This window comes from Musa acuminata, chromosome BXJ2-1 (genome assembly GCF_036884655.1).
Source record: "Musa acuminata AAA Group cultivar baxijiao chromosome BXJ2-1, Cavendish_Baxijiao_AAA, whole genome shotgun sequence".
In the NCBI taxonomy this organism is placed as follows: Eukaryota; Viridiplantae; Streptophyta; class Magnoliopsida; order Zingiberales; family Musaceae; genus Musa; species Musa acuminata.
Genome location: NC_088338.1, coordinates 32101097 through 32173185, shown reverse-complemented (window position 1 = coordinate 32173185; position 72089 = coordinate 32101097). Strand labels below are relative to the sequence as shown.

Here is a 72089-nt window from a genome sequence, read left to right as displayed (position 1 = left end):
AAAAAGAAAGTATAAATACCTTATTAGTTACCCATGATAAACTAGCATTGGACCATTAAAATAAGTTGGGTCTCTTTTCAAATAAGAATTCTATGCGTGGAGAGTTTTACATTATGCTTTATATAATTCATTTCAAGAAGAGTATAACATATTAAACTACTTAGGTGTTAATTTGTAATTCACAAAGTAAACTTTAATTCCTTTTTTAGTTACTTTTATGCACTTGTAAGATATAAAATAATTTTTTTAAATTTAAATCTTAATAGTGTTATATAAACTATAAGTATCATGTCAAAAGATGATAATATTCTTATAAAATATTTACTTTATGGATATAACAAGCATAGTTTATAAATTGTATGATGTCACAATTCTCTATTTACCTTTTATACATTTCACTTTTTCCATTTTATATATTATTAGATACTATAGAAGTTGCTATATATAATGAAGATTTCAATTTACATGAAAAGTGTTAAAATAATATAGCCTTATGCATAAAATTCAATTGACTCTAATCTTTATATTACCTCACTCTTGTGATGAATAGTTCATCCATCTAAACATTAATTCAATAATACAAAATTTATTTTTTTTACGAATAATGAAATGTTAGTCCATCACGTTTCAAAGAAAACTTCTTATTGGCCTAATGATCTTCCTACTTTTAACAAAAATGTAATTTTTTTGCAATAGCATATAAAGAGATTGCTCCTACATCATCTTGAGAATTAGAATAATTGGCTAAAATCTTATATTAGTAATAATATAGTTTCACATGCTCAAGATATTTGGAATAATATATGATCACGCATTATTCATGTTTCGATGTTAAAACTTATAATTAATAACACCAAGTTCACCTCAATGTGGACCATAAAAATAAGTGGTTTGTGAAAATTTATCTATTTTTTTAATCTCGTCAAGATAGCATTTTTTTAAAACTAATTATGTTATGTTATTCAACATTTTAGATAATATCATATGATTAATAAAATTTAGATCTTCTTTCAAAATATTTTACTAACATGAATTATTTTTATTTTTTAGCCATTGCTATCAAAGAGGCGATAATTGGGGATGAGATCAGATCTATTGATATTAAATCTTTAATCATACCTCCCCTTTATAATCCAGTACACCTTACATCTCCTTGAGCCAACTTTTTCTAATATCATAAAAAATAAATTTTAATGCATTATGCATTATTATTATCATAATATGTGATGAATAAAAAATGATAAAATTAAAGACTCTAATACTATCGATAAAAATGATATGATTAGATGTCAATTTTAGAAAAAAATGACCCAAATGAAATTATAAATATCAATTTTGAGTAGTTATAAATTGTCCATAGTCATGACAAGTATTATTATATCAAAGAATGCTCTCTTTCTATTTCTAGAAATAAAAACATCCAAGTTTATAAGAAAAGAAGTTTTGACATCACTATTGCCACATGAAATCAAGTTAGATCATTATGTTACAGAAATTTTCCAACAAGATGGATATTATTTTTGATATTATTCAATTATATAGTTTATTATTGAGAATGTGCAATTCTTGTAATAGGGGTTAATTTTAAATTTCCACTACAAATGCAAACCAATGTACATAACACTAACTCTATTAAACTACAATTATATTATTAGCTACTAGGTTTTGATAATGAATAACATATTCACTAGTTAAATGAACAAATTCTCAGTTCAAGTCAATAGCATTTACCAAGTCGAAACATTTCTATAAAAAGAAACTCTCAATACATTAAAAGTTACCTATAATAAAATAATCTTAGAACATAAGAATTTGCTCATCTTGAAATTTAAGTGATTGTAATGTCAATGTTGGCAAAAAAATATTTAAGATATTTTAATAAAATATCAAATTTGTCTTCTTAGATTTTGATTATGTTTGACTTTTTACTTCACACCTTTATACAATTGATTATTAAAATTCATCTTTGTTATTTAGCATGAGGTAAACAAATTAACACAAAATTAAAGATCTTTTTTTACAAATATTTCTAACTTTGTCATGCTTGTTTAAAATAATGATAACATCATATTTTGACTCAAATTATCATTATATACTTGATGTTTATTGAAATATTTTTCTACTTTTGATATAAAATTATAAACAAACATCTCCCATAAGTCAAATTGACAATAATTCCATTCACATTTTGAAATTTTTGACTGGTACAAAAAGGATCATCAACTAGGTTCCTAGAGAAGGTTAACTAGATATTATTCAAATTATAATTTCTAAGAGTGAGAATTTTTGCAAAATGTTTAGATTTTAAGAAATCACAAGAAAGCTGATTGTCAAAAAAATTAAGTTGGTTCTATTTTCAAATAAGATTTCTATGTGTAGAGTATAGAACCATACCTCGTGTAATTGATCCCAAAAAAGATCATAAAGTATTGCATGACTAAAGCATTACTAACCAATTTATAAAAGAGATGCTTATTCCTCTCTAAATTATATTTTTGAACTTAAAGGATATGGAATAGATTTTTTTCAACTTACAATACAACAATCTTAGATTCTTACATAAAGTATAAGCTTTATGTTTCAAAAAAATATTATTTCTCTAAAATATTTAATTAATAAATATAACAAGTATACTCTTGTGATGAAAAATTCATCCTTCAAGATATTTTACTTTATAATTATAAATTTTTTTTACAAATAATCATGTGTTGGCCCATCACGTTTCTAAGACAACTTCTCATTAGCCTGATGGTCTTCCTCATTTTAACGACAATGCAATTTTTCCCGGTAGCGTCTGATGAGCTTGCTCCAACATCATCTTCAGCATTAAAAGAGTTAACAAAAACCTTAGGTTAGTAATAATTATTATATATTTGTTTATAGTATTTGAAATAGGGTTTGATCTAGCATTATTGTAGTTTCGTTATTAAAACTAATGATAAATAAAACAAAGTTCTACTAAATATAGACCAAATAGGAAATATGTTACATGAAGAGTTATTTTCAATTCTTTTCATGCAAATCTAAAACTTGTTTCTTTTACTAATTTTGCTATATTCAACAATAGTTTCTATTGCTTCCTCTGCGTGTTAAAATTTAGATCTTGTTTCAAAATATTTTACTAATTGAATTAATTTTGTTCTTTAGCCATTGCTATCAAAGAGGCTATAGTTGGAGATGACATCAAATCATTCGATATAAAACCTTTTATCATTCCTCCTCTACATAATCCTGTAGTCCCTATACACCTATAGGGTCATTGTCTTTATATCATAAATAATAAACTGTAATGCATTATGCGTTGTCATTATTTTACTTCGAGATGAACTAAACATTATTAAAATACATATCTGTCAAATATTATCGATAAAATTAAATTTGTTAAATGTGAGCTTGTAGAAAAGATAACCCAAATGAAAAGCATTATTATAACAATCAGTTCTATGTTTTCTTGAAAAGATGGTTGTATATAACTATTACCGCAAAATATAGTTATGTCATTATATTACATAATTATTCCAATATAATGTATTGTTTCTCAATATTATTATATAGTTTATTACCATAAATTGACAATTCGTGAGAGCGGGTTAGAGTTCCAATTTCCACAACAAAAGTAGATCGACACAAAAATGAATAAATTATATGATAGTTAAATGAAAAAATTTTAATTTCAAGTCACTAGTTGGTAATGAGTTGAAACATTGCTATAAAAAGAAAGTATAAATACCTTATTCGTTACCCATGATAAACTAGCATTAGACCATTAAAATACACTAATCGTGAACATTAAGTGGTTATAATCTTAGAGTACGCAAAACTAAAATTTTGTAAAATTTTTATACAATTGTGACATTTTAGATTTTTAATATGTTTGACTTTTCAGTCCACTCCTTTTAACAATACGTTATTAAAATATATGTTTTTTAGGATTTGAGTAAAAGAATTGACATAAAAGCAAAGATAAATAATTACAAATATTTTCAGTTTATTATCCATAAATATAATATTGATAACATCATATTTTGATTTAATTATCATGAGATAATAGATGTTTATTGTAAAATATTATTCTTCTGATATAAAATAATTAACAAAGGACTCGAACAAGTCAAGTTGACAATCAATACATCTATATTTTAATATTTTTAACTTGTATGAGGAGGATCATCAACTATATACCTCAACAAGGTGAACAAGATATTATTAAAATATAAAATTTTAATAGTGAGAATTTTCAATCTATATTTAGATTTTTACATATTACAAAAATATTAAATTGACAACATAAAAAATTAAGTTGGATCTCTTTTCAAATAAGAATTCTATGCGTGGAGAGTTTTACACTATGCTTTATATAATTCATCTAAAGAAGAACATAACATATTAAACTACTTAGGTGTTAATTAGTAATTTACAAAGTAAACTTTAATTCCTTTCTTAGTTACTTTTATGCACTTGTAAGATATGAAATAATTTTTTTAAATTTAAATCTTAATAGTGTTATATAAACTATAAGTATCATGTCAAAAGATGATAATATTCTTATAAAATATTTACTTTTTGGATATAACAAGCATAGTTTATAAATTGTATGATGTCACAATTCTTTATTCAACTTTTATACATTTTACTTTTTCCATTTTATACATTATTAGATACTATAGAAGTTGCTATATATAATGAAGATTTTAGTTTACATGAAAAGTGTTAAAATAATATAGCCTTATGCATAAAATTCAATTGACTCTAATTTTTATATTACCTCACTCTTGTGATGAATAGTTCATCCATCTACACATTACTTCAATAATGCAAAATTTATTTTTTTTACGAATAATGAAATGTTAGTCCATCACGTTTCGAAGAAAACTTCTTATTAGCCTAACGATCTTCCTTTTTTTAATGACTATGCAATTTTTTGCACTAGCATATAAAGATATTGCTCCTACATCATCTTGAGAATTAGAATAGTTGGCTAAAATCTTATATTAGTAATAATATAGTTTCACATGCTCAAGATATTTGGAATAATATATGATCACGCATTATTCATATTTCGATGTTAAAACTTTTGATTAATAACACCAAGTTCACCTCAATGTGGACCATAAAAATAAGTGGTTTGTGAAAATTTATCTATTTTTTCCGTGTGAATGAGCTTGATTGTATATATTTTCCAAAATTTTTCATCATTTTTTCGGTTTTCATGGATTTGACTTCTTTCTTTTCGATTTTGAATGACATCTTAAACCCTTCTTATTATTGTAAACCTTTATGCTATCTTGACATGCGTTTGCATTATCTTAGTGTATGATGTTGGATGTTTCTTTTCAAAATTGTGTTAACATTTTGATGGCACCTTCATGTTATTTTAGATGATTTGATGTCTTCCTTGAATGATCGATCTTAATGCCAAGTTGAAGCTTTGTCAATTTTGACATCTCCTTTCCAAGCTTTTTTTCTTATGAGATGATTTTATGAATGGCTTCAATTATCACGAGTTTTATGCTTAAAAACTCATTTTCTTTTTGTTGATGACAAAGGCGGAGAAGAATATGCAAAAGATTGATGACTTATGCAAATATGAAATTAGCATGACTTATATGAATCGTATTGCAATAGCTTATATGTTGTATAATGCAATGAAAAATATCTTCTATGTGTTATTTGCCTTAAAAGTATCGCAAAACTTTTTGAGTATATCGCATATGAAAGTTTTTAGATTGGTTGTCGTATTATGTTTATCATATTTAATATAAATGATAAGCAATCATCTCATGATCATATGAAATCATGCCTTGCATTTATATCATGAGATCCATATTGAAATTTCAAATTATTATTATTATTTCTTATCGAAATGATAATTATCTTTTATCATTCGGCTTAAAAATAATTTCCATGCCTTGAAATTATGAGAAATACGAAGTTTCATATTTGCTTATGCTTATTAAGAATAACAATAAGTTCAACAGATAAAACTTATCGTTTTAGGCTTGAATTCAAAGAGATTAAATTCAAGTGTTTTTATCTTATCATAATATGGCATATAGATAGGGGGAGTTATGATTAACTCCATCATCAATTGATTGTCATCATCAAAAATGGGGAGATTATTGAATCTCAGATTTTGATGATGAAGTCAATTGATGAGTTAATTGATCTAATCCATATTATTGAGTTAAGTATACAGGATTAACTACGATAGCTTGAAGATATAAAACAAGTTTACAGGAGTCAAGTTCGATGGGTGTTCGAGAGTCCACCGAAAGTCCGTAGAATCGTCGGAAGTGTTATTGGAACCAATCGAGAAAGAATCAGGGACTTGCCGAAGTTTTCAGAAGTCCGTCGGAAAGATCGTTGAAGGTTCACGGAGATCACTGAGAAGGTTCAGATATTTGCCAAAGACTCATTGAACTCGTCATAAGACCAGGAGCCTACTGGGAGTCCGCCGGAAGAAATCCGAGGGTGTATCGGAAGTTTGAAGCTTTTTCTCAATTTCTAACTTCTCAAAAATGTGTATTCTCTGTTGAGAATTGAGGGGTATTTATAGGCCCCAAGAGGATTCAAATTTGGGCTCCAAATTTGAATTACTTTTGGGTTTCGCAGTGCTGGCAGTGCCACCGCCTGTCAGTGTCTGACACTGACAGTGTATGGCGGTGCCATTGTCCAGTCTGGCAGTGTACTGGCGATGCCACCGTCGGACCTCTCGAGTTATAGGTGGTGCCACCGCCTAGTCCGGTGGTGCCACCGCCCAGTCCGGTGGTGCCACCGCCTGGACTATTCCAGCTCACTGGTTGGGCTCCAAACTTAGCCCAAACTAGTCCAAACTCAAGCCCAATTGGCCCCTAACCGGGTTATAGGATTAACCCTTAATCCTAACCCAAATTATATGCAAACTACGAAATTAATACATAGCCCTAGCCAAATTTTTAACCGGCAATGTCGAGTTTCCTTCCGTCGAGCAAAGTCTTGATTTCAATAGTTTAAGTGTTCACCTCCCTCTTTTTCTTTGAAAAATCTATAAGAGTGTGAACCACTTGTAAAAAGGTTGTAAGAGAGGTATTTGGTCCTTCCCTTTCAAAGTGATTTGCTAGTGAAAGTTGGGAGCCTCATCGAAGAAGGCTTCGCAAGTGGATGTAAGTCATTTAACCGAACAACTTTACATTGTGGTGTTCCTTAAATGTGTGTGCTTAATTTTCTGAACCACTTATTTTCTTAACAGCAAACTGTTCGGTTTTCTTCTCCTTACTCTTGATTTCCTTTACTCGAGCTAGTTTAGCTAAGTCATCCTTCATCGAATTGAAATCTCTACACATTTACGAAATCGATTTCAAACTTATGAGTTTTAATCTGCTTCACTAATTCACCCCCCACCCCCTTAGTGCCACTCCGATCCTAACACCGACAAGCTTCTCTGGCAAGCTTCGAGACTTCTCGGTTGGTTCCTCCAGAACTTCTGACGAACGTTCGGACTTCCGACGAACTCTCGAACTCCCAACGTGATCTCGATCTTGACTCCAGGACTTCATTTTGCTTCATGCCATGCTATCGTAGTTAATCCTGCACATGTAAAAACATACTTCGATCTAGACAATTAATACTAAGCATTAATCAAGTTGTCCGGCATGTCATTGGTCCCTCGATGCTTTGTCTGATTCTTCAGCGCATCATCCTCTCCTGCGGCCTATTGCCCAATCGGCCAGTTGACTCCGCAACTCCGATATCCTTGGCACAATATCCACTCTTCTTGGCCTGTTGCCTGAATCTATAGCCCGAAGCCTTCTATCGATACGTCGACCGATCCTCCAGCCCGACGTCCAATCTTCTGACATGTTTTCCCCTGGTATAACATGATTTTTTCTACTTTAATTGTCTCATTCTGATCGAAGCATCCTGTGTAACTCAAAATGCAGATTAAAACATAAACACTTATTGATTGGTATCATCATCAAAATATGAGATTCAACAATCTCCCCCTTTTTGATGATGACAACCAATTGACGACGGAGTTAACCTTAACTCCGGGAGTTTAAACGAACTCCCCCTATCAATATGGCTTATTTATAGAATCTCTAGGATTCAAAAATCCAAGCAAACATGTCATGATCAAATCATGTATATCATCAACATACTTCTCCCCTTTTGTCATCAACAAAAAGGAGAAGTACCACTATCAAGCGTTTGGATATATAAGTTTAACTCATTGCATGAAAAACATAATATCAAGTTTTATCATCATGCAATTTGAAGCTAGCAAAAATTAAAGATGTGCAAGTTTAGCATGTTTGTTTTTCTTGAGATAGCAACCGTTTGCTTCTCTTTAGATTACAAGCTAGTAATTTTTATGATATATAAGTTTTACAACATACAAGCTTGCAAAAATTTCGAAAGCAAATGCAAGATAGCTTTCTTGTGTAAGCTAACGATTCTTGCTTCCTATTGCAAAGTGCAAGTTGTAAGTTTTGCTTCTTGAGATAGGCAAGATAGCACTTTTATAATTTTTATTTCTTAAGATAGGCAAGCTAATAATCTTCAAGATATCAAGCTCTTTCTTCTCTTTTGAGAAGTGTCATTTTTGCTTCCTTTGCAAAGTGCAAACTAGCAAAATTTTGCTTCATTCTTGAATTGTGCAAGCTAGCATCTTTCTCTTTTAGATGTGGTCATTAGCAACTCTTTCTCCCCCTTTGTCATTGGTAAAAAGAAGGGAAGACCCTTTACATTAATTTTCAAATTATGACGAGGGTAAATATCAATCTTATTTATGCATCATTATATTTTCAAATTAAAATATACATATTTTTAAAACCTTACATTTTATTTTTCATGCACGATATCGAAAAATAAATCAATCAACATTATGAGTATATCATACATGATACTAAAACATTAAAATTTTTAAGCATTTATCAACATGTTGATCATGATACCAAACATTAATCAATTAAAGTAGTCATGATACACATCATATGCATCACATACATCATAATAAAAAAAAATAAGTATTGCATATATCATTCCATCACATGGACAATATCAAGAAGAGTCATAGAATGAAGAGTCTTGATTCATAGAAAAATATCATGTATCAAATATCAAGAAATCAAGATGATGATGAGATGAAGACATTCCTATAGTAAAAAGATGTCACGTAAATGATCTCGATTTATGTATAATATCACTCAATTATAATTTCGAAAAAAAATCATGATTCATTTCGATAAATTTCAACAAGAAGATACAAGAACACATGGTAGGAGATCATGATTTATAAATAATTTTAAGTTATAAATCATGAGAAATCAAGTTCATGATTTCGATAAAACTCATTAAATTCAAATCATCAAAATCTCAACATTACTTTCAAGAGATTCATACAAATCAATAAGATGAAGTAAAAGAATTTTCAAGAACAATGCTTTTCTCTTTTTTAGTTATTTAATTTCATGTGATTTATTTCATTTTTACCAAATAAAAATATGCATAAACATTTAGGATCAAAAAATGAATTTCATCATAAAAACCATCAAGACCAATAAATCACAAAAATTAGCATGTATAACTTTAAAATCTCATGCATAAAATTGTCAATCATGGCATCAAAACATTTAATATTTTCATTACATCATTATGCATTACTTCAAATCAAACATGATTTCATTTAATCAAAATCGAGAAACAATAATGAAAATCAACATGATATACATTATTACTTTTTAACCACATATAGCATAATTTCATAAGGCATTTTTATTCAAGTTCATTGTAGTCATGCATTTTTCTTTTTAGATGAATCTAACTTTTCATGCTTCGTTTCCATACAAAAGACATGCATCATTTTTAAAATCAGAAGGCAATATGAAAATCATTAAGATATACATTATTGCTTCTCAAGCACATATGTGCAAGCATTAGATTAATATTTTATTATATTTTCATACAATTTTCATGATCATTTTCAAAAATTAGTTAGAAGGATAAGCATGATTCCTAATTTTTTATATTTTCATTATGTTATGCAATTTAAAAAAAATTTCTAAAGTAAATAAAAAGGAAAATACATCATGGAAAGCATTAAGTAATTTCAAAATAAATTAAGGGGGTTTTGATTACCTCATCGTTGAATGTCATTAAGGCATAGTTTGCCACCTCGCCTTTCTTGATTTTCTCCTCGTCTTCGGAGGAGCTCGATTCATCCCAATTCTTCTTCTTACGTTCAAAGCAAGTAGTTATATTCTTTTATTTTTGTTTTATTAACTTTTTAAATTTCTTACTGAGTTCTAGTTCACCATCACTTGAGCTTATGCTCGAGTGGTCTTCAAATGTTCTAAGTTTAAAATCCTTCCTGTCTTTTGGAAGGTTGTTCATGAGTTCTTTACGTACATTGCATGTCATTTCATAGGTCATCAAAGACCCTATAAATTCTTCGAGAGGGAAATGGTTCAAATCTTTTGATTCTTGTAAAGTCGTTACTTTTGAATCTCAATCTTTAGAAAGAGAATGCAAAATCTTGTTTAGAAGTTCAAAATCCAAAAAACATTTGCCAAGAGCTTTTAAACCATTGACGACATCCGTGAAACGGGTGTATATGTCAACAATGTTTTCGCTCGGCTTCATTCGAAAAAGCTCGAAATCATGCATTAAAAAATTAATTTTCAAATCTTTAACTTTGCTAGTTCCTTCATGCATGATTTCAAGAGTGCGCCAAATATCAAAAGCCATTTCACAAGTAGAAACACGATTAAACTATGTTTTATCTAAGGCGTAAAATAGAGCATTCATAGCTTTATCATTTAAAGAAAAAGTCTTCTTCTCCAAATCGTTCTAATCTTTCATTGGAAGAGAAGACCTTTTAAAGCCGGATTTGACAATGTGCCATAAATTCAAATCCAAAGAAAGCAAGAAAACTCTCATTCGGGTTTTCCAATAAGTGTAGTATGTCCCATTGAAAAAGGGAGGACGAATGAGAGAGTGACCCTCTTGGTTGCCAAAAAGAGTTATTTCTCTTGGGTGTTAAACCAACTGATAAATAACGAGGCTCTGATACCAATTGTTGGGATCAGGGGTCGGCACTAAGAGGGGGGGGGGGGTGAATTAGTGCAACGGATAAGAACGTCAAATTTGTAAAATCTCTTCGTATGTTGAAAACTGATTCCGACATAAAAGTCATTTCATAAAGATAATAACTTTGAAAGTGTATTCATAAAGATAGCTTAAAGGCAGTAAGCACTTAAAGAGGTTTGCAGTAAGGAAATAGCAAGAATAAAATGCAAATCGACATTTAGAGTGGTTCGGTCAATCTTAACCTACATCCACTTTTGGCTTCCTACTCCGACGATGTCACCGACGTCCACTAGAGGCCTTCCTTCAATAGGCGAAGGCCAACCACCTTTTTACACTCCTCTTCTCCTTTTACCGGGTTTAGGAGATAACCCTTACAAGCACTCACTCACTCCTCTCTAAATAGAAATCTACTTTTAAGCTAGAGGAGGGATTTCTCAAGAGATTGCAGCAATGTTCTTGCAGACTCCCATCAAGCTCCTGGACTTTACGATGATCTTCTTGGCAAGTTTCGACGAGCTTCTCTGGCAAGCTCCGAGACTTCTCGGCTAGTTCCTCCAAAACATCTAACGAACGTCCGGACTTCCAACGAATTCTCAAACTCCCAACGTGATCTCGATCTTGACTCTAGGACTTCATTTTGCTTCATGCCTTGCTATCATAGTTAATCCTGCACATGTAAAAACATACTTCGATCTAGACAATTAATACTAAGCATTAATCAAGTTGTCCAGCATGTCATTGGTCCCTCGACACTTTGTCTGATTCTTCGGCGCATCATCCTCTCCTGTGGCCTATTGCCCAATCGGTCAGTTGACTCCATAACTCCGATATCCTTGGTATAGTGTCTGATCTTCTTGGCCCGATGCCCAAATCTATGGCCCAAAGCCTTCTGTCGATACTTCGACCGATCCTCCAACCTGATGTCCAATCTTCTGACATGTTTTCCCCTGGCACAACATAATTTTTTCTACTTTAATTGTCTTATCCTGATCGAAGCATCCTGCGTCACTCAAAACGTAAATTAAAACATAAACACTTATTGATTGGTTTATGTTGAATCTCGTATTTTGATGATGAAACCACTTGATATATGTTTATGATTTAATCTATGTTTTGAGTGATGCAGGATGCTTCGATCAGGATGAGATAATTAAAGCAGGAAAAATCATGTAGTGCCGGAGGAACATGTCAGAAGATTGGACGTCGGGCCGGTGGATCGGTCGACGTATCGACAGAAGGCTTCGGGCCGTAGACTCAGGCATCGGGCCAAGAAGAGCGGGTATTGTGCTAAGGATATCCGAGTTGCAGAGTCAACTGGCCAATTGGGCAATAGGCCATAAGAGAGGACAATGCGCCAAAGAATCGGACGAAGCGTCGAGGGACCAATGACATACCGGACAACTTGGTTAATTGCTTAGGATTAATTATCTCGATCGAAGTTTTGTTTTCATGTGCAGGATTAACTACGATGGGAGTAAGACATGCAGCAGGAGTTGCGCCGGAGTCAAGACTATGATCACGTTGGGGGTTCGAGAGTTCGACGGAAGTCCGGACGGTCGTCGGAGGTTCTGCAGGAACAAATCCGAGAAGTCCGGGAGCTTGCCAAAGAAGCTCATCGGAACTCGCCAAGTGGATCGTCACAAGTCCAAGAGTTTGCATGATGTCCGTCAGAGCATCGTCGAAGGTTCGTTGGATGTTCGCCGGAAGCTCGTCGGAAGAAGCGATTGACGCACTGGAGCAAGTTGCAGTAAATGTCTTAAGAAATATCATAGTTAGCATGTAGATTAAGTTAGGAATGGGAGGTGATCCCATTAACTTAATTTGAGGGCAATTGGGCCCTTGATAGACCCAAATTGGGCTGAATAGATCAACCCATTCGGACCAAAATTCCTGCTAGGCGGTGGCACCGCCCAGGAGATAGTCTCCCAGGAAAGCTGGGTGATGTAACCACCCAGGTTAGGTGGTGGCACCGCCTAGGCTTAGTCTCTGAGCGAGATTGGGCAGTGCAATCGCCCCTGTCAGGCGATGGCACAGCCCAGAGGCTCAGTCTCCGAGCTGCCAGGCGGTTGTACTGCCCCAGTCAGGAGGTAGTACCGACAGGACCCCGAAAATCCAGGAAAAGATACTTTTGAGCTCCAAATTCAAACCAGTTTGGGGCCTATATAAACCCCACCCTTTCCTGCATGAAAGGGCAACCAAAAAGCACTGAAAATCTAATCTTACTTTATGATTTTTAGAGCTCAAAATTGTTGTAAAGGCTAGAAGTTCTCCTCCCTCTTTTCTTCCAAGTTTTGATCTTTCAATAGAGGAGAGAAAAGTTTGTAAGGGTTGTCTCCTAAGCTCGTCAAAAGGAGTGAAACTGTAAAAGGGTGGTTGGCCTTCGCCTATTGAAGGAAGGCCTCTAGTGGACGTCGGTGACCTCATTGGAGGAGGAAGCCAAAAGTGGATGTAGGTCAAGATTGATCGAACCACTCTAAATCTCGGTTTGCATTTACTTTCTGTTCTCTATCTTAACTGCAAACTGCCTCCATAGCTTTACTTTAACTGCACTTCGCCTAATCTAAGTTAAAGCAACTTCCGAATCGGCTTTCATTCCGAAATTGCTTTTATCGTACGAACGTCGTATTTCGGTTTGTAATTATATTCTGTTCTCTATCTTAACTGCAAACTGCCTCTATATCTTTACTCTAACTGCATCTCGCTTGATCACAAGTTAAAGTGATTTTTGAATCGGTTTTCTTACCGAAATCATTTTTATCGTACAAACGTCATTTTAAATCGTCGAAAGTTTTCCGCTACACTAATTCACCCCCCCTCCTCTTAGTGCTCTTGATCCTAACAATTGGTATCAGAGCCCGGTACTTCTCATTTCGGATTTACACCCGAGAGAAATGACTCTTCATGGCTTTCAAGAGGGCTTTTCGGTTGTTCGTCCACCGTTGTTTAACGAATTGGACTATACTTATTGGAAAACTCGAATGAGAGTTTTCTTGATTTCTATGAATTTGGATTTATAGAATATTGTTGAAATGGTTTTCAACTTCCCTTTAAACTGATGAATGAATGGTCAGATTTGGAGTAGAAGTATTTTTCTTTAAATACAAAGGCTATGAATGCCTTATTTTGCGCTTTAGACAAAAATGAGTTCAATCGGATTTCTATGTGCGAAATGGTTTTTGATATTTGGCGAACACTTGAAATCACACACGAGGGAACTAGTAGAGTCAAAGACTCAAACGTTAATATTTTATTGCATGATTTTAAGCTCTTTCGAATGCAACCAAGCGAGACTATAGGCGACATGTACACCCGTTTCATAGATGTCATCAATAATCTAAGAGTTCTTGGTAAATCTTTTTTGAATTTTGATCTTGTAAGTAAGATCTTAAGATCCCTTCCAAAAAGGTGGGATCCTAAAATAACCGCAATACAAGAGATAAAAAATTTAAATGATTTTCCCTTAGAAGAATTAATCGGGTCATTAATGACCTATGAAATGACACTTTTGAAAAAAATTGAACCCAATGAGCACTTGAACCACCTTCCAAAGAATAGGAAGGATTTGGAACTCCGAACAAATGAATACCACTTGAGCGATGACTCAAGTGATGAGGACAATGATGAACTTGAACTTCGAACACTAAATCTTAATAAGTTTTTTAAATAAAAATCTAAAATAAATAATGAACTTGAACGGAGGAAGAGGCCAAAGAAGAGGATGGCAACCAATGATGAATCAAGAACTTCCAAAGGTGAAACGGCGAATTGGGCTTTGACGGGCTTCGACTACAAGGTAAGTAACTCAACTCTCTTGAATTATTTTGAAATTATTTGAAGTTTTTCATGAGTGCTTAATTTAGATAGTAGGAATAGGAAATAACAAAATATTTTTCAAAAATTATATCATATTTTTCTTTTTAGCATCATTGAAAAATTAAAAATTTGATCATGAAAAGTATATTGCTAAGGTTTCATGCATGTTATGTTTTGAAATGTTGAATGATGTATGCAACAGTAGGGATGATAATTATATGATATGTGATAATGCTTAGGATTAATCCATGCATGTATATCTTGATGATTTTATGTCATGCATGAGTTTTTGAAGTAAATATTGATTTGGAACTCTCATTTTAGATTAACATGTTTTTGGTCTAATCATTTTTATGACGAATTAAGATGACATTCTCATGACATATTAAGATGACATAGTGTATGTACATCTATGTATGAATTTCTTGATAGTCTTTTGATGATAGATGTGATATCATGATGTGTTTGGACTTGACGGCTTCATAATAAAACTTATGTTTCGATTTTAAATGATGATACATGTTTTCACAAAAGACTTGAATACCTTCACATGAAATCAATTGTATGAAATGGAAATGAATTTTCTATCCTATTGAGATTAATGAATTTATTTTACCAATCTTGTGAATCTCATGAAAATAAACATGATGAATATTTTGAAAATAAATGAGTGTATTATGCATTTGGTCTTAATGGTTTCTCTTTAACATACTTTTTGAAATCATACTTGATGATGAATATCAAGATATTAAATGGATGTTATCATGGAATCATGCTTGATGATTTGTTTTTTACCTTTCCATCTTAAATGTTGACACTTGTTTTATTAAAGGTAAAGGCATGCTTATAAGAAGCAAATCACATGAATAGAAATTTATAAAAATGAAATACGATCCTCTATCTTATTGTCTTTTCAATAAATCTATGCTTGCCATGTATGAATTTATTGAATGTGACTTTGAGGATAATTTTGGATTTCACAAATGCTTGATTCATACTTATGACATGAGACATATTTTAAATATGAATCATGTTCAATGCTTCAATCATGTTACATCTCCCTTAATTCATTTTTTCTCCTAGATTTATTTACTAAAGAGGAGAATCTTCCGAATGAATGAAATGATACAAATGAATCACTTATCGATATATCTTTTTGAAATATCTTTTTAATGTGATGTTGATAATTTGAGATGCTTGTTGGAATTCATGACATGAGATAATTGAATCCTTGACTTACTCTTTATATGGCTTGAAAATAGATGTTTAAAATCTTGCTTGATGATTTGTTGTATAAGATTTTGTCTTTACATCTTGAACTTCCATGCTTATCTTGATTTGGCATATAAAGACTAAGGTATGCTTAAATGAAAAAGAATCACTTAAAAAAGCCTTTCCCATCTGATCGAGATTAATGATTTCATGATATTTTATGAATCTCGAAATTGATTTTGATGACGTGATTATGAGTTTCAAGTTAACGATTTGACTTGAATGAGTTTTATCTAAATCATAATCTTGATCTTGCAAAATTGGAATCACAAATAATATCTTTTGGTATTCATGAATTGATACTCACAATATGAAAGTATTGGTATTCATGACTTGAATTTAATTGAAACATTGCATGCTTAAATTAATCATTCTCCTATGTTTCAACAATTCTTTAAATGCCTTATGTGATGATTGAAAATTAATTTTCTTTATGATGAATCACGAATCATGACTTGATCTATGATATTGATATATTTTAATCATGATCCTTGGTTGTATAATTCTTTTGCTCTATTAAAAAGATTTGTTAAATGAATCATGTCCTTCTTGAATTTTCTTGATATCATAACATGATTTTGTAATATGGCTTGTATAATGATTAAATTTTTTAGCCATTGATTTCTCCCTTCTTTTTTATAATGATAAAGGGGGAGTTAGTTTACTAGTCTGCATATTTCAAAGGAAGGAAAATTTGCTAGCTTGATCATTTCATTGAAAGAACTTGCTATCATGAACACTACCAATGAATTGCAAATCTTGCAATATAAAGAGAAGCAAAGAATTGCTATCTCGAAAGAAGCAAAAAATGGAAAACTTAGAAAACTTACAATATCGCAAATGCAAAACTTAGAAGCAAAGAATTGCTCTTGCCATGCTTTGTATAAAAAATAGGTTGATAACACATATGGTAGGCGTTGCGATGAGTAGAAGTTCGGATATGAGATATCCGTCGGAGCCCCTATCTTATTAGACATTCAATAAGCCCTTGAATTATTGGATCCTATATATAAGATCTAATAAGAGCTAATAAGATATTATTGGATAGAGATCCACTAATCTAAGAGGCTTGGGTAGTTGAATGGAGTTCCAATACCCATTAGGGCAGGATCCATTAGGGTTAAGTTGATAGGGGACCTCTATAAATAGGAGGGATTCAATAGTTCATAAGCTAGAGTTTTTTTATTACCTCTCCTATTCTCCTCCCTCTCTCCACCTCAAAGTAGGCTTGATATTTTTGCTAGTCATAGGTGCCCAACAAGCCAATCACGTGAGTGATGACACGTGACTTGATACAGAATCTTTTTACTTATTATATTTTGGCATATATCACTTTATAACTATTGCATATATGCATATATATATTGTGATGTCCTTGGATTTGTGCAATGGGAATCGGATCGTGATGAGATCACTAAAATGAGATCGATTCACCTTTAAACACATCCTAAATAATCCCGGTCATAGGTTACTCAAGAGGGACATCGTGATAACCGGACAGACTGGTGTGCTGTATACCCATCCATATGATAGATGCAGCGGGTCTCATAGTTGCTCGTGTAGGGATACTAGGGATACAGTACAAGTGCTCATTGGAGAATGAGTTCACTGATTGATCCGCTTACGGAATGTTGGATGGTTGATGCCTTATTATCAGACAGTGATTCCATAGTCCTAGTGGTATATCTGGTCCTTAGACTTGAGACACCAAGGATGTCTTGTATGAGTGCTCCACTCTTTGATACCAGACTTATAGGTTTGGTTGTCCCAGATTTAGTACAGCTGGTCATTGGGAGTGGTAGTCGGCCTTACAGGGGCTATTGAGTATTGATAGAGGATCATCCACTCTCGGCGTCATGAGAGGAATATCCCATGTGTTCTTGCTTAGGTAAATCCCTGGCTAGGGTCATTCGGGTTGAGAGAGAAAGAGTTCTCCGGGAGAATCCGATTAGAGCGAGACTCGAGTAGAAACCATATGGGTCTGACAGCACCATGCTCGATATACGGTCTCTAGGATATTAGATAGATGAGGGACTATAGGTACATGGTAACTTAGGACAGACAGGTCCAATGGATTGGATTTCCCTATATCATTTGGGGACTATGGCATAGTAGCCTAGTACGTCCGTAGTCGATGAGTCGAGTGAATTATTACAGAGATAATAACTCACTGAGTTAGAAGGAGTTCTGACAGGTATGACTCACGGCCAACTTGATATTGGGCCTAGAAGGTCACACACATATGGTAGGAATTATGATGAGTAGAGGTTCGGATATGAGATATCCGATGGCGCCCTTGTCTTATTGGATATCCAATAAGCCCCTGAATTATTGGATCCCATGGATGAGATCCAATAAGAGCCCATGAGAGATTATTGGATAGAGATCCACTAATCTAAAAGGCTTGGGTTATTGGATGCAGATCCAATACCCACTAGACAAGGATCCATTAGGGTTTGACAGGGGACCTCTATAAATAGAAAGGATTCAAAGCCTCATAGGCTAGAGCCTTTGCTTGCCTCTCCTATTCTCCTTCCCCTCTCCACCTCAGAGCAGGCCTAGAGTTTTTGAGGAGCGTCGTCACAGCCCTACTGTATGGATCACCACTAAAGAGGAGGACGCTTGACCTCCTTCACCCTCTCCTAAGGATCTGCAAGGAAATAGGGATATACAATCTCCCTAGGTAACACAATCTATTCTATACGTAGTTTTTCAGTTTTGCGGATTTTGCACACCAATCTTCGCACGACAACGAACACCTCTTTAGGAATTAGGGATTTTGTTTTCTTGTTCTTCCGCTGCGCATATGATGTCGCCCCCAAAGATTTTCCCAACAGTTTTGAGGAGCATTGTCGTAGACCCGCTACGTGGATCACCGCTAGAGAGGAGGGCGCTTGACCTCCTTCACCCTCCCTTAGAGATATGCAAGGATTCAAAGATATACGATATCCTTATATAACACAATCCTTACTATACGTAGTTTTCTATTTCGTGAATTTTATGCACCAATCTTCGTATGATAACGAACACATATTTGGGAAATTGGGGATTTTGTTTTTAATATTCTTCCGCTGCGCATATAATGTCGCCCCCAAGATTTCCCAACATGACTCTTCCTAAGCTCCTTAATATGTTAAGGGAGGCAGAGAGCACTATCAGAAAAGAAAAGCTAGTTCTCTATACTGGTGAGACCAGAAAGAAAAGGAAAGCAGAAAAGTCTCTTAAGAAGGGCAAGGGCAAGGGCAGACCGGATAAAGCAAAGGTTGCTAAGAAAGACCCGGCAAAGGATAAAGGCCAGTGCTTCTACTGCAGCAAAGATGAGCACTAGAAGAGGAATTACAAAGAGTACCTTGCAGATATGGTGAAACAGAAACTTGGAGAAGCTTCAGGTACATTCATGATCAGTCTTCAATTATTAGATTTTTGTGAGTGTATGGGTATTGGATACCGATAGTGCTTATCAAATCTGTAATTTGTTGCAGATTTTGACAAAGCCTTAGAGATTTGCGAGAGGAATATTGCATAATGGTTTATTTATGCTAGACACCGCTATGCATATCATGAATGTAAGTGTGTCTAAGAGGAAACAAGATGAGGTAAACAATGCATACCTATGACATTATATGCTAGGTCACATCCATGAGGGAAGGATCCAAAAGTTGTTAACTAGTGGATATCTAATTCCATTCGATTATGAGTCATATGCAACTTACGAGCCTTGCCTTCGTGGAAAATTGACCAACTTTTCATTTAGTGGAACTAGAGTGAAAGACACTGGGCTATTGGAACTCATACATAGTGATGCATGTGGACCCATGTTAACTCATGTCATTAGTGATTACTCCTACTTCATTACCTTTACTGATGATTTCTCAAGGTATGGACATGTGTACTTAATGAAGTACAAGTCCAAGGTCTTCGAGAAATTCAGAGAGTATAAGAATGAAGTGGACAACCAGATTGGAAAGAGTATCAAGACTCTTCGATAAGACCGAGGAGGTGAGTACTTGAGTACAAAGTTCACCTAGTTCCTCAAGAACCATGGGATTCTATCCCAATGGATACCTCCTTATACACCTCATCTCAATGGTGTATCTGAAAGGAGGAATCGTACACTATTAGATATGGTGTGGTCCATGATGAGTTTCGCTGACCTACCCATCGCATTCTGAGAATATACTATAAAGACCGTAACTTACATTCTGAGCAGAGTTTCAACTAAATCGGTAGTATCTACACCATATGAAATATAGAAAGGAAAGATGCTCGATATTAAATTTGTTAAGATTTGAGATTGCCATGCCCACGTTAAAAGACATAACCCCGATAAGTTGGAACCGAGGATGGAGCGGTATAAGTTCGTGGGATTTGTTAGGATTAGAGTGGCACTAAGAGGGGGGGATGAATTAGTGCAGCGGTAAAGTGTGATAAACTTTTGACGATTTAAACACTTTCGGAAACTTCGTACGATAAAAGTAACGTTTTCGTTTGAAACCGTTTCGATTGCATTTTAACTTGAAGAGATAAGTAAGACGGAGACAAAGCAGTATAGCATTAAAGTGCAAATGGTTTGCAGTAATATAAATGACAATAAGCAAATACAAACCAGAGATTACGTCGATTTTACAGTGGTTCGGTCAAATGACCTACATCCACTTGCGAGGCCCCTCTTCGATGAGGCTCCCACCTTCCACTAGCAAATCTCTTGAAAGGGAAGGGTAAATAACCCTCTTACAACTTTTACAAGCGGTTCACTCTCTTACAGATTTTCAGCAAGAAAGAAGGAGGTGAACACTAGCAAATTGAAAACAAGAAAGGCAAAGACTCTTCTAAGACTTTTCTCTCAATCACTTGCTGCACAAAAAGTTGTCTTCTCAGTTGAGACTTGAGGGGTATTTATAGGCCTCAAGAGGATTCAAATTTGGGCTCCAAAAATTTGAATTCTCTTATGTTCCCGATGCTGGCGGTGCCACCGCCCAGCCAAGCGGTGCCACCGCCCAGCCCAGGAGGTGTCACCGCCCAACTCTCGGGTGCTGGGCGGTGCCACCGCCCAGCCTAGGCGGTGCCACCGCCTAGGCCAATTCAGCTCACTGGTTGGGCTCCAAACTTGGCCCAAACCAATCCGAACTCGGGCCCAATTGGCCCCTACTTGGGTTATAGGATTAACACCTAATCCTAACCCTAATTAATGTGCTAACTACGAATTTAAAGACATTTTCTAAGCTATTACAAAGTTCGTAAGTCAAGACTTCTTCCGGCGAGCTTCCGACGAACTTTCGACGGTCTTCCGATAAACTCTCGGAAACCATTCTGCGGACTCCCGGCAAGCTCCTAGACTTCACGATTTGATCTTGGCGAGTTCCAATGAGCTTCTTCGGTAAGCTCTGATCTTTCTCGGTGAGCTCCGCGAACTTCCAACGAACCTTCCGGCGAGCTTCCGAAAATCCTTCGGCATGCTCCCTACTCATTCTCGGCTAGTTCCGGCAGCATTCCCGACGAACCTTCGGACTTCCGTCGAACTCTCGAACTCCCAACGAATCCTTCGCGCTTGACTCCAGCACTTTGTTTCACTTTATGTCTTCATTGTTATCGTAGTTAATCCTGCACACACAAACCAAAACTCAACTCCGATCTAGACAATTATTACAACGCGAATTGACATTCTGTTGCCCGGCACGTCATTGGTTGGCGCTTCGTCCGATTCTTCGATGCATCGTCCTCTCTTGCGGCTTGTTGCCCAATCGGCGGTTGACCTCCGCAACCCCGATATCCTTGGCGCAATTTCTCTCTCCTTGGCCCGATGCCCGACATCCGAAGCATTCAGCCATCCAATATCCTGACATGATCTCTTCCGGCGCAACGTCAATTCCTCCTGCGTCAACTGTCTAAACCTGATCGAGTAGACCTGCATCGCTCAAAATGCAGTTTAAATCATAAACACATATCAAGTGGTTTCATCATCAAAATACGAGATTCAACAATCTCCCCCTTTTTGATGATGACAACCACTTGATGACGGAGTTAACCTTAACTCCCGGAGTTTAAACAAACTCCCCCTATCAATATGCCATATTGATAGAACCTTGAATTCAAACTGAATTCAAGTCATTGCAATATTCATCATGAATACTTGCAACACATCATCATGAACATATGCATAAACTTATGCATATCATGTCATCAACATACTTCTCCCCCTTTGTCATCAACAAAAAGGAGAAGTACAACTATTCTTTGTGTTTGTAATATAAGTTCAACTCATTGCATGAAAAACATAATATTAAGTTTTATCATCATGCAGTTTTGAAGCTAGAAAATTTAGCAAGTAATGCATCATGCTTAGGACATTCAAGCTATCAAGTTTTAGATATGCAAGTTTTACAGCATACAAGATAGCACTTTTGGTAATGTTCAAGATAGTAAATTCTACATCATGCAAGCTAGCAATATTGAGATGTTCAAGAAAGCAACTCTTGCTTCTTGAAATATGCAAATTTGTCAAGTTTTGCTAGATGTGCAAGTTAGCATTTTTGCCTCTTAAGATAGGAAAGATAGCACATTTGCTTCTTTTGAGATAACAACTTTTTGCTTCTCTTTAGACTACAAGCTAGCAATTTTTACGATATGTAAGTTTCACCATATACAAACTAGCAAAAATTTCGAAAGCAAATGCAAGATAGCTTTCTTGTGTAAGCTCATAATTCTTGCTTCCTATTGCAATGTGCAAGTTGCAAGTTTTGCTTCTTGAGATAGGCAAGATAGCACTTTTGCAATTTTTGTTTCTTAAGATAGGCAAGCTTGTGATGTTCAAAATAACAAGCTCTTTCTTCTAGAAGTGACATTTTTGCTTTCTTTGCAAAGTGTAAGCTAGCAAAATGTTTGAAAAAGTGATCAAGTTTTGCAACATACAAGCTAGCAAAAATGCCAAACTAGCAAGAGATAATGTTTTACATGAGGCAAGCAAACAATTTGGCAAATGTTACATTTGCATCTTCTCTTTTGAGAAGTGCAATTTTTGCTTTAATCTTAAATTGTGCAAGCTAGTTAGTTTGCCTCTTTTCATGATGTCCACGCTAGAAATTCTTGCTCCCCCTTTGTCATTGTCAAAAAGAAGGGAAGACCCTTATATCAATTTTCATATTATGACAAAGGTAAGTATCATTCTTATTTGTGCATCATTATATATTCAAATTAAAACATACACAATTTCAATAACCTTATTTTTCATGCACGATACCGAAAAATAAATCAATCATCATTAATAAGCATATCATACATGATACTCAAACATTAAAATTTTTAAGCATTTATCAACATGTTGATCATGATACCAAACATTCATCATTTAAAGCATTCATGATACACATCATATGCAATAAATACATCATGTACATCATTATCATAAGTATTGCATACATCATTTTAACTTTATGAATATTTCATCATTGCATGCATTATACCAAAACATTTCAAGCCATGCAAGCCATAAATACAAAGAAATCATGTCATGAAGGATAAAATCATTTGAATACCAAAAGACATGATTTATATAGTAAATATCTTTTTTAAATAAAATATCAAGAAAAATCATAGGAGTACAAAGAAGATATCTTGTTTTAAAAGAAAAATCAAGTAATAACTCCAAGAACTCACAAGGAAAAATCATGATTCATTTAGAAAATCTCCTCTCAAGAGAATATCAAGTAAAATCGTAGAAGATCGATTAATGAGAAATTTTGATTTATAATAAAATCTCATGTATCGAATGTCGAGAAATCAAAATGATGATTTATATAAAAAATATCACAAGTTATATTCAAGAGAAAAATCATCATTCATTTTCAACTTATTCAATTTGTCACATCAATATTTCTTAGATATGCATGATACCAAAACATGGTTTTAAATCTTTAACATATAACATGCATAAATTGAAAGGAGAAGGGAAGAATTCAAACGTACAAAGATTTCAACCATCTCATAAACAAATGTAAGACCAAGTCATGAATCCAAAATTCCATGAATCAAAATGATCATCAAAGGTAATCTCATGTTATTCCAAAAAATCAATATCATGATTTTGATAAAACTCATTTCAAATTTAAATCATCAAAATTATCAAAATATCAACATTACTTTCAAGAGATTCAAAATGGTATACATAGATTTATCATAATAAACATCAAGATCAATAGGATAGAGAAAAATAATTTTTCAAGGAAAAAATATTTTCCTCTTTTTAGTTGTTTCAATTCAAATGATTTTATTTCACTTATACCAAATAAAAACATGTATAATGTTTAAAACCAAAAGTGTAAGATTTATTACAATAAAGATTAATATGGCACTTTCATTATGGTAAAAATCAATAATCCATAAATCACAAGATTCATATGCATAATTTCGAAATTTATTAAGCATGATCATTATGCATGACACTAAAACATGGTTTCAAAATGTTTAATATTTTCATTAAATCATTATGCAATGGTTTCATTGAACATAATTTTGAATGATTCTTATAGATAACTAAAACTTCTTTAGTTTTAATTTATGTGATTGATTTTATATTAGCATGCTCAAGTTTTGTTCTTATGTCAAAAACATACATCATGTTTGAAAACCAAAGACAAGGTTTTAAAAAAAAATCATCAAGCCTTCCATATAAAAACCATGCATCATCATTGAAGGTTAATATGGAAATCATCAAAATACACATTCTTGCTTCTCAAGCACATATATATGATTATTTAAATCTAACATTTTATTCTATTAACATAAAACATACAATTTTCAAGAAAAATAATTATTTAAAAGAAAAGAGAAAATCCATCATGGAAAACATCAAGTAATTTCAAAATAATTCAAGAGAGTTGAGTTACTTACCTTGTAGTCGAAGCCCGTCAAAGCCCAATTCACCGTTTCACCTTTGGAAGTTCTTGATTCATCCTTGGTTGCCTTCCTCTTCTTTGGCCTCTTCCTCCGTTCAAGTTCATTGTTTATTTTAGATTTTTGTTTAATAAACTTATTAAGATTTAGTGTTCGAAATTCAAGTTCATCATTGTCCTCATCACTTGAGTCATTGCTCAAGTGGTATCCATTTGTCCGGAGTTCCAAATCCTTCCTGTTCTTTGGAAGGTGATTTTGTTCATCATGTGCATTGTACACCATTTCATATGTCATCAACAAACCAATTAGTTCTTCAAGTGGAAAAATATTTAAATCTTTTGTTTCTTGTATTGCGGTTATTTTAGAATCCCACCTTTTTGGAAGGGATCTTAAGATCTTACTTACGAGATCAAAATTCGAAAAAGATTTACCAAGAACTCTTAGATTATTGATGACATCCGTGAAACGGGTGTACATGTCGCCTATAGTCTCGCTTGGTTGCATTTGAAAAAGCTCAAAATCATGCAATAAAATGTTAACTTTCGAGTCTTTGACTCTACTAGTTCCCTCGTGCGTGATTTCAAGTGTTCGCCAAATATCAAAAGCCGTTTCGCACGTAGAAATCCGATTGATCTCATTTTTGTCTAAAGCGCAAAATAAGGCATTCATAGCCTTTGCGTTTAAAGAAAAATACTTCTTCTCCAAATCCGACCATTCGTTCATCGGTTTAGAGGGAAGTTGAAAACCATTTTCAACGACATTCCAAAATTCAAATTCATAGAAATCAAGAAAACTCTCATTCGAGTTTTCCAATAAGTGTAATCCAATCCGTTAAACAACGGTGGACGAAAAACCGATAAGCCCTCTTGAAAGCCATAAAGAGCCATTTCTCTCGGGTGTAAATCCGAAATGAGAAATACCGGGCTCTGATACCAATTGTTAGGATTGGAGTGGCACTAAGAGGGGAGGGTGAATTAGTGCAGTGGTAAAGTGTGATAAACTTTTGACGATTTAAACACTTTCGGAAACTTCGTACGATAAAAGTAACGTTTTCGTTTGAAACCGTTTCGATTGCGTTTTAACTTGAAGAGATAAGTAAGATGGAGACAAAGCAGTATAGCATTAAAGTGCAAATGGTTTGCAGTAATATAAATGACAATAAGTAAATGCAAACCAGAGGTTACGCCGATTTTACAATGGTTCGGTCAAATGACCTACATCCACTTGCGAGGCCCCTCTTCGATGAGGCTCCCACCTTCCACTAGCAAATCTCTTGAAAGGGAAGGGTAAATACCCCTCTTACAACTTTTACAAGCGGTTCACTCTCTTACAGATTTTCAGCAAGAAAGAAGGAGGTGAACACTAGCAAATTGAAAACAAGAAAGGCAAAGACTCTTCTAAGACTTTTCTCTCAATCACTTGCTGCACAAAAAGTTGTCTTCTCAATTGAGACTTGAGGGGTATTTATAGGCCTCAAGAGGATTCAAATTTGGGCTCCAAAAATATGAATTCTCTTATATTCCCGATGCTGGCAGTGCCACCGCCCAGCGCTCGGGTGCTGGGCGGTGCAACCGCCCAGCCCAGGCGGTGTCACCGCCCAGCTCTCGGGTGCTGGGTGGTGCCACCGCCTAGGCCAATTCAGCTCACTGGTTGGGCTCCAAACTTGGCCCAAACCAGTCCGAACTCGGGCCCAATTGGCCCCTACTTTGGTTATAGGATTAACACCTAATCCTAACCCTAATTAACATGCTAACTACGAATTTAAAGACATTTTCTAAGCTATTACAAAGTCCGTAAGTCAAGACTTCTTCCGGCGAGCTTCCGGCGAACTTTCGACGGTCTTCCGATAAACTCTCGCAAACCATTCTACGGACTCCCGGCAAGCTCCTAGACTTCACGATTTGATCTTGGCGAGTTCCAACGAGCTTCTTCGGTAAGCTCCGATCTTTCTCGGTGAGCTCCGCGAACTTCCAACGAACCTTCCGACGAGCTTCCGAAAATCCTTCGGCAAGCTCCCTACTCATTCTCGGCTAGTTCCGGCAGCATTCCCAACGAACCTTCGGACTTCCGTCGAATTCTCGAACTCCCAACGAATCCTTCGCGCTTCACTCTAGCACTTTGTTTCACTTTATGTCTTCATTGTTATCATAGTTAATCCTGCACACACAAACCAAAACTCAACTCCGATCTAGACAATTATTACAACGCGAATTGACATTCTGTTGCCCGACACGTCATTGGTTGGCGCTTCGTCCGATTCTTCGGTGCATCGTCCTCTCTTGCGGCTTGTTGCCCAATCGGCGGTTGACCTCCGCAACCCCGATATCCTTGGCGCAATTTCGCTCTCCTTGGCCCGATGCCCGACATCCGAAGCATTTAGCCATCCAATATCCTGACGTGATCTCTTCCGGCGCAACGTCAATTCCTCCTACGTCAACTGTCTAAACCTGATCGAGTAGACCTGCATCGCTCAAAATGCAGTTTAAATCATAAACACATATCAAGTGGTTTCATCATCAAAATACGAGATTCAACAGGATTATCTCGAGGAAACTTGTGGATATTATTTCTATCATCCCGAGGACCAAAAGGTCTTCGTAGCTAAGAGAGCGGTGTTTCTTAAGAAGGAACATATTTTTGGGGGAGACAGTGGGAGCATGATAGAGTTGAGCAAGGTTGGGGAACCTAGCTCAAGCACCACTCCACAGCCCGAGTTTGTTCAGATACCTAGCACATAAGTTTCAACTTTACATAGGTCCAACAGAGTATCACATCCTTTCTGAGAGATATGCGGGACATATTAGAGGAAAGAATATTGAGGATATTGATCCTCATACCTACGAGGAGGCTATTACGAATTTAGACTCTGGGAAGTGGTAATAAGCCATGAATTTTGAGATGGATTCCATGTACTCGAATAAGGTTTGGAATCTAGTTGATGCACCCAAGGGTATTATACCCATTGGTTGCAAATGAATCTTTAAGAAGAAGATTGGAGTAGATGAAAAGGTAGATACCTATAAAGCTAGGCTAGTAGCTAAGAGGTATCGTCAAAGGCAAGGTGTTGACTATGACGAAACCTTCTTACCCGTAGCCATACTAAAATCTATCTAAATTCTATTGGCTATTACAGCACACTATGATTATGAGATCTGACAGATGGATATGAAAATCGTATTCCTAAATGATAACCTCGAGGAGAAGGTGTATATAATACAGCCTAAGGGATTTATATTTAAGGATTGCCCAAGTAAGGTGTGCAGGTTGCTTAGGTCCATTTATGGACTAAAGCAAGCTTTTTAAAGTTGGAAAATGAGATTTAATGAGGTAATCAGATCTTATGACTTCGTTAAGAATGAAGATGAGCCTTGTATGTACAGGAAGGTAAGTGGGAGTGCTATTACCTTCTTGGTGTGGATGATATCTTGATCATTGGGAATGATGTAGGAATGTTATCCACAGTAAAGACTTGGTTATCCAAACACTTCTCCATGAAGGACTTAAGGGAAGCATCCTATATCTTGGGGATTTGGATCTATAGAGATAGATCCAATAGGATGCTTGGCTTGTCCCAATCCAAGTACATATACACTTTTGCCAAAAGATTTAGTATAAAAAATTTCAAGAGGTCTCTCATACTTATGAGACATGAGATATCGCTTTCTAGGAGTATGTCCCCAAAGACTCTTGAAAAAATGACGAACATAGATAAGATACCCTATGCCTCAGCGATAGGGTCTATAATATATGTCATGCTATGTATCAAGCTTGATATAGCATATGCTCTAAGTGTCATGAGCAAGTATCAAGCGGATCCAAGCTTGAAGTACTGAAAAGCAATAAAGTATATCCTTAAGTACTTGAGAATGACTAAGGATCTTTTACTAGTATATGGAGGTAGTAGCCTTAGGGTTGAAAGCTACACGACTCAAGTTTTTAGTCCGATGTCAATGATAGTAAGTCGAATTCGAGGTACGTGTACACCTTGAATGGAGTAGTGTGCTAGAAGGGTTCTAAGCAAGATACTATTACTAACTCGACCACAAAGGCGGAGTACATTGCTACAGCATAGGTAGCAAAGGAGGGAGTCTGGATGAAGAAGTTCATCACAAATCTGTGTTGTGCCGGGCAGTGAGAAGCTGATTCCTTATATTGCAACAACTACGGGGTGATTGCTCAAATAAGGAAACTCTGGTGTCATTAGAAGTGTTCTAAGGAGGTTTCAGCTTATTAGAGAGATCATGAACCGAGGAGATGTAGTAGTGGAAAGATTTTCATCAGAAGATAACATTGCAGATCCACTAACAAAGACGTTATCTCATATTATCTTTGAGCATCATAAGGGTCTAATGGGAATCAGACATATAGGTGATTGACTTCAAGTTAAGTGAGAGATTGCTAATCATAAGTGCCCTACAAGCCAATCACGTGAGTGATGACACATGTGACTTGACACACAATCTTTTTTTGCTTATTATATTTTGGTATTTTATCACTTTATATTATTTATTGCTTGAATATATTGTGATGTTCATGGACCTGTGCAATGGTAATCGGATCATGATGAGATCACGATAATGAGACCGATTCTCCCTTAAACACATATCCTAAATAATCACGGTCATAGGTTATTCGAGAGGGATATTGAAATAACCGGACAAACTGATGTGTTGTATACCCATCCATATGATGGATGTAGTTAGTCTCATAGCTGCTCGTGTGGGGACACTAGGGATACAATACAGGTGCTCATTGGAGAATGAGTTCACTGATTGATCTGCTTACGGAATGCTGAATGGTTGATGATGCTTTATTGTTAGACAACGATTCCGTAGTCCTAGTAGTGTATCTGGTCCTTAGACTTGAGATACCAAGGATGTCCTATATGAGTACTCTACTCTTTAATACCAGACTTATAGGTCTGGAGGTTCTAGATCTAGTACAACTAATCATTGGGAGTGGTAGCCAACTTTACGAGGACTATTGAGTGTTGATAGAGGATCATCCACTCTTGGTGTCATGAGAAGAATATCCCATGTGTTCTTGCTCAAACAAATCCTTGGCTAGGGTCATTCAGATTGAGAGAGAAAGAGTTCCCTGTGGGAATCCGATTAGAGCAAGACTCGATTACAAACCATATGTGTCTAATAGCATCATGTCCGGTATACGATCTATAGGATATTAGATGGATGAGAGACTATAGGTACACGGTAACTAAAGATAGATAAGTATAATAGATTGGATTCTCCTATATTGTCTGGGGACTACGGCGTAGTGGCCTAGTACGTCCGTAGTCAATGAGTCGAATGAATTATGTTAGGATCAAGAGGTCGGCATTAAGAGGGGGGAGGGGTGGATTAGTGCAGCGGAAAGATTACGTTTGTATTAAAACTTCATTCGATAAAAATCGTTTTCGATGAAAACCTTTATGTAAAGATCTTAACTTTAAAAGCATACGGAAACATATTTGATGTAAAGTAAGGAAGGCAGTTTGCAGTTGAGATAAATAGCACAAAGAAAATGCAAACTAGATTTTAGAGTGGTTCGGTCAACGTGACCTACATCCAGTTTCAGCTTCCTCCTCAAACGAGGTCACCGGCGTCCACTAGAGGCCTTCCTTCAATAGGCGAAGGCCAATCACCTTTTATAACTTAATTCTCCTTTTACCGGGTTTAGGAGATAACCCTTACACCCCCACTCACTTCTCTCTCAAACTATTCTAACACTTTAGATCTTTGAGAGGAGCTCACATAAGATTGCAGTAGCGTTTCTATACTTTTTTTCTCTCAATGCTTTTGTGCTTTAACTAGGGATGAGAGGGGTATTTATAGGCTTCAAGTTGATTCAAACTTGGAGCCTAAAAACATCTCATCCCGGGTACCCCGGGCACGGGCGGTACCACCGCCCAGTGTCAGTTTGATTGACACTGTTTTGAGCGGTACCACCGCCTAGGTTAGGCAGTACTACCACCTAGGGGCTAGTGCTGGGTAATACCACCACCTAGACTGACAGTACCACTGCCTGGCACCCTACCAGGGGCGGTATAACCGCCCAAACTAGCGGTACCATCACCTGACATAGTCTCAAAGACTGTGCCACGACGGTAAGGCTTCTTGGGGCACTATTTGGGCTTCTTATTGGGCCTAACATAGTTCTTACATGGGCCTAGCTAGCCCCTAATTGGTTTGGCCCAAATCCAAGCCCAATTACGTGCTAACTACGAAATCCTAAGACATTTGCTAAGCTAAACAAGTCCCTATGTCTATTCTTACAATGAGCTTCCGGCGAACTTCCGACGGACTCCCGGTAAGCTCTTGGACTTCACAACGATCTTCTTGGCGAGTTCCGATGAGCTTCTCTAGCAAGCTCTGAGACTTCTCAGCTGGTTCCTTCAGAACTTCCGACGAATGTCTGGACTTCCGACGAACTCTCGAACTCCTAACATAATCGCGTCCATGACTCCGGGACTTCATTTTGCTTCATGTCGTGCTTTCATAGTTAATCCTGCACATGTAAAATAAACTTCGATCTAGACAATTAATACTAAGCATTAATCAAGTTGTCCCGCATATCATTGGTTCCTTGATTCTTCGTCTGATTCTTCGGCGCATCGTACTCTCTTGTGGCCTATTGTCCAATCGGTCAGTTGACTTCGCAACTCCGATATCCTTAGTGTAATATCCGCTCTTCTTGGCCTGATGCCCGAACCCACAGCCCGAAGCCTTCTATCGATACGTCGACCGATCCATCGACTCGACATCCAATCTTCTGACATGTTCCTCCGGCCCAACATGATTTTTCTTGCTTTAATTGTCTCATCATATTCGAAGCATTCTACGTCACTCAAAATGCAGATTAAAACATAAATACTATTAATTGGTTTCATCATCAAAATCTGAGATTCAACAAATTATTATGGAGATAATAATTCACTAAGTCAAAAGGAGTTTTGACAGATATGACTCACGACCAGCTCGATATTGGGCCTAGAGGGTCACACACATATGGTAGGCATTACGATGAGTAGAGGTTCGGATATGAGATATTCGTCGGAGCCCTTATCTTATTGAATATCCAATAAGCCCCTGAATTATTGGATCCTACGGATAAGATCCAATAAGAGCCAATGAGAGACTATTGGATAGAGATCCACTAATCTAAGAGGCTTGGGTAGTTGGATAGAGATCCAATACCCAATAGGGCAGGATCCATTAGAGTTAAGTTAATAGGGGACCTCTATAAATAGGAGGGATTCAATGATTCATAGGCTAGAGCTTTTTGGTTGCCTCTCCTATTCTTCTCCCTCTCTCCACCTTAGAGCAAGCCTGGAGTTTTGAGGAGCATCGTCGCAGCCCTGTTGTGTGGATCACCACTAGAGAGGAGGATGCTTGACTTCCTTCACCCTCTCCTAGAGATCTGTAGGGATTCGGGGATATACGATCTCCCTAGGTAACACAATCTTTGTTGAATCTCAGATTTTGATGATGAAACCAATAAATATGTGTTTATGTTATAATCTACGTTTTGAGTGACGCAGGATGCTTCGATCAGGATGAGACAATTAAAGCAGAAAAAATCATGTTGGGCTAGAGAAATATGTTAGAAGATTGGACGTCGGGTCGATGGATCGGTCAATGTATCGACAGAAGGCTTCGGACCATGGATTCGGGCATCGGGCCAAGAAGAGCGGGTATTACGCCAAGAATATCAGAGTTACAGAGTCAACTAGCCGATTGGGCAATAGGCCGCAAGAAAGGACGATATGCCAAAGAATTGGACGAAGCGTCGAGAGACCAATGACATGCCGGACAACTTGATTAATGCTTAGTATTAATTGTCTAGATCGAAGTTTATTTTACATGTGCAGGATTAATTACTATAGCTTGAAGATATAAAGTAAGTTTACCGGAGTCAAGTTCGATTGGTGTTTGAGAGTCCGTCGAAAGTCCGAAGAATCGTCGGAAGTGCTGCCGGAACCAACGGAGAAAGAATCAGGGACTTACCGAAGTTTTCAAAAGTCCACCGGAAAGATCATCGGAGGTTCATGGAGATCACCGAGAAGGTTCGGATACTTGCAAAAGACTCGTTGAACACGCCATAAGACCGGAGTCCATCGAAAGAAATCCGAGGGTGTATCAGAAGTTCGTTGGAAATTCATCGGAAAGCTCGCCGGAAGGAAACTTGACATTGCTGATTAAAAATTTGCTTAGGGTTATGTCTTAATTTCATAGTTTGCATATAATTTGGGTTAGGATTAAGGGTTAATCCTATAACCCGATTAGGGGCCAATTGGGCCCGAGTTTGGACTGGTTTGGGCCAAGTTTGGAGCCCAACCAGTGAGCTGGAATAGTCTAGGCGGTGGCACCACTAGACTAGGCAGTGGCACCATCGGACTGGGTGGTGGCACCGCCCAAAACCCAAGAGGTCTAGCGGTAGCACCGCTAATACACTGTTAGTGTCAAACACTAACAGACGGTGGCACCTCCACTGACATGCGGTGGCACCGCCAGCACTGGGAAACCCAAAAGTAATTCAAATTTGGAGCCTAAATTTGAATCCTCATGGGGCCTATAAATACCCCTCAATTCTTAGCAGAGATTACACCTTTTTGAGAAGTTAGAAAGTGAGAAAAAACTCTAGCAAAGTCTTATTTTCAATAGCTTAAATGTTCACCTCCCTCTTTCTCTTTGGAAAAATCTGTAAGAGTGTGAACCACTTGTAAAAAGATTGTAAGAGGGGTATTTGGTCATTTCCCTACAAAGTGATTTGCTAGTGGAAGTTGGGAGCCTCATGAAAGAAGGCTTCGAAAGTAGATGTAGGTCATTTGACCGAACCACTATACATCATGGTGTTCCTTGAATGTGTGAGTGTTTAATTTTTTAAACCATTTCTCTACTTAGCTACAAATTGTTCGGTTTTCATCTCCCTACTCTTGACTACCTTTACTCGAGTTATTTTAGCTAAGTCATCCTTCGTCGAATCGAAATCTCTACATATTTATGAAATCGATTTCAAACTTACGAGTTTTAATCCGCTGCACTAATTCATCCCCTCCCCCCTCCCCCCTCCCCTCTTAGTGCTGCTCCGATCCTAACAATTGGTATCAGAGCCATGGTTTTCTACTTGGTTTAATACCCAAATAGAAATGACTCTTTTCAGCTTTCAAGAGGGTCACTCTCTCATTCATCTTCCCTTTTTCAATGGGACGGACTACATTTATTGAAAAATTCGAATGAGAGTTTTCTTACTTTCTTTGGATTTAAATTATGGCATATTATCGAATCCGGCTTTAAAAGGTCTTCTCTTCTAATAAAAGATTGGAATGATTTAGAGAAAAAGACTTTTTCTTTAAATGCTAGAGCTATGAATACTCTATTTTGCGCCTTAGATAAAACGGAGTTTAATCGGGTTTCTTTGTACGAAACGACTTTTGATATTTGGCATACTCTTGAAATCACACATGAAAGCACAAGTAGTGTAAAATATTCTAAAGTAAATTTTTTGATGCATGATTTTGAGATGTTTTGTATGAAACCAAGAGAGACTATGTACACTCATTTTACGGATTTCGTCAATAGTCTAAAAGCACTTGGTAAAAGTTTTTCAAACTTTGAACTCATTAACAAGATATTAAGATCACTTTCTAAAACTTGGGAATCGAAAGTAACTACTACATAAGAATTAAAAAATTTGAATACCTTTTTGATCGAAGAACTCATAGGGTCATTGATGGCCTATGAAATGACGTGCAATGCACGTAAGAACTTAAGAACCACCTTCCAAAGAATAGGAAGGTTTTTGAATTGAGAACATTTGAAGACCACTCGAGCATAAGCTCAAGTGATGGTGAACCCGAACTCACTAAGAAATTTAAAACATTAATGAAACAAAAATTAAAGAACAAAGAGAATGAAATTACTTGCTTTGAATGCAAGAAGAAGAACAAAAATTGGGATGAATCGAGCTCCTCCAAAGATGAAGAGAAAATCAACAAAGGCGAGATGGCAAACTACGCCTTAACGTCTTTCGACGTTGAGGTAATCAAAATACCTTTAATTTACTTCAAAATTACATGATGCTTTTCATGATGCATTTTCCTTTTTTATTTAGTTTAGAATTAATTTTCTTGAAAATTATATTTTTAATAATTTAATATTAAAAATACAAAAATTAGGAATCATGCTTATCATTCTAGTAATTTTAAAAATAATCATGAAAATTACATATTTATGATAAACAAAATAATTTTGATTAAAAATGCCTTATGAAATCATGCTATATATGGCTAAGAAGTAATAATGTGTATCATGTTGATTTCCATTGTTATTTCTCGATTTTGATTAAATGAAATCATGTTCGATTTGAAGTAATGTATAATGATCATGCTTAATGAGTTTTCTTTCGAAATAATGCATAATGACTTTTATGATTTATGGATTATCGATTTTCACGATAATAAAAGTGGCTTTTTCGGTTTAAAAAATGATGCATGTTTTGATTTGACATAAATGAAATAGGTATGCTTATATGAAATAGTGTAAGTGTCATGCTTGATGATTATATACTTAATGATGAATAAAGTTGTAATAAAAATATTAAAATTTTGATACCATGATTTAATGATTTTATGCATGAGATTTTAAAGTTATACATAATGATTTTTGTGGTTTATTGATCTTGATGGTTTTCATGACGAAATTAATTTTTCGATCCTAAACGTTGATGCATGGTTTTAACATAAGAACAAATATTTGAGCATGCTAATATAAAATCAATCACATAAATTGAAACAACTAAAAAGAGAAAAGTATTTTTCTTAAAAACTCTTTTTCTCTATCTTATTGACTTTAATGAATCTATTTGATTATCTTAAAAGTGATTTTGATGATTTGAATGAGTTTCATCTAACCACGATTTTTTTCTTTATTTCTGAAAATTATAACTTAAAAATTTATTTTATAAATCAAGATTGTCTATTATGATTCTTTCTTTTCACTATTTGAGTTATTAAAAAAGAATCATAATATGTCTCTTGATATTCAAAATTTATGTTCACTGTTTATGCATCTCATCACCAAAATTCTTTTTGATATTCTTCATGTGATGATATGAATGCATGAAACACTCATGATATGATTTTTATACAATTCCGTGTATTCATGAAATATTTATCTTATCACTTAATTAATTCTTTTTGATATTCCTAATGTGATGAAATAAAATTATGCATGAAATACAAATGAGAAGTTAATGATCATGCATGATATGATGTATTGAACTTTGACATTTAGATACCATCAATTGAAAAGCTATGATCATGTTGCCAAAATGATGTATCATGAATGCTTGAATATCATATATGATAATGCTCATAATGATAATTGATTTATTTGTATCATGCATGAAAAATGAAATATATGGTTTTGAAATTGTGCATGTTCAAATTTTAAAATATAATGATGCATAATGATGAAATTATGTAATGAAAATATTAAACATTTTGAAACCATGTTTTAATGTCATGCATAATGATCATGCTTAATAAATTTTAAAATTATACATGGTGATTTTTAAGTAATTTATGGATTATCGATTTTTATCATGATGAAATGTTACATTTTTGGTTTTAAGTATGATGTATGTTTTTATACAAAAAAACTTAAACATATTGATTTGAAATCATGTTTAATGGTTTTATAATTTAAAATTATGCATGATGAATCTTGTAATTTACAGATTATTGATTTTTACCATAATGAAAATGTCTTATTGATCTTTGTCATAATAAATCTTACACTTTCGGTTTTAAACATGATACATGTTTTTATTTGGCATAAATGAAATAAAATCATATGAATTGAAACAACTAAAAAGAGGAAAATATTTTTTTTGAAAATTATTTTTCTCTATCTTATTGATCTTGATGATTATTATGATAAATCTATGTATACCATTTTGAATCTCTTGAAAGTAATGTTGAGATTTTGATGAATTTGATGATTTGAATTTGAATGAGTTTGTATTCAAATCATGATCTTGATTTCTTGGATTTACTAATTGAGATTTCTTTTTATCAATATCTTTTCTTTGTATACCTACAATTTTTGTTATTTATAAAAAGAAGAAATTTGATAAAATGAATCATATCTTTTGTAATTCAAGAGGTCTTATCTTTCATGACATGATGCTGTTGAATTTATGACTTGTATGCCTTGAAATAATTAAAATATTTTATACTATTTTGTTCTTCCCTTATTCTTTCTTGTTTACAATGATAAAATGGGAAAAAGTTATGATCATGCATAATAGGATGCAATTTCATAGATTAATACCATGATGATTTGAAATATTTATGATTTAGAATAATGCATATGCTTTTTATTATGATGATGTATGTGATGTATTGCATATGATGTGTATCATAAATGCTTTAAATGATAAATGCTTAGTACTAATAATCATGAAGTGATAAATACTTAAAAATATTGATTTAATATTCGGTATCATGAATACTTTATTATCATACATGAAAATAGTGATAAATATTTTGAAAATAAATGTTTGTATCATGTTAGATGATTTTACATTTTGTGCATGATGAGTTATAGTGATGATTGAAACAATGATTGAAATAATATGAATGATGATTTGGAATCATGCATATAATGATGAGTTTATATGTTTTAAAAATATATATGATAATTTTGTATTATGCATGCAATACTTTAACGTATGATAATGATGCACGCAATGATGAAATATTCATGATAAAATAATTGTTTTGACATTCAAGACTTGAATTTTCATCTATGCTATTTACCTTTGTCATAATTTTGAAATTAACGTAAAGGGTCTTCCCTCCTTTTTGACAATAACAAAGGGGGAGCAAAACATACTAGAAAGCTAATTTGTTAGCTCGCACAATTCAAGAAAAAAACAAAAATTACACTTCTCAAAAGAGAAGAAATTGCTATCTTGAACATCACCAAGGAGTGCTATCTTGCCTATCTCAAGAAGCAAAAAGTTAACTTGTACATCTAGCAAAACTTATATTTCAAAAAGTAAGAGTTGCTTTCTTGAACATCTCAAAATTGCTAGCTTGCGTGTCTTAAAATATTAAAAAAAATTTGCTAGCATGTATATTGTAAACTTGTTATCGTACTACCATGTATATCTATGATGATAGCAAACTTGCATGATGATAAAAATGGATATTATGTTTTTCATGCAATGAGTTGAACTTGTATTTCCAAACACATAATAGTGGAACTTCTCCTTTTTGTTGATGACAAAGGAGGAGAAGTATGATCATATTATGCATGATGACGTGTTGCAAATATTCATGATGAATAATTACAATGACTTAAATTTAGTTTGAATTCAAGGTTCTATCAATATGGCATATTGATAGGGGGAGTTTGTTTAAACTCCGGGAGTTAAGGTTAACTCCGTCGTCGATTGGTTGTCATCATAAAAAAGGGGGAGATTGTTGAATCTCGAATTTTGATGATAAAACCAATCAATATGTGTTTATATTGTAATCTGTGTTTTGAGTGATGTAAGATTCTTCAATCAGGATAAGACAATTAAAGCAGGAAAAATCATGTTGGGCTGGAGAAACATGTCAGAAGATTAGATATCGGGCCCGTGGATCGGTCGATGTATCGACATAAGGCTTCGGGCCGTGGATTCGGGCATCGGGCCAAGAAGAGCAGATATTACGCCAAGGATATCAGAGTTACGGAGTCAACTAGCCGATTGGGCAATAGGCCACAAGAGAGGATGATGTGCCAAAGAATTGGACGAAGCGTCGAGAGACCAATGATATGCCGGACAACTTGATTAATGCTTAGTATTAATTGTCTAGATCGAAGTTTGTTTTACATATGCAGGATTAATTACGATAGCTTGAAGATATAAAGCAAGTTTACCGGAGTCAAGTTCGATGGGTGTTCGAGAGTTCGCTGAAAGTCTGAAGAATTATCGGAAGTGCTACCGGAACCAACCGAGAAAGAATCGGTGACTTGCCGAAGTTTTCGAAAGTCCGCCGAAAAGATCATCGGAGGTTCACGGAGATCACTGAGAAGGTTTGGATACTTGCCAAAGACTCGTTGAACTTGCCACAAGACCGGGAGCTTGTTGGGAGTCTGCTGGAAGAAATCCGAGGGTGTATCGGAAGTCCGTCGGAAGTTCACCGGAAAGCTCACCGGAAGGAAACTCGACATTGCCGGTTAAAAATTTGCATAGGGCTATGTCTTAATTTCATAGTTTGCATATAATTTGGGTTAGGATTAAGGGTTAATCATATAACTCGGTTAGGAGCCAATTAGGCCCGAGTTTGGATTGGTTTGGGCCAAGTTTGGAGCCCAACTAGTGAGCTGGAATAGTCCAGGCAGTGGCACCGCCCGACTAGGTGGTGGCACCACCCAAAACCTGAGAGGTCCGGTGGTGGCACCGCTAGTACACTGTTAGTGTTAAATTTGGAGCCCAAATTTAAATCCTCTTGGGGCCTATAAATACCTCTCAATTCTTAACAGAGATTATACCTTTTTGAGAAGTTAGAAAGTGAGAAAAAACCCTAGCAAAGTCTTATTTTCAATAGCTTAAGTGTTCACCTCCCTCTTTCTCTTTGGAAAAATCTATAAGAGTGTGAACCACTTGTAAAAGGTTGTAAGAGGGGTATTTGGTCCTTCTCCTACAAAGTGATTTGCTAGTGGAAGTTGGGAGCCTCATCGAAGAAGGCTTCGAAAGTGGATGTAGGTCATTTGACCGAACCACTATACATCGTGGTGTTCTTTGAATGTGTAAGTATTTAATTTTCTGAACTATTTCTCTACTTAGCTACAAATTGTTCGGTTTTTATCTCCCCACTCTTGGCTACCTTTACTCGAGCTATTTTAGTTAAGTCATCTTTCGTCGAATCGAAATCTCTACATATTTACGAAATCGATTTCAAACTTCCCCTACAAATCGAACTATTTCTGTTTCGCAGATTTTGAGCACCAATCTTCGCACGACGACGAACATATATCTTTGAAAAATTAGGGGTTTTATTTTTAATGTTCTTTCGCTACGCATGTGATGTCGCCCCGAGATTTTCCTATACCACCGCCCACCTTGGGTAGTGCCACCGCTTAGCAAGGCCCCAAGTGGTCGAGTGAGCCTTCCATCCAGCCCAACTTGGTCCTGTTTTGGGCGCAATTGACCCCAAATTGAGTTAATGGGATTATCTCCCAAGCCTAACCCTAATTATGTACTAACTTTAATTTTTAAGGTATATACTAAACAAGACAAGTCTAAGTTTTTTTCAATGAATTTTCGTCGATCTCTCGGCAATCTTTCAGCGGACTCTTGGCAAGCTCCTAGATTTCACGATGATCTTCTTGTCGAGTTTCGATGAGCTTTTTTGGTAAGCTTCTAGACTTCTCGGCCAATTCCGATGGCACTTCCGATGAACCTTTGAGCTTCCAATGAACTCTCGAACTCCCAACGAATTCTCGATCTTGACTCCGATACTTCATTTTGCTTTATGCCTTGAAACACTATTGTAGTTAATCCTATATATTTTTCTCAATATATAGATTGGATTAAATAATTTATCAATTGATTTTATCATCAAAATTCGAGATTCAACAGATAAAATATGATATTTTTTTTATAAAAAAATAATTATTATTCATCAATTAAGATAGCACCAAAGCTTCAGAATTATAATTCTAGGAAAAAGGAGTAATGGATAGATCAGAAAGTCATCGTGTTTCTCGATAATGTCGAGTCAATTAGCCATCCTAGTAAGATTGACAAGATGATAGATATCTTTATAGAGATTTTATATCCATCAAGAAGCATTGGAATGATTTCAGGAGTCGATTTTAATCAAGATATTATGATAATCATCCATTGTTTTGTGAATCCCGTCTTAGATGACACATAATATTTGGCTTCAAAGATATTTTCTGTTTATGTGTTTCTCGAATAATAATAATATTTGTGATGTAGTATATCAAAGTTAGAAGAAGGGAAGCATCCCATTCATCCTTAATTGGATATGAACTTTTTTCATTTATTTCATACAAATGTGTCATATATTCATAATCCATCCATTTTTATAGTATGGTGTTTGTCTTAAAAGTTATTGTGAACGAATTTTTCAATACATGATAATATTTTTACTCAAGTTTATTTATCTCATTATTTTACTTAATTTTTTAACAGAAAATATTTTAGGTTATTTGTTAGTGGTGTAATAGAACTGTCTTTTTAGAGATTTTATAATAATTACTTCATAATTATCACACGAGGTAATTAGATGATTAGAATAAAAACAGTAAGACTCACGACATTCTTAAACCACTTATTATGCAAATCATGATAGTAACAGGAAAGAATGTATCGCTGGAAAGTACTTATAATCATATATCGTTTTGAAATCTCGTTAGCTTAGAAATAATATTTAAAGAGTATTATAAATGCATAATTAATCAAGCGTATGAGACCAAATCAAGATGTCAAAACGATCATTAAAAATAAAAGACAAAAGATTTGAATGAAGAAATTGGGCAAATAAAAATCTACCACGTGTTAACAGGAAAAGTCATCACTGCTTGTCTTTTTTGATTTAGGGGAGAAGGACGTGAAACAATCATGCACATTGGGAACAGAATGTCCCAGAGTTGAAAGAGAAAAATTATTAATGAGCTAAAATGTTATTTTATCCTGTCAGATCTATTTGTTCTTACTCGATTTGGATTTGGCAGCTTTACGCCTCACCAATTAATGCTGCCATTTCCTGATGCATGGTTAAGACGACGACGGCACAAACCAAGGGAAAGGATGGAAGATAGAATTTATATATTATTATAGATAAAATATTATACTTTATTATATAAAATTATAAAGGAAAGAAATAACTTTGGAAGTGCCCTGTGAGTTGTCGACTGATGGGCTTCATGGTGGGCCCTGTGCTTTCGGCGAATTGGAACAATGGAGGAGATCTGGGGTAGGAAACGAGGTGCTGTAGGAAAAGGCCAAAGTGGGTTCTTTGTTATTCTTAGCCCACTCTAATTTTATTTCGATTCATTTTCTTTTTATCTTTAAATATCTTTAAATATCCACCGCTCGTTTTCTTTTTCTTTTTTCTTTTTTCTTTTTAGGAAAACGACGAGACCTCCGACGCAGAATAGGTGGTGCCTGGGATCGGCTGCTCGCGACACTTCCTTCGATTTCGATCCGCCTCGAGCAATCGGAGCCCGAGGGTTTTCGATCTTGGTCTCTCTATCTCGAGGGTCACCCCCATCCGTAATCCCAGCGTCGCCTTGTCGCGGGACTGCCTGGCGATCTACACCGGGGAACGCAATGAAGGGCCTCTTCAAGTCGAAGCCGCGGACTCCCGCCGAGATCGTGCGTCACACGCGGGAGCTCCTCATCTACGTCGACCTCAACTCGAACTCCCGAGACACCAAGCGGGAGGAGAAGGTGAACGATCCCATCGCGATACCGTGCTCTTATCCTTCCTTGTGCTTTCTGCGGCATCTTTTCGTTTTCGTTTTTAATTTATTTGGCCTTTTGTTTGATGGTCTGTTGCCTAATAATTGACTATTATTGATTTAAAAAAAAACGATTTTGCTTGTGCTCACGTCTGATTTATTTCTGTTCATTGGGGTTGCACCGGGATAAAGTTTTTACTGCATAATGTGCATGGGGGTAAAATGAAGTGATGACTTTTCGTTGCTTTTCGTAAAGCTGATTCCTGCTTTTATTTTGAGACTTAATTATTCTTGTGTTGTCTACTTAGGAAAGCTGGAATATTTGTGGATACCGCTGCGTGAACGTAGAAAATAATCAATTGTTTATTGCTGCCACGTTGTGGTCTCACAGTCGAACGTTTTATTAATTAGACTAGATTTTATTAGCAACAAGTTGATTGAGTGGATTTAAGAACTATGGTGGTTCTTCGGAGAAGAGCTTGCCCCGTGGATTGTTCTTTAGAGTATCTTTTGTGGCTCAATAAACTAAATTTTCTTTTCTTGCTTAAAAAGCAATGCAAAACCTGAAACAAGCGAGTGCAATGATCACATAAAAACAATGTTGACATAGATCTTAAAAAAGTTGGCAGCTAGAGTCAAGACCCAGAGGAAAAAAGTTAAAAGTGTCTTAGGAGAACTTTGTTCGTTTGGTCTCATTAGTCCTTTTTGGAGTGAGCTTGGCCTATCCATCTTCCCACATTGTTCTTTTGATGCATGAAAATAGTTGTAATTTTGGGTTCTTGATAACTACAATTGCATGATCTGATATTTAGACTAGAAACATGGTCTGACCACAAGACAACATGCACTCTTTGGACTTTTCCAATTTAAAAAACTGAAACTGAAGAGGGCTTTTGTAGTCGGTCAAGTAGAAGTGAGCTAATCAGTTGAACTTCATTTTGATGGAGGGTGGCCAGAACCAATTATAGTCTGAAGTTCCAATTTTCATGTTTTAAAACAAGGTTTACTACTTACCTAGTATCTATATTTTTGCTTAAGGGGCAAGCTCTTCTCCATGGAAGGGCATTTACCCTTTTAATGCTTCCTCTTCACTTAGAAAAGGAGTTAGTACTGTTCTAAAGGTGGGGAGGGTTATGTATGCTGTTTCATGCAGAATAAATCAATTGGCCAAATTTTATGAAAAAAATGCTAGATAACTTTTGTGGACTTTGTTACATTTTTAATCAGAATTTGAATCCCCTCTAATTCGTTTAGTCCTTGTTTCTTAAGAAGTTTTGGTAAGCCTTATGGGTGGTTGTTCCTTATTGTTGTGAGTTGGACTCTTTATGAAGCCTTTTGAGTTTAAAAGTATTTCGAGTTTGTTTAAGGACATGAAGTTTTGGATTTAGGTAATATTATATGAGGAGAAAAAGAATGTGAGTTGGGCTATATCTTTGGTTTATAACATATATACATCTAAAAAGCAGTTCCGCATCATGCTTTCAAGCTCTCGAGAGTTTTGCTATCTCATTTGAGTTATAGGTTCAGTGAAGGATTTTGACTCCAAGTTTACAAGGGAAGGTATTACCTACTTAGTGTAGGTCAATTATTCTTTGTTTTAAAGTATAATGCCAAGGCACATATTTCACAAGAAAAATGACAAAACAATATGTAGTGTTAGGCATTAATTGACAGAGGGAACCAGGGCATAAAATACCAGAGTCTAGCTGGATAGAGAGGACGAGAGAGAAAAAGAATGAGATGAGGAAGAGAAAGAGATTTTAAAGAGAACAACAAAATAAAGGTGTCAGATATAATTAAAGAAAAACAGTCATATAAAAGAAAGGGTACAAGAATAGGAATGTCACCAAGGTATTAACCTTGGGCATTGGTTTTCCCCTCCAAACCCCCAACACAACCGGCTACCTTGATATATCGTCATTCACACCCAAGCCATTTCTCTTCATACGGGTTTGGCAGTTTGGCTGATAAGCATCATCCAGATTTATGTATGCTGCATAAAAGAAATGCTCCCCAAATCCCTACGGCTACACTTAAGCCAACATCATATCCTGATACATGTTACAGCTTAGCCTTTGCTCTTCAATTTGGTGTTGGGCTAAAGAGCATGACTTTGCAAAGGCTGCCTAAAATATTTGTCATATTTTACAGCTTTCGTAACTTTTAAGTGATTACATGACTTCAAAAATCAATGTAAAAGAGCCCCTTTTTAAAACATCCATCTATATCTTACTGAAGTTGTAAACAGAGACTCATATACTTAAAGACAAAATTCTGTTGACTAAAATTTTATAATAATATTTTTTATTTATTAATCATCTAAGCTCTACTTATCTTAAAGATAAGACTTAGATGAACTCTTATTATTGACTGTTATGTTCAACTCCTCTATGCAGATGGCAGAATTATGTAAAAATATCCGGGAGTTAAAATCTATTCTCTATGGCAACAGTGACTCAGAGCCAGTGGCTGAAGCTTGTGCACAGTTGACTCAAGAGTTCTTCAGAGAGAATACCTTGCGTCTATTAATTGTTTGTCTCCCAAAACTGAATCTAGAGGTAATTTTGTTAGTTACGATGTTTGATTTTGTTGTTGGAACTGAGATTGTTTTTTTTCATGGTTCAAGTGTAATAATTTTTAATTTTTTTTATACTGTACTACATATTAATCATCTCACTGAACACTCAGTTTGCCAACTTGTTGCTGAAATTTGTTGTGTTTTTGCAGGCCCGAAAAGATGCTACTCAAGTTGTCGCAAATTTGCAAAGGCAACAAGTTCATTCGCGGTTAATTGCTTCTGATTACTTGGAAGCTAACAAAGATCTTCTGGACCTTTTAATTTCTGGGTGAGACATTAAGTTCTACAGCTTTGTGATCAGAAGATCATATAAATAAATAAATATATACATATATATATATATATATATATATATATATATATATATATATATATATATATATATTGTTCATGATGTTGCTCATGTTTCTTTTTCTATAAGCAGAGATTTGTACCATTTATTTATTTAGATTATGTTTTAATATCATCTGGCTCCTTTAGGATTTGCTTGATTGCATACCATAAATAAATTTGTAGTGTTATTAGTTTTTTTTCTTATTGCAGAACATTTTCATATTGGTGTGAGCTCACCCTAGATATGCATACCTACTGCTTTTTAGCCTCGTCAACATCATCTTTATAGCATCCATATTTCAATATATTGGTCATTCTGTTTTGGATCTTTTAGCAGTCATTATGGCATGATGTTTGGCTATCAAATCCACTTGTTATATCATATTGTAACTGAACAGTAAAAACAACGGTAATGGCACTGGCTGGGGAGATATATAATGTTCTGTTCTTTTTTCTTCAACTAATTTATGATGAGAAATGATTTTTCTTTGACTACAATTGTATGTACCAGACATTAAATGGGATGGGTAACTGATTTTGATTAATAGATAAAATCCGTATATGTTCATCCACAAATCTTGATGTTAACTATGAATACAACAGTTGTTGATAAAAAAAACATTGCAAGTTTGTTATGTACTAATCACATGAATCTAGAGGAGAAAGTCAGTTCAGAAGAGGGGAAGTGGAAATGATGATGTCCAAGGAAAAGGTCATAAATGTAGTTCTTTTGGCGGATATGCACATTTAAATTTGCGAAGGCTTCATATTTCTTAGCTAATAGTTGTAAATTAATTTTCCATCATTTGTCTTATGAGAATTATTACAAAATAGAATACAAACTTTGTTGATAGTTTGGCTATGTTCATTTTTGTCTATAACGAGGTTGCAAAATATTATCTCAAATTCTGCAGCTACGAAGATATGGACATTGCTCTACATTATGGGGCCATGCTAAGAGAATGTATTCGACATCAATGTATAGCTAGGTATTTAATTTAGTTTTATTTAGGACATTTGGTTTCTTTCTTTTCTCAAAATTTTTGTGGCTACCATTTATTGTATGTTCTGATATCAGTCTGGCTTTTTTCCTTTAGATTCTACCACTAGAAAAACAAGGGAAAATTTATCAATTTCTTTATCAGTTATGTTCTAATTCTCCAGTTTCCTGTTTTGCCACTAGGCATATTCTCTTCTCAAGTTTATATATTACTTACAGAAAAAATATTGCAAGTGATGAATAAATGTTATGCATATAAATTGGGTGTTTAACATAAGGAATCAGTCTCCATTACAGAATAGTAGAATACTTTGATGAATTTCTTATCAAGATCTTGCTACATATTTTCTTGTATGGTTTTAAACTTTCTTCATGTAGTGAATGCCTTTTCTCACCGGTCAACCCTGAAACTTTGCTAGTCAATGGACTCGTTTCCATTTTATTGGCGTTTGTATATTGATATTTCATCTTAAGGCCCAAATTTCATTAAAGGAGTTGGCTAGTGTAGATTAGATGTTAAATATTTTGATCCAATGATGTATAAAATCTCTGACATTCTTCCATATAGCTCAGCCATGAGGACTACAATTGTGACCTCAATTTTGATTTAAGTGATTGGCACCAAGCAATTGAAATGAGTCCCACTCTTTAACTTTATAACTTGGTTGATCAAGTTATATTAATCCCAACTTTTATCCTGGCCTATCATTTTATCTTCCAGCACCTTTCGAATAATTTTCCCTAGACATCATATGAAAGAGCATACTTCTCTCTTCACTGTTGATTCGAGTTGCTTGTGTGAATTATTGTGTTTCACTATTGGTTGAGGTTTAAGAATCATAAAGTCATCAAATGCCTACATGGTAATGTGTGGAAACCCCTTGGCACTAGATAGAACAACTAGGCACACAGTCACAACTATGAAAAAGTTATGGTTATTATTCCAAAACTGATTCTTTATGGGCAAAATGAACTTGTTTGATGAAACTTCAATATCACAGCATTTTGCATATGAAATATCCTTTTTAACTACAGTTGGTACTGGCAAAATTTGCTGAAGATTAGGGAGATTGCAAGGAGATCTACTGGCTACAAGTTGGGTGATGGCGAAGCCTTATATTTCTGGACAATAGCTATCTGGAGGATGTTTACTGTTTAGAAACAGGGTGTATACTGAAGCTGGTAATCAGATCAAAGTTTCAGAACTCATTATCAATGGCAGATGAGTTTTCCATCTGCTCAATGATACCACTGATCAGATACGTGAAGTAAGAATTACTGAAATCAATGAAACTACTGTTTGGTTACCCCGGTGTTCCCCCAGGTTCTAAATAAATGCCTGTTAGTTCTATTAGGAATCCTTCTCCACTGTGAGGAGGGATGATATTGTTTGGCACAAGAAACAAATTCCCAGAAATGCCTGTTAGTTCTATCAGAAAATGGCTGCTTTATATTAGTATTATTTTTTGGCTTTTCTTTGCTGCTTACTGTTAATTTCTGACAGTGCATTCTTGCCTCTAAGTTTGATGGTTAAAATTTTTTTTGTCCTTGTAACCTGTGTTTTGCTTGTTGTTAGAGAACTAAGTGTTTTTTTGGGTAGTTAGTTAAGTTGAGGTTTATAATGTGGTGGGGCATGGCATTGTTTCACCACTTGGCATCTCATCGTTATTCCATTTTTTACTGGATTCTTTATTCTGATTTTGGTAAGAATAAAACTTTTACCCATGAAGAGAAAAAGCATTCTAGTAATTATGAAGTTATTATACAACAGATGATATGCTCTATATACTCCTCCTTCGCCTTTTCTGTGTAAATCATATAAGATGGAGATTCTATCACCCAATATTTGGTATCAGCCATAATAATTCTAATTTCAGGATGTCCCACTCTTATGTCCTTTTTATGTATGTTGTGTTGGAAGATACCTCTTTAATATACTAATGTAAATTAAAGTAAAAAAATTAAGAGGCATTAATTAAATACTGATTAGAACAATCAGGACACATGGGCTAAAAAAAGCATAATGATGAGGTTTTAACAAATTTCATTGTTGAAATTATTTATTGCACAAGGTTGTAGAACATTAATTTTTGTGTGGTAACTCAAAAGTAAAAATAACTACTTGTTTATGTTGCATTATTTAAAATTGTAAGCACTCTCATTTCCTAGTAGTAGGATGTAGTCTTTAAAATATAGGTCTTACGTTCACCGAAGCACTTGGGGGATTGCCTAGTCTGAAAGAACTAGGTGCCTAGGCTTTGGTGTGGCTAAAGGCTGAAGCACCTTGGTGCTGCTTTAACAACATTAGTTTTTAGTTAAAACCAAGGATCGTAATTTCGTACCGTACTGGAGTTTCAAGTGTAGCTTGGTATGGTATGGTACGATATAGAGTACCGAGCAGTAAACTAAGGTGTATCGCTTGGTGTATATATATATATATATATATATATATATATAAGTTTAAGAAAAGGTGACGTCGCCTCGTTTCTTCTGCCCACGCGGGGAGAGGTGCCGTTTCTTCTCCCCATGATGTCGCCAAGGCTTCTTCTCCCTACGCGGATGAGGAGAAGTCGCCGACGCCTCGTTGCCTCAAATGAGGAGGAGGCGACATCTTATCTGTGGCGTCCAATGATGGATCGGGATCGTCGAGGGAGAGCAACGCCAGATCTTTAGGTTCTCCCTTCTCTTCTCCCTCTTCTTTCTTCTCCCTCGGCTAATACCACTCGGTAGCAGGCAGCGATGGTTGAAATCGACCGTCACTGACCGATTTAGGGTGGTAACGGGGTGGAAGCAGCCCCAATCAACGACGGTACCGTCCGATAACGAGCGGTCTACGTATTGGTCTCTTGACAGACCGGTACGTACTGCTTGGTACGGGCAGTATTATTCGAAATTAAAATCCTTGTTTGAAACCAATGTTTTGACTTGTGTCACGAACGGTCATCGCGCACTCGCAACAATTCCGTTCAACGAACCGTTTTGACACGGACTTAGCTGGTTTTGCCTAAGTCGTGCGGCACCCTCGCGCGTCCGTCCGCAAAGGTCAGCCTCCCCGAAGCCTCCCATTGTCCCTTAGGACCAACAAACGAGAGAACGGGTTAAAGAGAACGCCTCAATCGGGATCCACAAGCAAACATGTCCGAAAAACACTTCATAGACAATGCAAATTACAAACAGACTTTACAAGCTCTGAACAGTTGCACAACAAAGGGTAAAATGGTCCATTACAGACCGAAAAGCTCTCTCACGTGTCCACATGACACAACCTTTATTTACAAGCCCAAAGAGGCCATCAACCCAACTAAAATGGGACTTATAAGCCTTCGGCTGCCCCTCTACACGCTGTACAAGGCATGAACATGCCAACAGACACGGACAGATATAAGCATTACATTAAACACCTTGTTTAGAAGTTTGTCTGTGACATTCTCCCCCACTTATCCCTTCGACGTCCTCGTCGAAGCCTTTGTGAACACTGCAACTCTTCGCCTTTGCTGAGTCTTCAATCTTCTGCTCCAGCTGCAATGCGCCTCCTGGCTCCCAGCTGCTCTCCGCTGCTGTTTTTGAGTAGTCGAACTTTGATCCGCCATGCTGCTTCAACTCACCAATGACTCTGACTCTGGTGTGGGGTTGGTTGAGTTGTGTTGATCCTCGTTGATTCCTGCGGATCCACCAAATGAAGGAAAAGACAATTCTTACTGCGCCAGTTTCTCAAAATTTCCACATGCTGCTTGAACTGGGTGGATGCTTGTTGGAGCTTTAACGAGCATCGCCTCGCAAACTTCTGAAGTTTTGGGTCCTTCCTCCACAAAATCTGCTCATTGACTCTTCTTTCAGTTAGTTGTCACATCCAAGTAGGTTCGCATCACTTCCGCTTTCGATTGACATTTCGTTGGGAAATGAAGCGGACAATCTACTCTCAGTAGCACTAATCACCGTTGGTGAGGATTTGACAACTATTGTCTTCCATTATCTTCGAAGGGTCTTTGAACTTGTGCAGAGCTCCTCTGCTGGATAGATAAGAGAACTAGGGTACTCGGTTTCGCCCATTCTCTTAAGAGTTGAGAAGGCAAAGGTTACTTGACTTCGCCCGCCTCCTCGAGGTTGTACTTCATGCATCGAGCTGGTTACTGGCCTTCGCTTGCTCTTTGCTCACACTTCTGAAGCACTTGAAGTGTTTGCACTCCTTGCGTTGACTTAGCTACTGTGATTCACCTTCTCAATGCCATTGAACTTCTGGAATGCAGGAAGTTTTCACCCCAACTTGGAGTAATTCTCTGATAGATGAGGTCGCCTCTGGGATTGTACCGTCTTCTCCATCAACCCTGCCGCCTACTCCACTGAGTAGCAAAGGTACAGCACCGCGTACTGCCTGCTTCGTTCCTTGGTCGTGCACTCTTGCATGACCCGAAGTCCTTCACTTACGGCTATCTTGATGAGAAACTTGTTGACACCGGTCTTACGAAGTTTCTTGGCCTCTGCCCTTCAGCCTTGTCTCGGTACTTGGAGATTGCCTCTGCATGCTCCACCTCCTCGGCCCCTTTCACGACCAAACGCTCTCCCTCTGTGAGAGCAAGGGATCAATGACTTTCACGGAAGTCCCGCTTCTGCGGTACCATGGCGCTGCCATGCCCATGGCCCTACTATCCGTCTCCTCGCATCTGCATCCCTTTTCTTCACGATCAGTAGATATGTCTCCGTAGCACTCCTCTGAGACCACCTCCATTCTGACTGATGCTTGATTTTGGGTAGCTAAGTCCCTCTGGACTCGTCGTCGCTTCCTCGCCCCTTTCGACCCCCTGCTTCAACACCTCTGTGTTCTCCAAGCAGTCTGTTTGGTCGATGGAGAGACAGACTGCAACTCCCATGCATGGCCTCTGCCATCACGTTGTAGGGTTTGCACCAATTCTGTTCTCCTTAGCTTCCTTGGTAGCAACGTTCGCTTACTCGGCCTTGTCCTCTGACTTGCCGGGCTCCCTTAAGCGAATATGAGTTCTGGAGCAGTCCAACTCTCCAGCTGCTTCGATCATACCTCTGCATGATCAAGTTCCTCCCATGGAACTCACTGGTACTTGCATTCAAACTTTTCCCTTGGTGGAACCCAGCCCCCATATGCTGATGACCAAGGTTTTCATCTGATGCAAAATTCGATGCACGCACGGAAGATCCGCCTCTGCGGTACCATGACCTTCACTCCTTGAATCCAAAGCCCTTCTTGCCGTCATGTTGTTCACCGAAGTGGAGCTCCCAGTAGCTCCCGATCATACCTCCATATGATCTAGTCCCTCCCGGGACAATGTCGTGTGTGTCGCATTGCCACGAACTGTTCCACCACGATCCGCTGCACCATGTCGCCTCTTGGTGACATCTCCATTGCATTCTGATCCTTGTGGAATAAACTCGAATTGTGAACCCTCCATGTGTGGCCTCTGCCAATACATCGCAGGGTCTCCTCCACCTTCGATTTTGTTCATTTAAGTGTGCCTTCATTTAAGTTGCTTTAGGTCACTCCCCCACTTGATCTCGCAATGCATCCACCAATGCATTCTCTCGAGCGAGATCATGCGACAATTCCTCGCCGCTTGCTCAGTCCATCGAGCTTCGTGGAGTTGTTGTTTGTTGAGGTACTCCTCCTCAACATGTGAGGTCCGTCTCACATGATTCTCCCTCTGGAGAGCCGGTACTTATCCCTCCTGGATAACTATCCCGTTAGAGCAACATCTCTCTTCGTTTCGGAGACCACCATCCCCTTGGACTACTCCGATCTGCTGAACAAACTGTGCACTGTTCTGCCTCCTGCAAACGCACTTGCTAGATTGCGACTCCATGTCAATACAGCCCCCGCTGCACCCCTCAAGGCCTAGCAACATGCTGAACTCGTTGCACACTTTAGCCTCCGACGGACGTATCCTTCACATGCCGAAGAGAAAGTTTCAATGCTCCATGGCGCTGAGTTTCGGTCGCCTTGGGATGGCCACGAACATTCCGTCGTCCGCATACAAGCCCATGCATGAGTACCAAATTCTTCGAGTTAGCAATTCCCCTCACCTCTGTGAGCTTTGCATAACTCTTTTGGTCGTTGAACAACTCATTCCACCTTGCATGGTCTCCTTCTTGCCAAGCGCCTCGCTTGCCTAAAGCACCATCAAGTATAGTTGTCAACGTTGAGCCGTAGCTCAAACTCAGCCATCCCAACCTTTGTGCGCTCCAAATTCTTCCAAGCTTGCCTGTTCTCGTTGTGCCTCTTGCGCGAAGGGTTGGCCATTCCTCTGAATGCCAATCTCATATGCCCGCTCCTTTGAGCGACTCTTTTCCCTACATCTCCATGCTCGTTTTCCCTCAAACGGTCGCGCGTGTGCTGACTGCCCTCAACGCAGCCCCGCTAGGTCCCCCACGTTTGCATGTCAAGTGTTTCTATGAGTGCTTGTCCCGCTCTGATACCATATGACACGGACTTAGCTGGTTTTACCTAAGTCGTGCGGCACCCTCGCACGTCCGTCCGCAAAGGTCAGCCTCCCCGAAGCCTCCCATTGTCCCTTAGGACCAACAAACGAGAGAACGTGTTAAAGAGAACGCCTCAATCGGGATCCACAAGCAAACATGTCCGAAAAACACTTCATAGACAATGCAAATTACAAACAGACTTTACAAGCTCTGAACAGTGGCACAACAAAGGGTAAAATGGTCCATTACAGACCGAAAAGCTCTCTCACGTGTCCACATGACACAACCTTTATTTACAAGCCCAAAGAGGCCATCAACCCAACTAAAATGGGACTTATAAGCCTTCGGCTGCCCCTCTACACGCTGTACAAGGCATGAACATGCCAACAAACAGGGACAGATATAAGCATTACATTAAACACCTTGTTTAGAAGTTTGTCCGTGACAGTTTGTCGCTCTCATCTACATGTACAGCTACTTGGCAACCTGTTTTGCCTTGGTTTTGAGTCATTTTGCTTGTAAAATGTAAGTTCGAACAAGTTGCAACGCTACAAAACGATCGCTCACCGAACCGAGCAAAACAGCCCCAAAACAGCCCAAAACAACTCCGTTTTCCTGTGCCGCGGGCTGTTTTCTGTAGCTCGCCTCCGCTCACCAAAACGTCAGCCATCTTAGCCCCTTTGAACCCCCTGGGTGGCACAGTGCTGGATGGGGCTTCGGTATAGTGTCGGGCGTTGAATAACCTTTCGCAAGTTCGCACGTTACCTTGACGGGAACTTGTTGTCGCGCTCGGCACCCGGTGAGCAGCTGTTTGTGGACTTGCAGCTGTTCGTTCAACCCTCTAAAGTCCTTATTTTCCCCCTCTCCCTCTTTTCTCTTGTGCACGCAAGGTGCTCGCTGAATTGCTTGTAAAGCTTACCCTCTTTTTGCGAGACGTCGGGACTTGTCCGTCGCTCGTTCTTTCGAACTAATCAACTTTCTCTTTTACAGGTCCTTCGGGACCTGCGAGAGGTTGTAAGTGGGCTGATCTTTGCGGAGCAATATCTCAAGGGCGAAGCGCGACTTAGGCAACGCAAGCTAAGTTCGCGTCTTTGCTGCAAGGGTGTCTCGCGACTTTGGCAACGCAAGCTAAGTTCGCGTCTTGGCCGCAAGGGTGCCTTACGCCTTAGGCAATTCCAGCTAAGGCCGTGACATTGTGGTATCAGAGCGGGCAAGCACTTCGAGCGAGCAGCGAAGGAACTTCGCAACTTCGCCATGGCAAAGCATCGTGGCGAATCAAGCAAGACGAGGCAAGCCGGACCCTTGCCCCAAGCAGCTGCAGGTGGGCTGCATGTGCATACTCGCTCTTATGCTGTTGGAGCCGCTCAAGAGGAGCGCGACAGCGAACATGACGAGCAAGAAGTTGGCTACTCTCCACGAGCGGAGGAGGCGCAATCTGGAGCGCCAACAAGGAAAAAGAGTCACAAGGAGAGACACACAACGGCGGAAACCCGCTTGGATGTTCTTGAAGCGAGTATGGAGGAACTCTACCATGGCCAACAAAGGCTTGTTGGGGTAGAGAGCTCGCAAGAGGAAGCAGAGTCTAGGATCGACAAGGTCGAGGCCCTAGTCGACCGACTGTCTAACGACACCAAAGACTCCGTGCAACACTTACAGGATGTTGTGGCGGAACTCACTTCAAAGGTGGCCATGCTCACAAGAGCACTAAATGCGGGAGGAAGCAACACCCGTGTTGCACCACCACAAAACTTGAGGGCACCCGAGCCTCATGGTTATGGAGGGGCCAGAGATGCCAATGAGCCTCATGGTTATGAAGCAGCCCCAATCAACAACGGTACCGTCCGGTAACGAGCGGTCTACGTATTGGTCTCATGACAGACCGGTACGTACTGGTTGGTACGGGCGGTATTATTCGAAATTAAAATCCTTGTTTGAAACCAATGTTTTGACTTGTGTCACGAACGGTCATCGCGCACTCGCAACAACTCCGTTCAACGAATCGTTTGTTGCTCTCATCTACATGTACAGCTACTTGGCAGCCTGTTTTGCCTTGGTTTTGAGTCATTTTGCTTGTAAAAATGTAAGTTCGAACAAGTTGCAGCGCTACAAAACGACCGCTCACCGAACCGAGCAAAACAGCCCCAAAACAGCCCAAAACAACTCCGTTTTCCTGTGCCGCGGGCTGTTTTCTGTAGCCCGCCTCCGCTCACCAAAACATCAGCCATCTCAGCCCCTTTGAACCCCCTGGGTGGCACAGGGCTGGATGGGGCTTCGGTATAGTGTCGGGCGTTGAACAACCTTTCGCAAGTTCGCACGTTACCTTGACGGGAACTTGTTGTCGCACTCGGCACCCGGTGAGCAGCTGTTTGTGGACTTGCAGCTGTTTGTTCAACCCTCTAAAGTCCTTGTTTTCCCCCTCTCCCTCTTTTCTCTTGTGCACGCAAGGTGCTCGCTGAATTGCTTGTAAAGCTTCCCCTCTTTTTGCGAGACGTCGGGAATTGGTCGTTCTTTTGAAAAAGATGTTGTTAGAAATTATAATATATTTTCTTAAGCATTTCTTTTTTTTTAACTTAAAAAGGTTGAATGAGTTTGGACTCTTCAATTGAGGCATCTGACATAATTTTCATCTGGCGTGTCAGACAACAATAGATCCCATCTCGTTTTTGTTGAGATTCCTCAGTCAAAGGGAGAGAAGTAGAGAGTAAATTTCTTTTATTTGATATATTTTGACAATGATTGTGTTCCATGTTTGTATTCTTCAAATCATTTCAAATTATTATGTATGATGGGTTGCCTTTTGCTTCCCAATGTCTGGATTTATCTAGTTTCCCCAGTAATATAGAATATAATTCATTAATATATTTGTTAGATGTGCATGATGTCTTAGTTAGTTGATGTATGAAAAACCATTCTCATAAGATTGTACCTTGGTACAAGGATTTCTTGCTCTCTTGTATGATCAAAAGCTTAAATTTGAGATGGAACAATTACTAAAAGGGATCAGCAGGTGGATGTACCTCCTGGAAGGAGAGGTCTTGGATATGTCTTTTGTAGAGCTAAAGTGTAAGGAGAATGCGAAGTTACTTTGCCCAATTTTGAAGACCTTAGGTGGAAAGGCATGATGGAATATGTGGCAAATCCATCCGTCGTAAAGTCCATGAAAAACAATAGACCTATTTTTGCAATCATATACATGTTTATTTTGCACTTATGCTCTGAGTACCTTTGCCTTTCTTTTAATTTTTCCAATAGGAGCACTGATTTTTCCTTCAAAATATTTGTATCAGTTTCATGGACCCTATTTTCTGTTTTCCTGTGAACTACTGCTCATGTTCTTATAGAGTAGAAGCTTATGATCAGAACACCTGGTCTAGCAAATAGTGATCCTGATCTAACAACTACAGGCTTCATGTTTAGGCGTAGTACATAAAAATCTAGGGTGCTTATGAACTACTTTGCAAGTTCCTAAAGAGCAGGAATTTTTTAGCAGATCAAGTGATCTAGAAAACAGAGATTCTGATCTCTTATAAATTTCATGTGTGGGCATTGTACATAAATGATCCAGGCTGCTTCTTTTATATGTTACCTTCTCTGGGGCTAATATTGCATGTCGTAAAGTACCAAGTAGTTTTAACTTTTAATCATGAAAAAGATAGAGGAATTTATGTATTATATTTGTAATGCTATTTCTAGTTCATATGGTTTACTTTTATTTTTGATCTGTTATATAGTATCAAATTAAGTGCCAGTTATTGGGATATACTTTTTTCATTATCAAAGTTTCCATATACAGGTATGTTCTAGAGTCAGAACACATGAAGAAGTTCTTTGATTATATTCAACTTCCAAATTTTGACATTGCATCGGATGCCTCTGCAACATTTAAGGTGAATTACTATTTCTATTTGTGAGTTTTACGTTATAATATTAATTGTTTGTTGCATTATTCACAGTATGGAAGTGTAGCAATCTGATTTAAGTACTATTCTCTTCTAAAAATAATAGGGGAGAAGTTTGATACAACAAAAATTACTAAATATGATAAATGTAACCAAAGATGCAAGATAGGGGAAAGATTTACACAGTTGATATGATCTTGAGACTACTGACTCAATAAAGCCCTTTCTATTAGGTTGCATCTATATAACTATGCACATTTAAGCATACATGTCATACTTGATAAATCATCATCCTTCTTGTCACTACATCACCACGACTGCCATCACTGTCACCATCCAGGCCTTTTTGCTGTCAATGGTATAGAACATAGGTCAAATCCTATAATCAAGAATCTTCTGTGAAACTTATAATGCCATTTTACATGCTTTCCACTTGGTGTCGACTCTAAAGCTGGTGTGGATTTTTGATGGACAACATAAATATAAGCAAGGGATTCACAGCAAGTATAAAACCTATATGCCTAGCGTAATATCTGTTCTTCATGTGACAGCTGCAGCTGCGAAATTTCTTATGCATTGCAAAAGCATTGTTGTCAAAGTAGGTAGTTGCTCTTAGGGTGGAACTGCACCGTTGCTTGGGGCAAGTGAACCAATAAACCATGCACATACTCAAGCAGAGAGTTTTAAAGGCATGGGCACTGTTGCTCTTGGGTGGGAGTGCAGCCATGTTTTGTTAATTTTGTTGTCTTTTGTGATGAAAAAGCTATTTCGTCTATGGAATAAATTTAGTATATTAGGAAAATTATGTAAATAAAACCTCCACAGTACATTGGGTTCAAGTCACAGAAATAATCTCTTTAAATATTTAAAGTTAAGGGAGCTTTGTGCGTTGAGTACCCCCTTTTAGGAAATTTATGTAAATATTATAAATTGATTCTTTGCAACATATTTGATATGATGAACCCAATGCTTGGGGCTCCCACCAATACTAAATCTTACCCTTACATGTAGGGAGAACCTAGATTGTCTAATTCATAAAGAAGCAACCTTCGTTGTACCAAGGCTCTACCTTTATGGAAACATCTTTGATGTCTTTATATTATTTACTTAGATTTCTCAGGAAAAAAAAGGATGCTGAACAAAAAGTTGGGAAACAATTCTTGGTCTTGGTTGAAGATTTTGAGGCTTGTTTAAGTTTCTTGACCTTATAAATAATCTCAAAGAATATGAAAAGAAAGCAGTTAATATCAATAAATTATTCTGTAAAAAGGTAGATTGTCCACCAAAATAAACTTGGAGTACATTTACCATTAAATATAACATAGAATGATTGATAAGTCTTGATTTAGTGAATGTAATTTTCTTCAAAAATTTGTATAAAACATATGTTTGAAAGAATATATTCTTTTTCTCACAATATATATACATATACATATATATATATATATGTATGTATGTATATATATGTATTTATGTATATATATATATGTATGTATATATATATATGTATGTATATATATATATGTATGTATATATACACACATATATATTGGCAGACCTTGGTAGTTGGTACATCGGTAAGGTGTCTTTTTTGTAACTTGATAGACAAGGGTTTGAGTTGCAAAAATAACCTCTGTGGTTGCATACATTTGAGGACCTCGCATTGGCGGAAGTCTTGTGCACTGGGCACGACCTTCTAATATATATATAAGTTATGTGAGACTGACTACATTTGTATGAATGAGCCAGAGTGATTTTGGTGTATAAATCCCCTCCATGGTATGATTCCATTGTCCTTGCATGAGGCATGTCTGGCATGAGAAATAGAGCCTTAGGTTTGATGATTAAAAATCAGAATAACTTTGAAGCTATTTTTTCATCCTTCTCTTTCTAATCGCATTCTCAAATCCTGGATTAAAAAAATATTTTCTTTGTTCTGTATGCTTGTCGTGCATTAGATTTGGTATGGAGTATCTTGTTCTACATCAGATTTGGTATCAAAGTTAATGACCTACATCACTGATGTGGCTTCTAGTTAGCGGTCATCATCTTAAGTGCAATACTTTTGAGGAATGGGTTCTAGTCTTAGCAACAGAACAATCAAACCCCTCCTTGTCTGAGCCAATCTTTCTAACGCCTTCATAATGCATTTTGTGTGGGCCATCACTTCTATACCTTAAATTTGCTTCAGTTTAAAACCTATGGAAATCATTACTGGGTTTGTGTGGCTTTATCTGCTAAAATCTCTCACACTCTCTCTCTCTGCATTTTGTAGTAAATTTGTTTATGATAGTCTTTGCATGCTGATCCTAGCCTTTTGACTTTGCTGGCATATGTTCAATGTCTTTATTTGATTTTTTGAAAATTTCTTATACATTTGTATATTTAATTATTATAAGCAGTGAAGGTAATTTGTAATTGTAATTCAGGAGCTTTTGACGCGGCATAAATCAACTGTAGCTGAATTTCTTGCTAAGAATTATGATTGGGTAAGTGATCACTTTCTGCATGAGTTTATTGCTGCAGCTTTATTCTTTTGTAGTGATGAACTAGAGAGTCTATGATGTTTGATATGATCCAGGAATTGAAACTCATGATAGCTAAAAGCTAGGCTTATTTGATCCCTTGATAAATTTACTTGGCACTTATTAACCAGCTTGAACTTTTAGGCATAATCTTGGTGATTAAATTTTGTTGATGAATAATCTGTTGCAGAAGTCAATTTATAAGTTGAATTTTCATATTACACTAATATATAACCTAGAATAGATATACAGTTCTGTTTATTTACCTATTGTTGACTTTGATATCTTCTTATTCATCATAATTTATAGTTATTTTAGTTTGTCAAACTTCAATTTAACTTTTTAAATAAATAAGATAATTATTTGTTGTCCATTTTCATTATCCATCTTTATAGAGTGCTTGCTACTAGGACCAGCTTTTAGAACATTTTTCTCAGTGAAGTAGAAAGGTACAGTGTATTATGGATGTATAGTTGTATACAATCCTTTCACATGGCGTACCATGTGGTGCTTTTAGCCAAGGTTTTCAATTTCGAATAATACCGTCCGTACCGGGTGGTACGTACCAGTCCGCCAGTAGACCGGCACACGGACCGCTCGCTACTAGGCAGTACGTACCAGTCCGCCAGCAGACTGGTACACGGACCGCCCACTATCGTGCGGTATATATATATATATATACATATATACATATATACATACATATATACATATATAAATATATATATACATATATACATACATATATACATATATAAATACATAAATACATATATACACATATATACATATATACATACATATATACATATATATACACATATATACATATATATACATATATATACATATACATATATATACATATATATACATATATATAAAGGGCGACGTTGCAGATTTTTTATTTTACTTATATATATATATATATAAAAGATTTTTTTTACTATATATATACCGAGCGGTATACTGAAATATATCGCCCGATATACAGTATCATACCATACCGAGCATCTCGAAACTTCGGTACGATACGATATTTCGATCATTACTTTTAACTTTAGCATGAGATGTAGGAAGACAATAAAAAGTCCAATAAAATAAAAGAATATAAAGTTTTTGTTACAATTGTTAATAAATTATATTATTAATGCTATGCATGGTTTGTCGTGCTGACTTATACCGAGCGGTATGTATTGGTCTGACAAGGGACCAGCATGCAGACGACCTTGTATCGCATGGTCTGTAACAGGGGACCCTATATCTCCTGATACAGGGTTTGTACTGATCGAAACAATCGAAATCTGATTGTTACCAACTTGTTTTGGTTAGTAACCGTTGGATTTTGATCAATATCGATCAATGGCTGGGATTTGTTGAATTCAAATAGTTCATTTGACTATTTAAACCAGATCTAAGGGTTTTTAAACCCTTTCTACTTTGTCATTCTCTCTCCTTTCACTGTCTTTAACTCATCAACTATCTCAATAACTTGCATATTTCTCACTTGCACTCTCTTGAACTCCACAAAAGTATAATTTATGGATTGGATCAAGCTTGGGAGGCTAATTAGAGAGGATTGACACCTAAGTTGATATACAGATACATAGGATCGAGGACGTCGATCCACCACCCTTGGAGTTCCATAATTTCTTTTTGATGGTAGACCCAAGTATATCCATAGATCGATTACTTGATTCATTTGAATCTTAAAGTTTAAGTTGTTTAACAATAATCTAACAATTTGAATCATTTCTTTATAGATAATTTAATATCAACGAAAGAATGATTCAGAACGTACCATTAAGCTACACTTCAAATCTTGAAAAAGATATGAGCCGTTATTCTTTCCTAATTTAGATTATTTTTTGCTAAAATTATACTAAATTTATATATATTTTCAACTTTAAAACCCTAATCTAATTTTTTTAATCTATTTTTCAGAAATTTTAGAGTTATTTTCAATCATTTTTTCATACCATCGTTATGCCTTGTTGTACTGACACATGATATGTCGGTTCGGAGTGGTACATATCATACCATTGGTCGGTTGGTACATCGGTACGGGTTGGTAAGGCGAACCTTGATGCTCTAGATAAAATGTGGAGAAATCAAAAAATTACATGTAGACATATTAATAGTTAGGAACAAATGCAAGAACATCTAACTTTGAAAATTGTTTCTACTCGATGCCAGTATGGAAACCTTTAAATTGCATAAGGGAAATTAAAGGAAGCTGTATGCTATTGCTTTGATGTGTGTCTTTTCTCTTTGACTAGAACCTTACTATGTAACTAAGGGGTACTTATATTTTTACAACCTAATTGCATCTGCATGGTATTTGACTGAATTAAGATCTTTAGGTCTCATTGTAAAGGATTATTCTGTTCAAAGCACCAATTTCTTTTGTTTTCATGTTATTGTAGTTCTTACACTTTTATGGTTTTATAGGACACTGAGTAGTTTGGATAATTTTTGTTTGTTTGTTGCAGTAAATACAGAGTAAATATTTTGTTTGTAGTTCCTGTAAATTCTTGATATGCATTAGTATCCATTAATCTGAATTCATATATAATTTTGGTTATGGTTCTTAAAATTCACCAGAATGTGTTCTAAATTTAGTTTATCTTTTTCATGAGACTTGATCAGATGTTCTTTTTGACATTTATTTGATAATTGGATATTTATTCCATAATTATGTGATGTTAGCATGAATTGCACCAAAATAAGTAGGTCTTATGAAGTTGTCTTGCTTTTGGTGCTGCCCTTGGTGATAGTGAGGGTTTGAATTTTGTTGGCATGGGGCATAATATATGTTTACTGTATGAGATCGGTCTTTTGTTCACTGGCATAATCTATGTGTTTGACAAATTATGTGTCAGCAGATCCTCTACAGGCTCAGAGCCCTGTGTTCGTTCCATGCTAGTATGTCATTATTTGCTTTCACAAGCAATGTTTGGTGTGTGACATGATTGATAAAAGGGGAATGGGGGGTAATTAATTGGGTATGGTTGTGGGCACATCTGCTTTCAGTTTTGCCTGGGCTATCATTAACTATCTGGCAGGGCAAACATGTTGAAATTTTGGACCTTTTGTAATTATATGAAAATGCTTTCTTGAAATCATTTTAAGACCTCATATTTTAATATGAAATTTTCAGATAAATAATTGTTGCTGCTAGTTTCATGGCTAAATCATGGATTTTGTATGATGTAGATTCTAAACCTCTTGTCTGACTTAGGTAGTTCTTCCCTTTAACTTTCTTTCTTGTTTCTTCAATTACCAGCATTTGATTCTATTTCTTCATGTTAGTCTTCCAAGTTCTCATGCACTTGTTGAGGTGATTTTTGGTTTGTTGTGATTAAACCCTAAACCATACTGAACCAATTATAACCAATTGCAAAAAAGATGTTCCATTCCTACAATGACAAACATTTGAGTCATAAAAGATGGGACTGGCATCACAAATCGTTTCCTGCCGTTGAGTTTATTTAGAGTAATATCACTTGTTAAATCAAGAGAATTCAAATTTTTTTATTGGTTCTACAAAGGTTTTAGTATGCCTTTCTTTGCCTCCTCTTGCATTATTAAATGGACTTACCTTGTATAATCACAATATCTATAAGTCTATTTTGTACATATCCATGCCATCTTAAATGGTCTCTCATTTTATCCTCTACCAGATTACACTTACTTGTTTGCTAATGACTCTTCTTTTCTTTTTTTTGGAGTAACCCTGGAAAACCACCTAAAGTTTCTTATCTCGACCATATACACCTCATGTACATTTTTCTTAATTATACAACAGTCATATCCATAAAACATAGTTGGATCTATGGCTTCGTTGTTGTTGTTGTTGTTGTTGTGGTGCATATCCATAAAACATGTTTGATCTTATACAATTTTCCTTTTGATGTATGGAACTTTTGATGATCACATAAAAATTCAACACTTTCCTCATTTTGGTTACCTGCTTTTACTCTATGAACAGTTTTTTTTTATCAATATCTTCTTACCATTGAATATTGAAGCCACCTATTTTTACATTTAATACTTCCTGTTCATCCATTTTAGACCTTAGTTATCTCTTATTCCTGAAAGAACTGATTCAGTCCTAAAAAAATGATTCATACTTGAAACCCAAAATTGTTTATCGAGGAAAGTGACTTAGCCAATACACTGATGTAGAAAGAGATTTTTTTTCAAACATAATTGAGATTTAAAGTTCTTATCCCATTTAGACTATTCTAATGTACAGAGGACAATAGGAATTATAGCTAATAGTAGATCGTGGTTGTTCATTATAAATAGTATTACAGGTTCTCGAAAAGAGAGGGGTTAAAGAGAGTAACAAATTGCCAATATGTCATATTTCTCGTTCCAATTGTTTATCTTGTCACTCAATCCAAAAGTAAGGAGTTGAAGTGGAGGCACTTAATAATTCTTAACCCAAGAGAGTCTACATGTTGTGTAACATAAACCTCATTATAATGTTTCTGTCGGATTGCGATCCTGAATTCCTATGCTGTTTTACTGATGTTGTCATTTGTCTAATCACAAACCTGACTGTATTGGGCCTTAGTCTTAATCAGTGATTTAAAAAGCGTTAGGCGCCAAGGTACCAAAATGCCCGAGGCGTTAGGCGCTTGCCCGAGCAAAGCAAGGCGCTCTAAAATATTAAAATATAAAAAATATACTTTGATATTTTAAAATATTCTCTACTGTTAACAATAGTAGAGAAGAGTAGAGTGTGAGAAGGATACCGAGGTGAGAATTGAGTCGCGAACAGGAGGCTACTATTTGAGAGTCGTGGCAATGGTAGCGGGCGGTAGCGGAGAGTAGTGGCAGCGGACGATAGTGGAGAGAGGCAGCAACAGTGGTAGCGGAGAGCAGCAGGAACGGTAGCGGAGAGCAGCAATAGCGATAGTGGCAGCAACAGCGGCAGTGGAGAGAGGCAGCGATAGTGGAGAGAGGCAACGACAGCAGCAGCGGTACCAAAGAGAGGCAGCAGCAACAGCAGAGAGAGGCAGCGGAATCGAGTGTAGAGTTAGGGGAAGTTGTGACGAGGGGGAGGCTAACATGTGTGCATAAGTTGGTTCAATCGAACCAACTAATCGAGCACTCGCTGCCTCTCTCCGTTGTCGCTACTGCGGTCAGTCGCTTGGTTTAAATTGGGCGCTCGCCCAAAGCGCCCGGCGCTTGTGCTCGGGCGAGCGCCTAGGTGGCGCCTCTTTGAAGCGCATCGCCTGGCCATTAAACGAGGCGCTCGGCCCTCGTCTCAACTCGCTCGAGCGCCTAGGCGAGCACCTGAGCGCCTTTTTAAATCACTGGTCTTAATATGTAGCCTGCACATTAACTGTTCATCCATACTAGCTAGTTTTGCCTTTATTTTTAATTGCTAGTCTCTACATTAGCAGCTCAATTGTTAACCTATCCTTGACTTCTAGTTGGGCCATAATTTCAACATTGATACCAAGGTTTCAAATCTTGACCTTACCGAACAGTATGGACTGATATTTACCAGTGTGATCAATTGTGTATATTGAAACATATAGCTCAATAATGTTATAATGCCATTCAATTTTATTGTTTATTACTTATTAACTAATATTATGTGATATAGGTTGGAATACCACTTGGAATACTGATATTGTATCTGTCTACTAGGTTTCCAAAACTGATTTTGGACTGAGATTTAAATCTTTGATTGGTGGTGGTACATCTATATTTTGTTAATTAATTCGAGAAAAGTACTCCTAGGATTTGAGGAAAAAACAACTTTTAAAAAATATTGAACATTTGTTTTATATGCTTTTATGAGTTTATCTTACTCTTGCAACTACCTTTGGTTACAGTTTTTCACTGAATTCAACTCAAGGCTGCTGTCATCCCCCAATTACATCACAAGAAGGCAAGCTATCAAGGTAATGCAACTTTGATGTAACAGATTATTTTGGAGAAATAAACCTGCTGGATCACTTCATGATTTTTAGGGTTATAATCCTTTAATAGCTTGAGAGCCCTGGAAACAGCTATCTGATTCATCTGTGGAAGTAGTGGTTTTTTTTTCCTTATCTATAATTTGGAACATCCTCCAGCTTCATATTTGTTACATAAGTTCTCTTTTTCACAGCTTCTGGGAGATATGTTGCTAGACAGGTCAAATTCTGCAGTTATGATACGCTATGTTAGCTCAAAGGATAATCTTATGATTCTAATGAATCTTCTCAGGGTATGTTAAATTTTGTCCGCTGTTTTTCAAAAAGTTAATGTCTTTATAATTTTACCATTTGTTGGTTTCAAATATTTAAATTAATTTTAACTGAAGTTATTTTTCTGCAATTTTTTTGTTTTTTATTCTAAATTTATCATGGATGATTTGAATATGTGACTGTATAACCAAGAACCATTTTACTGTCCCATGAAGGTTATGGTTTTATGACTTCTGGAAAGTGGAGATGCCTCAAATTTAATTTTAAACAGAGTATCATCCCAGTTAGAGATGCCATTTGCTTCTATTTATTAATTTACTTTACTGTAAAATCTTGTTTTCTCCATTCCTTTTCCTTGTTAACTCCGAGGAAACTGTTTCAAAAAAGTAAACATTGAGCAGGAGATAAATGGTCTTCATACATCACTATTGGTGTGATTTTTGTCGACATAATACAACCTTTCCAATCTGACTGTTTTTAGCTTCTTCCATTCTTTGTTTTTAGCTTCTTTCCAACCTTTGTGGTCCTAAAAGTTTTCTTTTGCCTTTGTGAATTCATCAAAATTTCCCTTAGATTAAAAATTTTGCAACATATTGGCTTATACGTTCCTTCTGGTTGTTTTTATTTAGCTGACAACCAGAGAGTATGTCTAGTGAATCAGGTTGATGTTAGTCAATCATGATCTTTCATTTTTGTTTGATATATCTGGTATCAAGAATTAGCTGAGGGTCGATCCAGTTGCAAGGAAAAAAATGGAAATGGATTCGAAACTATATACAAGTTGATAATTTTTTTTACAAGTTGATTGGAATGTACATAAAAGAATTGAAAATCACCTTTCCTTTTCCTTTTCTTGTTTTGGAATGTTCCAAAAAGTAAAACATACTCTGTTTGGATGATGGAAAGTCATATGGAGAATTGGAGCAGCTTTTGGCTTTCCACAGAGAATGTTCTGGAAGATGAAAAACTCCCATGGAAATCTCAAAAAGAAATTTCCAGATTTTTACCTCTTTTAATCAAACATTAAAAAATAACTTTAGTCTTCCATCAAATTATTGATGCGACCAAACGTTCTATACATGTTATGTAGCATATGAACTTCAAACCACCTCACGCAATGGCCCCGCCTTAGTCATCTAGAGACAACAACTTTCCTGCTATATTTGTACCTTTTAGTGATTTCCGTTCATATTTTAATTCATACTCTATTCTGATCATCTTTTGGTGTTTTAGGTTCCTTCTATTGAATCTTGTTGATGCTAAATAATCTCATTTTTGATACAGACAAAGGTTGGATAAGTCCTCAAGCCAATAATGATTGTCTTATAGAAGTTCTAAGTGATGAGATTTCATGGAGTGACAATTTCCTTGAGAATGGAATCTTCTCTTACTAAGCCACTTAGTACCAGGGTTCTCAATTTCGATGTGTACCATTCGGTATGGGTGGTACGTACCGGTCCGAGAGGATATTGGTACGCGGATTGTTCTCTACCGGGCGGTACTAGTGTTTTGATGGGTACCGAGGCATACCGACCGGTACCATCCCAGATTTCGACTGTTACCAAGGCATATCGGTCGGTATGCCTTGGCGTGGTAGGTGGAGATATTTTTAAGGTTTTAGGGTTTCCCGTCGGTATGCCCTAGCATACCGACAGTACATATCAGTATGCATCGTATTGAGCATAGCTCGGTGGTATGGACCGGTATTCAAAACCCTACTTAGTGCTACCATAGATATATGAGATTTAATCCCTAGAGACTATGCTTGAGATTTTTATCTTTTTAATTTGCAATTAAATCATGGTGAATTGTAGTAATATCTTCTTTTTTTTATATATCTTGTTCGTTCTTAGAGGCTGAATTGAAGTTTAATAGCATAATTATATCCTATGAAAATGTTACATGGATTAAAGGGATGGCCTGTGCTTACCATTCTGGTAAGGATATAAGAAACAATTTGGGTCTTTTGTTGGGAGTCATAGCCCGATATAACATAGTCTGAATGCAATTGGCCTGTTTTGATGCTGAATTGGATTGGTTGTCTGAACATGAGCTAGAATTTAATGATGGCTTTCTAGGAGTCATCTAGAATGTGAGCAATGTTTGCATTTTGTTGATATGCCTCATTGGCTTTGCAGGGAAAGGCCGGAAAGAAGGCATAGGAGAGTTCTGAGTTTTGTTTAATTTTCTTCACTTTTTCATTAGTTTTGTGATATCTTTTTACTTGCTGCTGGAACTCGCTGATGGCATTGGCAGTTTGTTGTACCATGCCGGTAGAACATAAATTTCCAACACCAGCTAATACTCCACCTGCAGCTGTATCTTAGAAGCCTTGGCTAACAAAAGTTGATATTGTAATCAGTGTCATATACATGATTGTGAGATTTATTCTACTTTAGATGGCATTCTTTGTGGAAAAGATAGAAGGTAATGAAAAACCTTTGTCCTTTTCTTTTTCTTAGCAAGATAATGATATGACATTCCACTTTATTCTCCCCTTTCACTCCTCGTCACCTCTTTCAACCATGTTGGCAACCTACAATATTCATTTTTTGGACACCATACTGGAGTTGCTCCAACATCCACACGAACTTCTTGTTTAATGTAAACAATGACTTTGGGGCTGGTTTGATTCATTTTGTTTCTGGGTCTTATTTATCTACCTTCCCTGGAGGAGAATAAAGTTCCTCACCATTAACAATACCAGAATTTGTGATAGCAACATTCCTAATTGTTGCTTGCTTCAGGCCTCTACAGCAGGGTGTTGGTCCTTGTTAGGAGGACAAGGGAAAAGAGGGAAAAGGAAATCTCTACCTTGAGCTTTGAAACAGAAACACTTCAAAATGCTTGTTTTATTCATAGTGGGTACTGACACTTGATGGATATTCCCAACAAGTATCCTGTCTACAGTGACATACTAAAAATTTACTTTTGTATATTCTAATTAGCTGTATGTATGTAGAAGTAACTTATATCTTGTATCTTCTATATAAGACTTTAAGCCATGTAGACTAGTGGCAAGCACATGTAATTCAGACTTTTTAATTTAGTCCTGTATGCATTTGATTTTCCTTTGTGAATATATGCTATTTGTATAAGTAATTGTTAAGCCTCTTATAATTCATATATACATTTATAATAGGCTTCTGAATGTTCAAAGTACAAAGTGAGATATTAAATTGTCATGTCCATGATGTGTAGTACCATTGTGAACTTCTATAATAGCGCAACTATGTTGGTGCCTGTTTCATATGCCCTAAATACTTATCTAACATTCTGCAGTCTTGAGTTTCTTTTAGCTTTGTGCTCCTATTGGTAGAAGCCTTAAATACTACAGTTTGTAGAAATTGATGATTGTACATTGATTTCTAATTCCATAAGTAACTTGTCACATTTGGTAAGACTCGATTACTTGGCTGATGTAAAGATTTTTATTAATTTTGTTCAAAGGGAAAGACTCTTCATTCATAATTTATTGGAGTTTGTGACACTAAAACACCAAAACATGTAAATAATGCTGTCTTCGTTGGTATGAAATGTATAATTATACATCATACACTGGTTTTATTTTGTCTTAAATGCTTATGTACATTAGATCATTATTATGCATTATCAGCTTATTTGTTCTGGTCCAGGAATCAAGTAAGAATATCCAAATAGAGGCATTCCATGTATTTAAGGTACAAATCAGGTTTCTTTTCTGCATATGACTTCCAATCTATTTTTAGTTTTTCAAATATTGACTGCATGTTCATTGCAAATGTCAGTTATTTGCTGCTAATCAAAATAAGCCACCTGAGATCACAAGCATATTAGTCACAAACAAGGACAAGCTGCTCCGGTTTTTAAAGGACTTCAAGATAGACAAAGGTAAAATCTCCATTGAATTTGCATTTGCTCTATGTTTTACTTTTTCTAGCTCTGATATACACCAACAAAAATGCCTCCTGACATTTATTACTATGAATTCTTTGTCAAATTATGTGGAACTACTTTTATATATGACAAATGCCCAAATAATTTCTGGTTCATATCAAATGGCTTTTTTTTTTAAGGCAAGCTCAAATTGATTTAGTGGTTTTGGCACTAATTTAATATCTCACTTGTGCATATCAATTTCAACAGAGGATGAGCAATTTGAAGCAGACAAAGCTCAAGTTGTGAAAGAGATACAAGCACTTAAAAAAGAGAACACATCATAGTGGACTTTTTTATATGTTGTTGTAAATTTAGAATTCCTATCTGGGATTTCACTGTTTCTGGGGTCTTGGATGTTATGCATGGACCGACTGTGTATTTACCGAAAATATACACTAGCCTTAAAAGTACATGCATTTTGAATGTCTTATGTTGCTTTCCTTGTCCTTCTATGTTCATCATTGTTAAGCAGATCTCAATGATTCTATTCGGTCAAACATCAAGCAAGGCTCACAAAAGTATCAAAAGAATTTGATGGTGGTTGCCAATATGTTTTGGGATCAGGATTTGATTATGTGAGAGAATATTATAAAAGATATTTGACTAAGGTGGATGCTTAATCAGTGTAGGCCATTCTAGTGTGAGAATATCTCTGCGCAACCTTGCTGTGCTTAATTTTTGCAGTCTTAAATCAATGGTTTGCCTCCATGTATTTTATGCTCAGACGTTTATTTAGTGCACGTTTCTCCTGTTGGACTCATGGTTAGGTTTGTGAGAGTCACATTAAAATAGAAAGGTAAAGTGTACGTACCAAACAGGAGACCAAGGAGAATTGTAAGATCAGTTAGCTTGTGTATACACAAAGTTGTAAGGAGTGGCAAACGAGACTTTAATGCTTCTTAGATGAGACGGGCACATGAAGAAGAAACCAGGTGAAGATGTTTACTGTGGGGAAAAACAAGTAGGCAGTAGAAAAGAATGTGTCGTCTTTGGGTTCATATCAAAGGATGTATATAGGGTTTCGGGCTTGGGTTTAATTTAACTCAAGGGAGAGTGATTTCTTGTATTGATTTTTTTTTTCTACTGAAGAGTTTTATTTTCTTCATGGATAAGTTATTGTCATACTACATTAAATCTTACATTGAATTTTTTTTGCATGTTATTTGGTTGTTGATCTTTGGGATTTGTTTTTCAGTTTTGAGCTTTTCTCTCACACCCCAATAAAATAAAATGGTATCGAAACTCAAAAGATATCGATGTTGTTTCTGTTGCTTTTATATTAGAAAAATTCTATAGAAGAAATAGTTTCACCTTTTGATAGAGAAGGGCAAAGGATTTTTTTCGTTCAATAAAGTCTTACAAGAATATTGAAAGGATGAGAAGACAAATCAAATAAGATGAGTGACGAAAGACGGGAAAGAGATCGAAGCAAAATGTGTAGTTACTACTATTCATTTTTATATTGTTGATTCTATTGAATTGATGTAGAAATTATTAATGAATCCAAGATATCCAAATTCAGCACACAATTAATCACATAGTAATGCCCAAATATTCAGGACACTGTCTCAAGTCTTCAATTTCCATTATGACGGATACTCTTCCAATTCTCATGGTCATTTAACTTAATATAAAAAACTCAAGTATGCTATCATTAGAGAGGTGAATTATTTTCAATATAATTAGACTCTCTTTAGATTTAATATTAAACTGAATCACCTAAACTATTACCAACTTAAAGAGGTTTTGTTGGGCATATGCCTCCAACATAGTCTTATAAAGATTATGCTCTCACTCCTAATTAACTTATGACATACTTTGGAAGAGGCTTTTTATAGCTTAGTATACTCTATATAGGATGATGACATATACAAAAAAAAAAAAAAATAATAATAATAAATATGTATTTGTGCGAATTAGAAATATTTTTGTTCTTCTTTCTCTTCTTCTTCGTCTTCTCTTTCTTTAATTTTTTTCTCAAAATTTTCTTCTGATTTTTGTTTTGAATTATTTTCATGCAAAACAGGTTGTGAAGAAGCTTATGAATTTTTTTCATGCAAAATAATCGTCGTGAAGTGAAATCTCTAAAAAAATTTAAAAAGGGATTGAATATGTGTTCGAAGCCATACAATTGCAAATTAGATATCTTCTTCCTTTCTTTTATTTCTTCTCTTCCTCTATGTTTTCCTCACAATTTTCTTTCGATTTTTCTGAATGTTTTTATGTAAAAAATCAGTTGACAAGAGGCTTATTCATAGACTGACATACGCTGCACTAATATGACATATCTAAAAAATAAAAAATTAAAAATATAATATAAAAATTTTAAAATGTAAATATGGAGTATAAATTAAAAATCTTCTTTTTTTTTGTTCATTCCTTTTTTTTTTCTCACAAACTTATTCCAATTTTTCTAAATTTTTTAACACAAAACAATGGTACACGTTATGAAGAGGCATATGAATTTTCTCATTCAAAATAATGTTTGTGAAGAGTCCTATGGATTTTTTCCATGGCAAACATGGGTGGGTTGTGAAGAGGTTTATTTATAGTCTGGCACGGTCTACAAAATTAAGGATACAAATTGTATGTGTTAGACACCATGAAAATAAAGTCTAGAGGCTTCAGATAAATTTTATTATATTGCATGGAC

The 72089-nt window shown here is 36.2% G+C and overlaps 1 protein-coding gene across 1 annotated transcript; it reads left to right on the top strand.

Moving 5' to 3' along the window:
* The first annotated feature begins 42192 nt into the window (after positions 1-42192).
* On the top strand, positions 42193-69859 carry LOC135599106 (putative MO25-like protein At5g47540). Its single transcript, XM_065093845.1, has 11 exons — positions 42193-42516; positions 44924-45085; positions 45255-45373; positions 46353-46427; positions 56676-56769; positions 59211-59270; positions 65162-65230; positions 65440-65538; positions 69154-69198; positions 69286-69388; positions 69644-69859. Exons 1-11 carry the CDS (start codon positions 42397-42399, stop codon positions 69718-69720), a joined length of 1023 nt encoding a protein of 340 aa, XP_064949917.1. The 5' UTR covers positions 42193-42396; the 3' UTR covers positions 69721-69859.
* Positions 69860-72089: the final 2230 nt, after the last annotated feature.

Coding starts and splice junctions, on each gene's coding strand:
- LOC135599106 (XM_065093845.1), top strand. CDS start 42,397: ATGAAGGGCCTCTTCAAGTCGAAGCCGCGGACTCCCGCCGAGATCGTG. Junction 45,086..45,254: donor TCCCAAAACTGAATCTAGAG/GTAATTTTGTTA, acceptor GTGTTTTTGCAG/GCCCGAAAAGATGCTACTCA. Junction 69,389..69,643: donor GGACTTCAAGATAGACAAAG/GTAAAATCTCCA, acceptor CAATTTCAACAG/AGGATGAGCAATTTGAAGCA.